General features: G+C 54.6%; 1 protein-coding gene and 1 long non-coding RNA gene across 2 annotated transcripts; one reads left to right on the top strand and one right to left on the bottom strand.

Annotated features, from left to right (window-relative positions):
• Positions 1–19,991: 19,991 nt before the first annotated feature.
• On the bottom strand, positions 19,992–22,367 carry LOC143269701 (uncharacterized). The gene is made up of 2 exons (XR_013046276.1): positions 22,036–22,367; positions 19,992–21,445 (listed from the first exon to the last, which is right to left on the bottom strand). It is a non-coding gene; the product is annotated as an uncharacterized LOC143269701 (long non-coding RNA).
• A 6,376-nt stretch (positions 22,368–28,743) lies between these two features.
• Positions 28,744–50,492, top strand: Krt80 (keratin 80). The gene is made up of 9 exons (XM_006981889.4): positions 28,744–29,163; positions 34,212–34,420; positions 39,021–39,081; positions 39,353–39,448; positions 46,282–46,446; positions 46,858–46,983; positions 47,508–47,728; positions 48,514–48,569; positions 48,696–50,492. Exons 1-9 carry the CDS (start codon positions 28,864–28,866, stop codon positions 48,821–48,823), a joined length of 1,362 nt encoding a protein of 453 aa, XP_006981951.2. The 5' UTR covers positions 28,744–28,863; the 3' UTR covers positions 48,824–50,492.
• The last annotated feature ends 7,666 nt before the right edge of the window (positions 50,493–58,158 follow it).

Raw genomic sequence — 58,158 nt, 5'->3', positions numbered from 1 at the left:
TGACAAGTGGACGCCAGACCAGGCAAGGCACAAGCTAGTCGCCAGGAAGCCCAGGGAGAGTGCCTGGGCAGCGCCCCCTCTGGCGCCCCCTGTCGGCCGGCCTCGATGGAGGCCCTGAGAACGCAGGGAAGGGAATAGCATCAGAACCCCTGCAACCCCCAGCATATAACGCGCAGGAGCTGGTCGCTCACGCAGGTAACTCACCAGCCTGAGGCAGGAGAATTGACAGAGCCATGCCAGACTGCGCTATGGAAAATGTCAAAGAGAAAATGTGATTCAATACGCCCTTCTTTTGTTAAGTGGTGACAGTGTATTTGGAGCCAGGACATGAGAACTTCGGAACTGCCGTAGCCATCAGCTGGTGACCCTATCCACCTCACACCCTGTCTCCCTGAGCTCATAGTTTGAGCGGTGGTCCCCAGCTCACCCTTCAGCTTTGCTCAGCACCTAAAATGTGGGTTTACGTAACTGCGGTGCCCTGGTCCTGGCTTTCTGACTGAACTCCTAAGCCCTTAATGTTTCCATGAGACGACAGACCACTTTCCACTGCCGCCATCATCTCTGGAGTACAGCAAGCCTTTTAAGTGATCCTTCAATAAATCGTATATACTCATATACACCCTACGTTTTCTATGTTGAAGAAAGCACCGTCTATTTTTGTAAGGCAATAATAAGCCACTGTGTTTTGAATCTGGCAAAGTAAGGTAATCAATCGTTCAGGGAAAACAATTTCAGTTAAACAACTTCACAAAGATGTCCATCATTATAACACACACACACACACACACACACACACACACACACACACACACACACTGATACAGATAAATATAGAGAGAGAACATATATTATATACATATTAGTACAATAGGGTTGTGATTTGGTAAGTTATGAGACATCTCCCCATTGACTGTAATATGCCTACATTTAGAATCAGAGTTATGGGAACAGTATTATACTACAAAAACAAATACTCCCACTTTGGAGAGGCTGGCCACCCAAAGAGGCAGAAAATACACGGGATCAAATGGGGCTTCTGACCACAGCTTCACGCTCTTGGCAAATGCAGTGGGAGGCTCAGACTCTTTATCTGCAATGTCAAGAAAGTGCCTACTTTGCGAGATTATGTCAAGGATTACGTGGGAAGGAGAGAACAATCGGTACAGAGCTGGCATGGCATCTCGTAAGCAGGGGATGTTTTTATTGTCTTAAGCAAACACGCACCATGAAAAGGTGGCGCAACGTGACATGTATAATCGTGCTTAAGGAACAGATGCACTGGGGGGGGGGGGGGCCTGAGTGATTAACCACCGGATTCGACAGGTGAAACCGTAGACGACTTTTCCTTTGCTTTGTCGTGAGCGGCCGTGACAGAGCATGGACCGAGTGTTTGATCTCTATGCCCAGTTCCTGACAAAACTCCAACCCCCTACAGTTTCCTGGAGTAGAGGGGTACAAGAGGCATCCTTGCCGCTGACCCTTGGGCTTCACCCCAGTTTCAGACACAGAGTTTCCAAGTCCCGTCAGAGTTTCCTGCATGATGGGAGCATCTTCTGCTCTAATAAGACCATGCCTATGAACTGCAGGATGGCTTCAGGATGGGTGTCGGTCACAAGAAAGGCCACACACGTTTAGAAGCCTGGAGCTTTCAGTCCCCCTGGCCCTGTGCAAGAGAAGCAAGTGGGGCTGGAGATGAAAGTTGGGGGACGGGGGACTTCCAGGTTGGTGAAGACATGTACAGGCCAGAGGATTGCATATCCCTCAAAACACCCACCTTCTCAAACACAGAGGCTCCTAAGCTCAGGACCCTGATGGATACACACACACACACACACACACACACAGACACACACACACACACACACACACACACACACACACACACACACACACCCTACAGATTGAATCCAGAGCCCTGCACAAGTTAAACAGACACCCAGTTCTGAGTTACACCCCAAACTATCTTTTATAATCTTTTTTAATAACCTGCTAAACACAAGTCAAGTGGCTCTGAGTTCTGTGAAGATTCCTAGCAAATGACTAGTCCTGAAGAGGGAGCTGTCTCTGAGGCCCAGTCAGATGGAAAGGCTGGGGACTGAAGTGTGGGGGCAGCTGAGCAGGGTCTGTGGGAGGGCAGGGGAGTTCCTGGAGCTGAATTAACCCACAGTTATCCAGTTGGTACCCCCAGAAAACTGGAGAATTGCTTGGTGTAGAAAAACCCACAAACTTGTTGTCAAAAGCATTATGGAGAAATAAACAATCTTCTCTTACAAATATTAATCATGATGTTTGATATTTTAATCATGACGATGCATATGCTATTTTTAACTTAACCGACGTATGTAACACACTATTTTATGTGTATGGGTGTTTTGCCTGTATGCATGTCTGCACACCACATATATGCCTGGTGCCTAAAGAGGCCAGAAGAAGGCATCAGATCCCCTAGAACTGGAGTTACATATAGGCAGTTGTGAGCTGTCATGTGGGTGTTAAGAATTGAACCTGGGTTCTCTGGAAGAGCAGCCAGTGCTCTTAACCTCTAAGCCATCTCTCCAGGCCGGGATTCATCATTTTTAAGTACAAATTTTGAAAAAAAAATAGTTTTTTTTTACTTTCAGGTTGTTTGTTTGTTAGTGACAAGTCCTGTGTAGCTGAGGCTGGCCTCAAACTCATGATCCTCCTGCCTCAGCCTCCTGAATGTTAGGATAATAGAAATGAGCCCCTGTACCTGGTTCATTTTCTTGACTTAAAAAAAAAAAAACTTGTAATAAAATACTCATAACATAAGATGCATTGTGTGATCCAGTTAAATGTTTGCTTTGAACACACTCACATTTTATGACCATCGACATGGCCCACTTTCAGAACATTTCTCCTTTGCAAATGAAAACTCTGTGCCCATTAAACAACCTTGTTTGCTGCCTTCCCTGGCCCTTAGCAACCACCGTTTACCCCTAGATTACTCCTGGGCTCTGTCTCTTTCACTTAACAAGAAGGAGAGTCCATTGCTGACCGATAGGGTTGTTTCTGTATACACAAGCTTATTTTTGTTTTGACGGGATCTTGGTATGTAGCCCAGGCTGGCCTAAAACTTAGAATCTTCCTGTCACCACCTCCAAAGTGCTAGGGTGACAGGCATGAGCCACCATGCCTGGCTCTGACAGAGTTCCCGAGAGAGGGTAAGAGATGCAGGTGAGGAAGAGCCCTTGGGGCTCCTGTCTTCCAGTCCAGCAGCCTTCTGGGTGTGCAAGTCCTTTAACATCAGAAAGTTGGTCGCTTGAGCCATTTTCCTGCTGTAGCCCAATGGCCAGCTTTATAGTTTCCCCATTGTCACAGGCGACAAAGGTGACCAAGCATGGCCACCACTTGAGTCCACCCAGGATGCGCATACCTCCCCCGCCCCTTCCCGCCATCACAGTCCTAGCAATGGACTCTGATGCTACCACAACCTTGGCTTAAATCTTCACACTGCAGAACCCCATGCCCTGAAGTCCCAGCCAACTAGAAGGCATTGTCCTGTGTAAAGTGTTGAGGCATCAGGAAAGTAACAATCCATTGTTCAAAATTTCATGTAAAGGATGAACATGCCTGGATTGGGGTGTCTGGGGTGGGGGCAGGGAAACTTCTGGAACCAGTCTCCTGGGAGCATTAAAGGACAACCATGTTCATTAAAATTCCCATTATGCGCATGCTGTCTTCCGACCGAACAGGTTTTGAACTACTTCTTTGAAATGGTAAAGTTTGAAGCAGCATCCTTTTTTCCTGAGTCAAGGGTCCATCAGCAAAACCTCCAGGGCATCGAGGGAAGCCGATGTCCACATCTTAGCACCCTGTGCTATTTGATGTTGGCACAAGCAGGGCTCATCTGGGAAGAGGGCGCTCAGCTGAGCAAATGCCTCCATCTGGCTGGCCTATAGGCAAATCTTTGGGACATCGTCTTGATGACTGATGTCGGAGGTCCCAGCCCACTGTGGACAGTGCCACCTCTTGTCGGGTGGTCCTGGGTTGTATAAGAAAGCAGGCTGAGCCAGCCATGAAAAGCAAGTCAGTGAGCAGTGCTCCTCCATGGCCTCTGCTTCAGCTCCTGCCTTGTGTTCCTGTCCTGACTTCCCCCCATGACAGACTCCAGCTACATGTGGCAATAAACCCTTTCCTCCCCAGGTTGCTCTTGGTCATGGTGTCTATCACAGCAACAGAAAGCAAATCAAGACAGCATCTAAATACCACTCTCCACTCCATGGAGAAATGGCTCTTTCCAGGATTGGCACGTGAAAAGACAAGGTAAGCCAGGAACACCTTGTTCCAAAGAGTTAGGAAATCCTTAAAGGATGGAAAGGGTGTATCAAAAGACACCAAAGCCAGCTGGAAGGAACCCTTGTCCAACGCTGAGAAGATGTGAACATCAAAACAATAACAAGTGAAATAAACAATACATGAAGTAAGAATCCCTTCGTCTGCACTAATATAAATAAGTAAAGAGACACAGACAAGAGAAAGAGCTTTTTCCATACAGAGGATGGCGATAAGCAAACGTCATAGTCATAATGGACTTGGCAACCAACGCAATATTCATTAAGCCAAGAAACATCAATGATGCTGAAACCAGTGAGAGGAAGTTTGATGAGGATCAGGGTGTTTACATGGACACAGAGTCTCTCCCCACAAAGTGCTTTCTAATTACACAGAGGAAAAAAGCAATTTGCCATGGAGACACCTGGCAGACACCATCTTAGCCAAGGGACAAAGGTTTACAATCCAGTAACAGAACAAACTAATGCCACTTACTGTCTGCCAGGCAGCCGTAGGAAGACACAGCACACTGAGCCTGTGATTTGTTTTTTTTTTCCTACCAAAAAAGCAGGAGCAGAATCTAATCATGAGGAAACACCAGACAAACCCAAACTGAGAAGCCTTCTATAATCCTCAAGGGAATGTCGAAGTCATGACTATCAAGATGGAGCAACTTTCCAGGTTAAAAAAAAATTCTAACAAGACCCAGTGACTGTGAGCTAGAAGTGTGGCTCAGTGGAAGAGCACTTGCCTCGTACGCACAAGGCCCTGGGTTCAATTCCCCAGCACAAAATAAAAAGGGAGGGAGGCAGAGGGAAGGGAGAAAGGGGGGAGGAGGGAGAGACGAAGAGAGAAGAAAAGGCTTATATGCAAATACTGTATCATTTTAGATACAGATACAGACAAGGCCCTGGGTTTGGTCCCCAGCAGAGAGGGGTGCAGGGAGGAGAAGAGGCAGGGGAGAGGGAAGGAGATACAGGGGGAGGAGAGGGGAGCAGAGGAGAGGGGAGACAGGAGCAGAGAGGAGGGGAGAGGAGGAGAGGGGAGGGGAAACAGGAGGAGAGGGGAGGGAGACAGGAGGAGAGGGGAGACAGGAGCAGAGGGGAGACAGAAGGAGAGGGGAGGGGAGAGGAGGAGAGGGGAGACAGGAGCAGAGGGGAGACAGAAGGAGAGAGGAGGGGAGAGGAGGAGAGGGGAGGGGAGAGGAGGAGAGGGAAGGGGAGACAGGAGCAGAGGGGAGACAGGAGCAGAGGGGAGACAGGAGCAGAGGGGAGACAGGAGCAGAGGGGAGACAGGAGGACAGGAGGAAAGGGGAGGGGAGACAGGAGGAGAGGGGAGGGGAGACAGGAGCAGAGGGGAGACAGGAGTAGAGGGGAGGGGAGACCGGAGGAGAAGGGAGGGGAGACAGGAGCAGAGGGAAGACAGGAGCAGAGGGGAGACAGGAGGAGAGGGGAGGGGAGAGGAGGAGAGGAGAGACAGGAGCAGAGGGGAGACAGGAGCAGAGGGGAGGGGAGACCGGAGGAGAAGGGATAGCCCAACGCAGCAGCACGTGACGGTGGGCCAGCTCCTTGCCGTGTGCAGGGCATTATCGGGCCAACAGGTAAAACTTGAATGACTATTAGGCGGCAGAAACACAGTAATATCAAATTCCTGAATTTAATGGCTACACTGTAACTAAGCAAGAGACTGTCTTTGTTGACAGGAAATGCAGTGTAGTCCTTGGGGGTAAGGACTACCAGGTTCTGACTTCTCCACAAGTCACAATGAACTCCAAAAACAAGGCTCAGGTTCTGTCAGCTCCGACTTCATCTGTCTCACTCAAAGCAAAGGCTCCAGCCAGCTCAAGCAGCCAAACCTGTTCACCTTGACTGTCAGGGACAGGGTGCCAGGCGAGGGCTGGGCACACAGTTCTTTGTCCAGAGGTTCAGACCCAAGGCTTGGATGGGGAGAGCTGGACCAAGGCCACAGCCGAGGCTTAAGTGAGGAATTTCAGCATTAAGTGCTCAAAAAGCCCGTGGCCTCTGGGGCCCGGAAGAGGAGAAGCAGGCCGGGTTCCTGCCACACCCAACAGTGACCAAGGCCTTCCCTTCCCTCAGGCCCGGTGGCTGGCTCAGAGAAGGTGAAGGTTGGGAGAAAGAAGCCCATAAGCAAAGCCTTTGCCCACTGGTGTGGTCACGTGACATTGAGACTAACAATAAATACATGTTTACTGAGTTTATCTAAATCTCCGAACCTCGTTGTCTTTGGACTTCTCTGCCACATCCCTAGTGTTGCCGCCCAGAAAGAGCAGGCAGGGACCAAATGCTGCGGTCAGTGAAACCAAACGCGCTCCTCTGGGATGAGTGGTTTTTGTTGTTTGGTCTGGTTTGGTTTGGTTTGGTTTGGTTTGGTTTGGTTTTTCGAGACAGGTTTTTCTCTGTGAAGTTTTGGTGCCTGTCCTGGGTCTCTCTCTGTAGACCAGGCTGGCCTCGAACTCACAGAGATCCGCCTGGCTCTGCCTCCCGAGTGCTGGGATTAAAGGCGTGCGCCACCGCCGCCCAGCATGGGATGAGTGTTTAATGGCTGGACACCAGGAGCTGGTGAGGTGGGGATCCCCTTCTCCAGGCAGCCAAGCTGCTGGCCCATATTTGGTAAAATTTAGCAAGTTTGATTTTTCTCTGGGATAGTTTTACAAAAGTCAAGAAAGGAAAAATGACCTGGTGGTATATACCACGATCTCAGCCACCCAGAAAGCTAAGATAGAAAGATCGATAGTTCAAGGCCAGCCTGGGCTACATAGTGAGCCCCGGCCCCTGACCTCCCCACATCGAACAAACAAGCAAGGATGGAAAAAGAACTAAATGCCTGTGGATGAGTATCTTCTCCGTCTGCCTGTGAGCTGCTATCCACAGGCCTGTGTAGTTTCAACACCATGCCTCCCCGTGTGCCCGCTCCCTCCCAGTGCCTGTCAAGGGCTGATCCGTAGAGGATGCCCATAGGGTACCATGTTTCTCTGTGGGTTGATGAGTTTTCTGTTTTGTCGGTGGGGGTAGGGGGCTTCTGCAGTGTCCATTTATTTATGCTTTGTTTTTAGACTAAATCCAGACCAGCCTCAGGCCCTGCATGTAGCCTATGCAGGCTTCAAACTCCTGCCTCAGCCTGTCTAGTCTATGACTGCAGGAATATGAATCACTCTCCCCATCTTGTTTTCTGAAGGTTTTGTCCTGTTCTGTTCTGGTGTTGTGTTTGGTTCTGGTTGTTGTTGTTGTTGTTGAGACAGGGTCTGACTATACAACCCAAGCTGTCCTGGAACTCGCAATCCTCCTGCCTTAGCCCCAGAGTCCCGGACTATAGGCGTGGCCTCCACACCCTGCTTGTGTGTCCCTGTGTGGGCGTGTGCTCTGCGCCTTTGTCTGCATGCCTGCAAGGCAAAGGGAGGCCTGTCACCATCCCCATCCCGCCTCGTTCAGCCTGCACAGGCCTCTCCAAGGCGTTTGATTGCAGTAGGATCATTCACTACGTGGATGTCTAAAAAGACAAGATTGGGTAAAGCTGCAAGAATTGACGAACTCTTGGCCTCACAAACCGTGGCTCCCAGGATGAGAAGCCATGCACTGAAGAGATACAGAATAGAGGCTAAAATGGTGGGCACTATTTCATTTTGTAAAACTACCACAGAGACTGGGCCACCAGCTCCGCCCCCCCCCCCAGCACTGTCCGTTGTACTGAACAGGCATGGTTTACTGCAGCTGGATGGGTCCCTGTCAGAGGGAGGCGACTAAAAGAACCCGTTAACAGGAATTCCCTCCCTACTAATGTTCACCAGACTCAGGGATGTGCATCTGGGTCCTGGTGGGACGTACTGGACCTAGCTAAAGGGCTGAACACGAGGGGAATCAGGCCAGGGTGCTCCAGGCCAAGTTCTAGAACTCGGGCCAGTGAGAGAGAGTCTTCAGGCTAAACCAGCCGGGGATGGAACAGCGGCTGTCACAGGGTCCGTTTGGGCTTTTAAGGCCATCTCCCAGCTGTTCTGTCTGAAAACCGTGTGCACATCACAGAACCTGTGTCAATCCATCCTTAACCCACACTGATGGGGTCCTCAGAGACCCAGGAACTGGCAATGGCCATCCCGATAAGATGACAGCTGGGCACGAGTCTGTTCCTGCCTGGGTCCAGCATCTGACCCCAGTGTGACCTCCCTCCTCCCCAACTTGGGCTGACTCATGCTTCCAGAATGGGAACCTGAGTGTTCTGGCTACCCAGCCATCACTGACTCACGTCTCACCTAGGGGATGCTATGGAAAGGGTTTGTGGCAGCCGCCAGCTCCCAAGAAAGACCCACTTATCACTTCCTGGACACTTCCTCTGTGCCACGCACCAGGCACATGACCACATTTCCCACGTGTAATGACCCTGGGGAGGTGAGTGGGAGATGGGAGGCATCTTCCCTTTTTTAGGAAGAAGGACAGTGAGGCCCAAAGAGGAGCACCTGTGGAAGGCCCGCTCAGCTCTCCTGAAGGAGCCAGGCCTGGCAGCAAGAGGGGCACCGGGCGGCAGACTTCATGAGAAGGTTGTCACAGCTCAGCCACCGGGTGGGGCTAGCACAGTCCACACTCAGCACAAGCTGCACCCGGAAGCCGATTCACAGGGAGGTGTCCCTGCGTTCCTTGGCCCCAGCCCTGCTGGGGTGGGTGGGTGGGGGGTGGGTGAGGCGTGGGGGCAACTTAGCTCTTCTCATTCCTGTGGTTTCAGGTGGCCATTGAGTCAGATTTAAGTGACTGGGGACTCGTGATGTCGTGGGCCAACCTGGCACTTCTTTAAAAGCTTGCAAATATCTAAGTGCTCACCATTTCAGCAGCCCTGCCCCAGAACCACAAGGGCGCTACTGCTTTCCCCAAATGTCTTTAGAGCAACAGTGGCCTTCTTAGGGACTTATCTCTCTTGTGAGCATTGTAAAAACACAGGTGCGCACCTCTGCCGAACTCAGGCAAGCAGCCAGGCCCTCGCAGGTGTGCGCCACACGCTCTGTGCAAATCCTCACTATCCTCGGCCCTCGGGACCCGTGGGTCTCCAACTTGCTCCAGTGCCCCCAAGTCCCCAGGCTACAGTGAGACACAGAAGCCTATGGTACATGTCAGCAAGACACACTCAAATCATACACAGACACACAGACACACAGACACACAGACACACACACACACACACACACACACACACAACAGACACATGTGAGCCCAAGTGTTCACTAGTGCATATTCCAAGACATACATGTGAGACCTTCAGAAGCCTGGGGTGGGACTAGGTGCAGGAAGGGGCCAGAGCTGCCCAGAAGCGGCAGTCCCCAGCCTCACCTCTAGGAGTCACTGTCAAGTTCTCTGGCCCAGGACTGGACTCTAAGGCAGGAACAATGAAAACAGCCTGAGGAACAAACTCCCCTTCAGCCCTACCCCTGACAGAGAACCAGGTGGGCAGCAGGTGGCACCACTTGGCTGCAGATTAGGACCCAGCCATCCTGGAGGCAGCAGGAGATGGACCTGCTGGTGGCCTGGATTCCTAGGGGTTTTGTAAAATCATCTCCTACGCAGGCAGGCAACTTGAACTCAGGGAGACTGAACCCCAGGTAGAGGTGAGAGAACCGAAGGGCACTGGGGGAGCTGGGAAGGAAGATGGAGGGAGGGCATCAGGGAAGCCGAGAATGTGGAAGGAAGGTCTGGATGAGGGAGGTGGGAAAGATAAAAGCCGGAGAGGAGTGGAGGTGAGGGAAAGAAGAGAAAGAGGGGAAGAGAAGAGGGACCAGACAGGGACAGAGCAGGGCAGAAAGGCGGGGAAGGGGCAGGATGGCCCTCGTGTAGGCACACATCACCATCAGCCATAGCACCCTTGTCCCACCAGCCCAGCCCCCCCCCCCCGGGGTCAGGACAGGCAGAGCCTGGCCCCTGCTTCCCAGACCCCTCCTTTCTCCAGACCGGCGACCCGAAGGAGCCTGGACTACAGGATGCTGTGGGCAAGCAGAGTTCACCACCTCACATGAAGAGCAAGATGTGGGGAACCTGTAATAGAACCTGCTAGAGCTGGAACTCAGGAGCAGGGACCCCACTGCATGGACAGGGAATGGCTAGTTTTCCCCACCCCTAGGGCTGGCAGGACCCCCTCCAGGGACCTTGGCTGGCTAGAATGTTCTAGCCCAAAGGGATTAAACTGCCTCAGTACCTTGGCATAAGCTATCTACCAGCCTAATACTCAGACAGGGACTATTTCCAATGAGCCCCGGTGACAGGCAGAGGTGGCTGAGAGGTGCTGGAAGGTAAGTACCCCCCTGTTTACCCTTGCATCACCACATCCCCATCGGAGTTATAAAGATAGTAAGGACTCCAAGACAGGGCCAAAAGTTCTTGTTGCCTGTCCTCACGTGTGTGGAGTCAAAGCTGAATAACAAAGTGAGGGACCCCAGAGCCCACACAGACCATGAGGCCCGTCATTAGGCATACAGTGACCCTCTCTTCCTTATCCTTTCTATCTTGGAGCCCTCTGAGGGTCTGAGAGACCTCTTGGCATGGAGAAGAGGGAAACTCTGGGACAGGCTGTTTGTCATGGCCTCATTCCCAGAATTCCCCGTCCCTCCAGCACCCAAACACTCCCAGAGGTTGGGAGAGGCAGAGCAGCCTTTATGGCCTAAAAAGGAGCTGCTGAGGGAGCTGCTGAGGGAGCTGATGAGCCCTCTGCTTCAATCTCCCCCTCCGTCAGAGCGCCTGGTACCAAAGCCTCTGCCCTGCGCAAGTAGGTGGACCTCACTGTCCCCTCTCTACTCCCCCCTCTCCCCACCTCTCCTCTCTCCTCCTTGGTAAAACTGGAAGACAAAATACCAGACCTTCCCATAGCACTGCGGCCCATGGCTGACCACAGCATACCCTACCCAAAGATCCTTCCATGGCTGCCCACTTCCCCTAGACAGAAAGCACCCTCCTCTGCCTGCTCCTGAGCCTTTGGGGCTTTATTTCCAGACAGCAAATGCCTTCGCCTGCTCCTGAACCCCAAGACTGTTTTCAGGCCTCCGATAATGCTGGTGCTCTCTTTGTACAACCACACCCCACCATATTGGATGGGTCAGGTGCACACCTCAGAGCCCACAGCCCCCTGGCATCCCTCCTGGAGCAGACTGCCCCCTGAATACTTATCTGAATTTCTCCTAGTCTGCAAATGCTCTGCTGTGAGGACTCGGGGTATTTCTGCCAAATTAGTGTCTTCAGCACCTCACACACCACTCAACACCCTGGAAGTGTTGACGGATGTTACCGACGATTACTAGACACCAGTAATTTCATCCGTGCTGTGTTCCTGGCTCTTCTCGCCTGGAGGGCAGCTGGGGTAGGCAGCTGGAAGCCAGTGCTCATCCCCCAACTGAAGGCCCTCTCACGGGCACTAGGCCTGCGTCAGAAGATTTATCACAGACTTGAGGCCCTAAGGACGACCAGGGACTGCTGGCTGGACAGTCCCTGGGAAGGAAGGTTACACTCTGAATCCACACCAGGCTACACGGGCTCTGAAATCACTCGGGGAGTAGAAGACCTGTGCGTGCACTGGAGGGCCTATGACTCCCCCACAACTTGCCCATCCCTGGGGCCTCCGCAGAGCTGCCCAGAGGCCCCAAGGAATGACATCATGTCTTCTCGACGGTAGCTAGAGCAAGAAGCTGATACTGTGAGCCCTGCCCTTGGGAAGCTTCCAGGTTGGGAAATGAGGAGCAACACCCAGGACCAGGAAGGCCCGGGATTGCCAGGCCAGGCCACAGCTCAGGCTGACATGCACTGTGTCCCTGTGGCATGACAGCCACCACAGTGAGAAGAGCTGTGATCCCCAGTCAGTACGTGAACTCTGAGACTCCAAGCCAAGCTGTCTAACCCTTGTGGTGACTGTGCAGTAGGCAGAGGGGCTAATCTTACAGACTGAAAGGGGGGTCTCCAAAATCTAGCATCACTCTTCACCAGTGGTGGTGCTGGGATCCAAACGCGGATTCCCCGGTGTCCATACGCTTGCCCTTTCTGCCCACCTCTTGGCCACACTACGCTCTAGATAGCCTGACACTTCCCTATCAGGGAAGCCTCAAGAACTCCCCACTACCAGCAGCCTAGCCCTTCCCAGTGAGGCCCCCCTTAAACCACACACCGCACTGACCACCACTGTTTCCACCCACACCCACCACATCTTACGTTTCGCCCTTGAGTTTCCCGAGTTTCTTCGGTGCTCTGAATGAGCCACCTGCCCCATTTCACAGATAAGAAACCAGAGGATTAGGAGCGTTATGCAACTAGCCCAAGGTCACACAGCTGGGAAGCAAATGAGCCTGGCTAGAACTATTAGAGCGCTCATTTGTGTTACAGGCAATTACGGAAGGGGAACTAACAGCCCGAGCTGCTCATGGTCCTGAGGAGAAGGAGCTGAAGGTCCCAGAGGTGATCCAGGCAACAGGATCTGGGTGGTAAATGTCAGCGCAGGAAGAGTGAGAAAAATTCAGAGAAGAGCAGAAAGGGAGGTGGCGAGATGTTTGCCCAAACGAGGGAGATGTTGGGACACAACAGGAAAAGCCATGGATGCGAGTCACTTCGTGTGACCCCCCTAACTTGCTGTGTGACTTTGAGGGAGCCCCCTCCCTCTCTGGATGCCTGTCTGTAAACAAAGGCTAATTAAACCTAGATAATCTCTGGGGTCCCAACCTGACCCTGATACCCAGGGTTGCCACTGAGCCCAGAAATGAAGACTCTGATACCAGAGCCTTTGATGTGGGCAGGGGACAGCACTGGCTGACGGGAACCACCAGCCAATGTGGCATCTGAACGGAGCCTGAGGGTTGAGCCCAGACACACACTTCAATGTTCCCAGAAATCCTCCTCACCATCGTCTGTCTTAGGAACATGTGTGGACTCTCAGGAGTTCCAGCCTGTAGATGCTGGAACACGGAGGAAGGTGAGTCCAAACAGGATGTGGGCTCACAGGGAAGGAGCGGAGCATGTCCACCACTGCCTAACATCTGCAATACCTGGTCACCCTCGGGGAAAGGAGAGAATCCTTGGACAACAGTCAGAGAAAAAGCCCTAGAAAGAAGGAGATTTCAGAACAGGCACAAACGGTCTTCCAAACTGAAGGATATTTGAAGATCAAGTTAATCTCCAACCCCAACCTAAGAAATAAGTTCTAAAGCATCAGCAAAGGGCAGCTCGCGCTCTCTCTCTCTCTCTCTCTCTCTCTCTCTCTCTCTCTCTCTCTCTCTCTCTATCTCTATCTCTATCTCTATCTCTATCTCTCTCTCTCTCTCTCTCTCCCCTGCAGTTCAAGAGCCCAGAGGCTGTGGAGAGCTCAGAGCCAGCATCCAGACAAATCTGTTACTGTGGACAGCACAGTGGTGTGTATCACCCAGAGAGAATGCTGCTCAGAACTCCCACAACCCCATCTCGGGTCACCCACCTCTTCTCTTGAGCACAGCCCCTCACGTCGCCTCCACCTGCCAAGGACACACCACCTGGGAAGTCGGGATTCCGTACTGTCTTGCCCACCCGCCGAGGACACACCACCTGGGGAGTCGGGATTCCATACTGTCTTGGCCCCTCTTGCTGGTGAATGACATGCATGTTTCCTTTCAGACTCAAGAGGTATCGGGCAGACACAGGCCACCCACTCCACATGGCTACTTCCATCCTCTTAGAACATGAGGGTGACCCTTCTCTCTCCAGCCTAGCTGGCCCTGTCTCCTTCACCACTGATGGTGCATTGAGGGCAGAAGTGGACATGTGAGAGTCCTGTGGTCTGTCCCTGGTGTTAACACCCCCTGCCCTCGCCCCTCCATCCCATCTGTCCTGTGGGAAGAAGTTCTTTTTGTAGTTCAGTGGTAAGGCCTCGCACCGTCTGTCCTGGAGTCGATTGAGGCGGAGAAGACTTAGCTAGCTGGAAGAGCTGCCTCCTTACAAGGGGATAAGGCCAGAAGAGAGATTACTGAGGCGCCAGGCCCAGGGCCGTGACATGCACCTGCCACAGCTCCAGGGAGATCAGGGACCTGCCAACTTACCCCGCCCCATGAGCTCATGGCTGCATCTGCCAGGCTCTGGCCCTGGGGAGCAGGGTGCTGACAACGGGGCCTGGGCACCAGGCCGAGGCCGGGAAGGCGGGAAAGCTTCTGAGAGCCAACGGCAAAGCCATCCTGCGAGACGGAGATGCAGCGGCCCTCGGGCTCCATGTGCGGCCTCTGGCCAGTGGGCCACCATCTCTGTTCTTCCCCAGGCCCCTGACACTGGGCGTGGCCTCATTCCTCTGGAGATCACGGATGGGGGAAGGGCAGGACATTCTTCTCCCTACTGTTCTCCCCGGGGACTCTGGACGACTGCCCTGTGTTAAGGAGTAGAGAGTTTGATGGGCGGGAGACGATGGCTAAGTGCTGTCATTTCTGAGGTTGTTGTAGGCGCACACCTAAACGCCAGTTATAAAGTGACTATAAATCCACAAATAGATGCCTCTGTCCTGGAACCAGCACATCCCTAGAGGTAGGGCAAATTGGGAGTCAAGCCCGGCCCAGGTTCACCTGAATCTTTGGGGTCAAGAACCTTTTCCACCAATCCTTGGTAAGACAGGCCACAGCTTCCAGAAGCTAGGAAAGGTGACCTGCTCTGGCGATGCCAGGAGCTGGGCCACCAGGGGCCACCTTCACATGCTGGTTTGTGTGCCCAGGTCCAGAGAAAGCAATCGCACACAATGCCAGACACAAATGTTCCCCAGAACCTTTCCCACCAGAGAGCCCCCGGCCAGTCCCTGCATCTCCCAGCTCTCCAACCCTGCCTTACCCTGCTCCCCAAGGGGCCGCCAGAGCTCCCCTCTCTCACCATCCTCTTCCCCAGGCCTCTGCTCCCACTCAGAATTCCACTTCCGATACGCAGGTGCCCAGGCTGTAGCCTAGAAGCAGGCAAGCATGGCGGAAGGGGGCGGGGGCCTCTAATTCTGAGACAATTGGTTCTAGAAGAATCTCTGAGCTCCTCTCTGGCTCTCCCTTGGTCTCATCACAGGAAACCCTCCTTTCTCCCCAACACGTCCCACGGAAAAGACATTTAGATGATCCATTTTCCCAAATTTCCAGAGAGGAGGACCTGGCTTAAGGCCATACCACATTTCCAAATAGCACCAAGGGGGCTGGGCAGGCATGTTGCTGGACAGTCCCCACCCGGGGGGCAGGGTAAATTCCCAGGGGAGCAAGTCACTGAGTCGGGTGGCAGGCGTGGGGTCCCTAGAGACTGGAGGGTTCTCTAATGATGCTGTTGAGACGCTAACTACCTAGTGCCTCCTGCCACCCCAGAGCGAGCCGGGTCTTTCCCAGCTTCTCCCACGCTGCGCTTCCCCTGCAGACCCCACCCTGCTCTGACCCCGGCTCACTCCGAGTCCCCTCGGCACTTAGACGCAAAGTTTACTGTGTGTTCAGTCATTTTGCTTATGTGTTACTTTGCAAACGTTCTCATAGACCTCAGCTCTGTGAGCTACGAGAGTCTGGGGCGTTAATTAAGTCCATTTTGCTGGAGGATTAGTCCCTGCCCTTAAGGAGTGCCGAGGAACACTCTGGAATCGAAGCCACATCTCTCTCGCTGCTGCAATTTTTTCCTCCTGATAATCAAGCAATCTCCCTGACGAAACTCCTCCCTATAAGCAGCTTCTCCTCACATTCAAGTTCTTGCTTGGACTCTCGGGGAGGCCCCGGAGAAGGTCATATGGGGGCAGGAATCTCTGCGGTGCCTGGAAGAAGAGGTCAGTTCCTCTTCATAGGAAATCAACATCCTTGGGTGTACTGCAAACCCTTCCCAGGCCAGGTCCACTCTTGCTAGCCTCGGAAAGCGAGCTGCATCTTTACCAGAACCCAGGGGGCTCCCTGCAAGGCCACCGAAGGCTATTGGGAGAGATTGGCCTAGGAGAGAATCGTGGCTCTGGCGCTTCTTGACTGTGTGAGCTCGATCGCTCTGCACCTTTATCGCACTGTCCGTGGAATGAACCCAGTTATCGCAACCCTGTAAGGGGATGGGTAACAAAGAGAGGAGGGGATAAGACACAGGCATCCCTGCCGCCTGAGTAGGAGAGGGTGATGCTGGACAGGCAGGGCACAAAGGAAGGCCTCCTGGGCAGGCTCGCCTCATCCCGGCACCTGGACCAGGGATCCTGCTCCTCCTCCTTCAACCCCAAGGCCTTAGCCAACCTGGCTTACGGGCGGGTGAGGGCATCAGAAAATGTGTTCTATAAAAGCAGATCCGTGGACCTGGGCGGTTGACTCTGTGGGTAAGAGTGCTTGCTGTCTACGCACGCAGATTTGCACTCAAGGCCCCAGCACCCAAGCAAAGACCTGGTTGTTGCTCCTGCGAGCCCAGCACTGCTGGAGGTGGAGACAGGAAGACCACTGAGGCTTAGTGAGAGACCCGTCTCGAGGGATTAGGTAGAACATGATAGAGGAGGGCCGCCAAGATTCCCTGGCCCCTGTATGCATGCCCATGAGTATGTATACCCACACACACACCACACAAACACTCAGACCCTACCAATCGGACCCGTGTGGGAGGTGTTTGTGGGGGACACCCCAGCCCTGGAACCTAAGGTAGTATCTTCCTTTCCCCCAGCCCCCAGCCTACCCTGACATGGACCTCACTGGGGGCCAGTGATGGGCTGCAGGTGAGGGCTGTGGGGCTTCCTGACTGACAGCTCTCTCACACACAGAGCCAACACCCCAGGCCCGCGGATCGGCCTTTATAAAAAGCGTTTTCTGATCCTCTCGCTCCACCCATGAGCCAGGCTGGCTAGGGCTCCCAGCTGAAGGAGAAGGAGCAGGGTCCCTGGTCCAGTCACGCGTCCATGGGGCAGGTGTACCTGGAAGGCCCTCCATGGTCCCCGCCCATCCAGCACTGCACTTTACTCTTAAGCTGCGCCTTAATGCCAAACCAGACATTCTCCAGGAGATGAGAAAAGAGGCTTCCAAGAGCGGGGGTAGGAAAGGATTTGCCCCTGGGGGAGGAGCTATACCAGGGCAGAACACATGGGCCCTTGGTACCGGCTTCCCAGAGGCTCTGGAGGGAAGCCCCCATTGTCCTGGTCCTGCCCCCAAAGGGCAAATTATCTGTCACCAGTTATCAAATCTCAGCCCACAGGACAATATATATATATATATATATATATATATATATATATATATATATATATATTTGGTTTTTTGAGACAGGGTTTCTCTGTGTAGCTTTGCGCCTTTCCTGGAACTCACTTGGTAGCCCAGGCTGGCCTCGAACTCACAGAGATCCGCCTGGCTCTGCCTCCCGAGTGCTGGGATTAAAGGCGTGCGCCACCACCGCCCGGCTGACAAAATATATTTTACACGGAGTCCAACACGTACGTGTTGTCGTGAACCCGTGCTTTGTAATGAATTCACAGTCCTCGTGACCCTCCAGCAAACCACAGACAACCATCTGATAAATCCTGTCGCAGGTCACGCCGACGAGATTCGGCTCAAGGGAGTGAGTGTCTCCACCAGGACAAGGACACTGAGTCAGCCAGTGAGACAGCTAATGCATTCACTCCTCCCTTAATAAACCTCCTAAGTGGGGAGACAAGGCCACAGCTGAGGATGGGAAGAGAAAGTCACCCAGGCTGCCCCTCCGACACAGGCTCTGATCACACGTCTCCCTCTTCCCAGCTAGAGCACCAGAGGCCTTTACAGGGCGTTAAAACCCAAGGGGCTCTGAAGAGATGTAAGATGAGTTTGCCGCTCACTTCAGGGTCCACATCTGCTTCCAGACGTGCATCCCCTGAACTGTGAAAACTTTTAGTGAAGCCCTGTGAGCCAGGCTGGGTTCCGGGCTCCTCTGCCCATCCAACCGAACTTCAAGTGGGAGGCAGCAGACCCGGAAGGAGAGATATGAAGAAGATGGGATCGGTTCAAAGCTGTGAGAGCACAAACAGGAGGTCATAGTTCACCAAAGGGACAGCAAGCCCTCCTGGCTCCTCCTTCAGAATCCAGAGGCCATTTTAACATAATTTCAGTCATAACAGAAATATTATGAGGAGGGTTAGTGACGCCTTCGTACAGGGGGACTTGCCCAGGGCCCCAAGAACTTCCTGGCAGTTCCAGACTCCATTGCTCCTCAGAGGCTGCCCCAGACCAGAGCATCTTGGGCCCAGAGGGGCCTGCTCAGTTCCTGTTGACAGGCACTGTCTCTGGTGACTGAGGAAGGTCAGATTTCCTTGTAAGGTCCGGGGCACCTTGGGGGGAGGGGCAACTGAGAGCATCATCAGCCCATCCCTGTCCAGAGAGAAGGCAGGGCCCACACCCAGGGCTTCCCGCCTAGGCAGGCCACCTCCCAGCTGAAATCCTGGCCGTGCAAGCACCTTGGAGGCTTCGGGAGAAGGGCGAGATCGGTGCTACCCCCACCCCCACAAAACCCCAACAGGAAATGTGTTGAGCTCGTCAACATCTCTATGGCCACCAGGCCAGTGGCCCTGTGGCTCCCAAATGATGGGGCAGGAGCCAGGTCATTAGACAGGGAGACTGTCATTAGGGCAGGTGATGCCACCGTGCTCAGACAATGGCAAACAGTCATTAGTGGCTGTGTCACAGGGTGAGGCAATGCCGTCTGGGGGGAGGGACAGCACTGGATACAGGGAGCCCACACACACACATGCACACGCACACACACACAGAGGTGCACACGCAAGCACTCACAAGCAGAAGTGTGAATGGACTTCCACCCTCCCACCCCTATAGAGGTATAAAGACACACTTGTATCTCTACACATTCAGACATGGGAACTTAAATGTTTGCACATTCACATGCACACATGGTCACACACAATTGCCTAACAAGGTATCAGTAGACACACGCATGTTTACACACAGGGGTGCCCTGTAGCTGACACAGTGACACACTTACCCATAAAGGAACGTGGGCAGAAATGCATCCAGAGTACGACGAGCCTGGCACCCACACTCATGTTCACACAGGTGAGAGCAGGCACACACGTTCACACACACACACAGGCATGCGAGGCACACGTTCCTATGGGGATGTGAGAAATGGTGTTCACACTCTAGGGCACGTGCCTTTGCACACACAAGGAGTGTGAGAGGGCACACTCACATAGGCACACACGTGAAGGCACATTTGCACTCTCACACATGAGCTAACTAGACACATTGTCCAAGAAGTATCCAGAATCTGAAGACCCCTGTGCGACCAGAGGGGCCCTAAGATCCTCCCACAACCAGGCACCCCAATGCACAGGCACCCCCTTGTCCTGAACATGCACACACATACACACCATGCACACACACACACACACACACACACACACACCATGCACACACAAAAAAAACCTCATGCACACACACATACATACACACCATGCACATACATACACCATGCATACACACACATACACCACACACACACAGAGTCCAAGGGGAGGCTCCCACATGCCCTATCCCAAGGTGTCCAGGCCTCCTGACCTCCATGGTCAGAGGAGCTCTAGCCCAGTTTGGTCCACTCCCTGTCCTCTTCTCCCATGGAGCTTCTCTGTCCCCTGTGGACTGCAGGGAGGACAGACAGACAGGACTAGCAAAACTGACTGATGGAGTCCTCGGGTCAATTTCTTGCTCTGCCACTTACAAGTTCTGGGGACATTCATTCCCGATGCCTTTGTTAAACCATCACGAGTTTCCAGACTTTGCACATGCCCTATTTATTATTTTACATAAATTCTATTCATTTCTACAGACCCTGCAACGGGTCTCCATGGGCTAAAGTCCGGATGTCAGGAGAACGAGGCTCTTTCCTGCCAGCCACAACCCTCAGCTCCCCTGGCTTCAGAGCAGCTCTTCATCATATTGGTCTCTTCTGCCTCCTTCTTCTACATTTCAAGGGCTCAGGAAACAATGCTGGATCCACCCAGGTAATCCAGGCTAATCTCCCCAACTCTTCTATCTATGAAATCCCTTTGCCCTGACCAGGATGAAGACGTCTCTGGATGGGGTGGGGAGTAGGGATGCTGTTCTTCTGTCTACAAGGTTGTCTAAACTTGGGCATGTGGTTTCCAGTGTAGCTCCTCAGCTTCTTCAATGGCCAAGTGAAAACGGCCTCCACCCTGTGGATGGTCACAGGGGTGTAGAAAGCTTTGGGAATGCCTCACACACAAGCTGCCTTCAATCTTCAGCTTCCTAAGCCTGGAAGGGGAACAGTCTACAGAGAGGAGGTGAGGGACCTCAGAGACTCGACAGGCCCATGCAGACCTGGGCTAAGGACCGTGAGAGTGTGTGTGTGTGTGTGTGTGTGTGTGTGTGTGTGTGTGTGTGTGTGTGTGTCTGCGGCTGTCCCCTGTGCAAGCACACGCTGTAGAGATCTGTCAGAGTGGGGATGTTGCTCCTGTGTGTTCCTGTTTTCCTCATCTGCTTCCACCCCTTTGTAGGGCCCTGGGGCCAGCAGGTGGAGGAGGCCCAGCCTGAGCTACTATTACATGAGTAAGTACAGACCGCGGAGCGATGGCCTGACAAGATGGACCCCAGGTGGAGGAAGAGCCCACTGAAAACAGTCATTAGATCCCAGCCCACTCGGTGTGTTCGTCCTCTCTGAACACAGCCGAAGGCGCTTCAGAGAAGAGCTGAGGCTATCAGATTCCGGCTGGCCAGTCTCACAGGACATTTCTGGAGCCCAGCTGCACCCATTGCCACGCCCTCTCTTGCCTACATCATCCCCGGACCCTCTGGTACCTCTCCTCAGCCCATGCCAAGCTAATATCTTATCCCAACCTCCTGACTCCCTCTAAAAACTCAGAGCTTTGGGTGACTAGGCCCCCCAAACATGAGTGGAGGGCTGAACTAGGAGGCAGAAGATCTAGGGGTAAACCCAGTCCTCTACAAAATGGGAATGCAGATGTGCTGGGCCTGCCCAGAAGAGATGGCATGCCCGAACACTTTCATGTGAATTATGGAACACAAGGAAGGACTCCTACCTTCTCTGTGGGGCAAGTAAACAGGCCATACCCAGGATAGCATTTCACATACCAGCTACTGTGGAGATTCCCACATTTCTGTCTGTCAGGGGGATCCCCAACAGTTGCTGCGGAGAAGACACTGGAGGACAGGGAGGAGACCATACAGATGGCTAGCAGCCACAAGGTCCTGCAAAGCAGATGTTATAAATGCTTGAGGTCACCCATGAAGCCCCTTGGCCATGTCAGTGCTGGGAACACAGAGACCCAGTAGCTGGAACTGAGGCTTCAGTTTCCAGACATCTGCAAGCCTCCTACACGGGCACTGAGGACTACGGCATGAGTGTGAGCGACCTGGAGCCTGGTGGCTCCCCGCCTGGCTGCTCTTTACCAGATCTGGCCAGCTCAGCGTCAGCTGGAGCAGTGCCTAGTGTCACTCTAGGCTGCTGCCACCTGGCAGGTGCACAGATCTCTCCACAGGGAGTAGAACATGGTTTCGGTCTATTATCAGGCCAGATAAAGGCAGTCTCCAGAGCTTCGGGGAGAGAGCCGGGCTTACAAATAAGCATCTCCGACATGCCCCACCACTCCCCCAGTCTCCTTTGTCAGCTGTCCACCTGCCAACGACTCTTTGTTCCTCTCTGAAAGCAGCCCCAGGGAGGGGGCAGCTCCTAAACAGCTGTGGGCAGTGAAGGGGAGGGAGCAGCGAGGAGGCTGGAACCAGCCAGGCAGGGGTGGCTGGCAGCTGGATAGAAAGGGGTTCTGGTACTCAGGGAGTACTGGTCTCGGGGGTCGTGGGAGTTGGGGTGCATCATCACCCACAAGCTCTGCCTGACTTGTCTTATCCCACTGCTTGGCACAGGGCTTGCACGGAGGAGGTAACCACAAAAGCATTTCCTGAGTAGGTGACCAAAGAAAGAGCAAGGGAAGGTGAGATGCTGCTTTCTCCAGTGGTCCAGACTCCAGAGGTGTTTGGAGAGGGGAAATGGGGTCCCCAGACCCTAAGATGAGGGCAAGGAGGGGGGATCATTCCCTAAGAGTCACAGAAACTGATGCCCACCAACAGCGGCTCGCCTACTCTACCTACAGATACAGAACCATAGCCAAAGAAACACCCCTGCCTGCCTGCCGTAGTGAGGGCTCAGGGAGAGAGAGCTCTCAGTCAGAGGACAAGGGAGAGGACTCTCTGGGAGGACTCCCTGCAGGAAGGAACAGACAGCACAAGCTGAAAGCCAGTGTGCAGGCTCAAGGAGGCAAGGAGGAGCAGGTGCTGAGCTCGTGTGTGTGTGTGTGTGTGTGTGTGTGTGTGTGTGTGTGTGTGTGTGTGTGTGTGTGTGTGTGTGTGGCCTGCAGGAGCCGTCCTCGGGGCTGGAGGTGAGCTGGACAGAGTGGGCAGCACACAGTAGACACCAGGAACACTGTCCCTGGGACTGTCATTTCCTCCCAGCTGGCAAGCAGATGAAAGGATGCTGCTGGGGAGCCAGGCTGCCCCGGCTGTGCCCCTCATCCCTTCCTGGAAGGCATCAAGAATAAGCGGAAGCAGGGGCCCTCTGCCAGTTCCCCTTGTGCAATCCTTCTTCCTGCTCCTCTCCACGCAGAGGCAGGCCTGAAAACTGTGCCCGAGAGACCTCTGGCATGAGCCCATCACCCACAGTGCTGGCCACGGGCTGGTTTTCCCGAGGGAAGGCTGGGCAGCTGAAGCCTGGACCAGGGAAAGCTAAATGTTCCGTGCTGGGTGCTGTCTGCAAAAAGGAAGAGCCTGGGCACTCCGACTTGTCCGTGCCCTGCCCTGAGTATGCATTTCTCTACACTCTGGACCTATCGAGGCTTCCTGGGGAAGCTTGCAAGGACACCCTCCCCTCCCCTTCTGTTGGAGCCCACTGGGTTTCCTTGTGGCTGTACCCAGCAGGACTGCATGGGAGGTTGATTGGACCACGGGTCTGGGTACCAGGTGTTTGGAAGAGTTTACACTTGACTGTAACTAGCAAGGGGGAGGTCTTCTGTTCCACCCCTTGGCATTGTTATAAATAGACCTTTGGAATAAAGTTCTAGGCCGGTGGATAAGGATCCAGGCCCACCCAAGTCTGTCCTGTGTTTTCTCTCTGTTTCTCTCCCCTCTATTTCTAACTGAGTCTCTTATCCCTCATTCCTCAAGAGTCTTGGAGTAAATGAATGTGGGGGCTGCTCTGCCACATCCTTCTCAACCATCAAGCTTTTCTTTTCTTTTTTTAAACTAACTTTCTTATTTATTGAGACAGGATCTCACTATGTAACCTTATCTGGCCTGGATCTTGCTATGTAGCCCTGGCTGGCCTCAAATTCAGAGATCCTCCTGGGTGCTTGGATTAAAGGCATGCACCACGATACCCGGCCAGCCTCCAAGATTTTGACAATGACAAGGTGTAGCTTGATTTTTTTCGCTTCGCCCACAGTCAGGACAAACCTCTGTCACCCGCCAGTCCCACAGCCGCTCAGACCCAACTAAGTAAACACAGACACTTATATTGCTTTCAAACCGCATGGCCGTGGCAGGCTTCCTGCTAACTGTCCTTATCTTGCTAACTGTGCTTTTATCTTAAATTGATCCATTTCCATACATCTATACCTTGCCATGTGGCTGGTGGCTTACTGGCGTCTTCACATGCTGCTGGTCATGGCAGCGGCTGCAGCCTCTCTGGTCATTGCGGCGGCTGCAGCGTCTCCTTCTGTCTTTCTGTCCTTTTATATCTCCTCTCTGTTAGTCCCACCTATCTTTCCTGCCTAGCCACGGCCGATCAGGTTTTATTTATTAACCAATCAGAGCATACAGACCATCCCCCAGCACAGCCAAGTGCAGACCATCTCAAACACCTGCACTCAGGCCCATGGTCCTAATCATCCTCTATACGGACCTGCTGGGTAACGCCACAAAGAACCTGAGAATGGGCTCCCACAGGACCTACAGAACATCCCACAGCAACAAGGTGTCAAGGTCTCCCAGACACTGAATGGGAAATACAAGGAGTAGGGTGTTTAGAACTCAGTACAGTTCAGGCCTCTGGGAGCTGGCTGCTGGCGGCCTGCATGAGACCCCAGGACAAGGAACCTATGTCAACACGAGAGTTATCCAACTCAGCCCAGGCAAGCAGACAACCAGATCCTGCAAAGCGAAGCCCACAGCCGACCCTCTTGCCACAGGTATCCGTCCGCTGACTCTCCACAGACCACTCGGGGTCTGCGGCTCAAGCTATCCCACAGCTCTTGGTGATAAACCCTCTACCCCGGGAGACAGAGCAAACGCTCTGTGTACAAGATGACCTTTCACTCAGAAAAAGCTACCACCAAGACCTACTGCGTGCCAGATTCCCTGCGAAGAAGTGCGGCATCCAGGGACCGGAGCCCTCACCATCCCTGTGCGCTCAGAACTCGGCTCAGCCGAAAGGCAGACACAAATGTGTCAACAGCCAACAACAAATCACTACAAATTGGGTTAAGTGGGCTGAGGACGGCAGAGCTCAATTAGCCTTGCGGCCTCCTCCAGCCTTGAGGCCTGTCCTCATTACACAGTCAGGCATGCCTGCCCTCCCCAGGGTTCCCTGGCTGAGAGCCTGGCAGAGCAAGGGGTGTTGACAACTGGCTAGGGAGACCTTACTGAACCAAACTGGGGGCGGGGGGGGGGGGATTAAAAACTAAAACAAAAACAGCCACCATTCGGTATAACCTCATTTTATGAATCTAGAGACCAAGCATTTGATAAATCACACAGCTGCTAAGTGGCAGAGCCCCAGAAGTCAGATGTCCCAACTCTGGGCCACGGTCCCATAGCACCCACCCAGCAGCCTGTCTTGTTACCCTCGTGCCCATCTTGGATGAGGATACAGCCTCCAGGGATCTGCAGCATCCTCCAGGGATCTGCAGCATCCTTCAGGGATCTGCAGCAGCCTCCAGGGATCTGCAGCAGCCTCCAGGGATCTGCAGCATCCTCCAGGGATCTGCAGCAGCCTCCAGGGATCTGCAGCAGCCTCCAGGGATCTGCAGCAGCCTCCAGGGACCTGCAGCATCCTGACTCATCTCCGGGGCTCTTTGCAAATGAACACTGTCCAGTCAAACTGTGTGTGATGTCAATGTTTCACATCTGAGATGTCCCACACAGAACGTGGCCCCTCTCCACCGTCCAGGTGTGGCCACCCAGGGTGGGGCTGCCAAGGGGAGGAAACTCCGAAGATCTGGGAAGTGGAGGGACTGCACAGGGAGCCAGCCACCAAAGGACTTTGGCCCAGCAGTGAAATGCCTGGATTGCAGCCTCTGTGGATTCCTGAGGAAGTCATGGTTCCTCTGAGCTCCACAGCACCTACGGCACTCCAGTAATACCAGCTCTTGTCACCACGGTCACCATCCCACACAGGTTTGCACCTCCCAGCTTGTGTGTGGAGCGCCTTCCCTCTCCTCCGCCTCCACAGTTCCTCTTCCTCCAGGCCTCGGGCTCCTCCCGGAAGGTGGCCCAGACTTCCTTGACTGGCACACAGAAGGGGCCTCTCTCTCCACCCTTTCTGTGCCCTGCGTCCTTCCCAAAGCCACACTCCACTCCCTGGTCCCCACTCTGGAATCCTCAGAAATGCCTATCTCACAGCCACCCATGCTCAGAGGCCAGAAGGCCACGCTCCCACATTCCCTGCCTCCCCTGAGGCCTCAGGTCAGCTCTGCTCCCAGGGAAGACCCGGAGGGAGGGAATAGGCACTCAGCAGGTAGTGCCCTCTGTCACGAACAGCTTGGGAACACTTTTGAAGGAACCAACATGAAGACAGGCCTTCCCACCCTGCCCTAAAGCAGGGCTGTGACATTCTCTCTTTCCTGACCGTCCCCTGACTCCCGGATGCTGAGTCCCAGGCTGGCCAGTACTCCTGGCAATGTTCACCCAGTGGGCAGTGAGAGGTTGCCAGTCCTTGGATCTGCCTCGGGCCGTCCCGAAGAGAGCAAGGCAGAGAAAAGAGACTGAAACTATGACACAGAGATGAATGCCATTCCCATAAGACCATCCAGCCAGATGCCTCTCCTCCCTAACTGTGAGGACAGGCCAAGGAAGGCCAGGGAGAGCCAGCACAGAGGAGAAGTAGGCAAGAGTTAGGGGGAGAGGTCAGAGGTCACAGGGACTGAGTGATAAAGGGAGGCCTAGAGGATGAAAGGGTAGGTCTCCAGAGTCCCGGAAGTCCACAGCGTGTTCTCACATCCTTCCCAGCTGGCATTGCCCAGATGCGTGCATTTCTGGAGAGGATCCAGGAAGGACCCAGGCAGTCTCTGACAGGACTGAATATCCACATCTCCTGCCCTCACTCCCACAGGCTTCCTGCTTCAATGGGCATTCTGTCCCTAGAGCCCTGGCTCCTCACAAGCCTGGGAAAGGGTCCTGTCTGAGCTCGGCAAAGGCAGATAGATGCCCTCCCTGGCTGAGAGGGAAAGCCTCTGGCCAAAGGCAGCCTGATCAGACAGGCCTGAGGGGTGCCCACCCTGGGGTGGAGAGGCAGGTCTTCAGGGGAGGACCAGGGAGGTAGGGTGGAGCGGACTACAGAGTTTGTTTATTTTGGGCTTTTTTGCTGCTGTTCCTGTTTGGCGATCACACTGTGACGGACAAAGACACCTCTACAGACGGGTACCCAAGGAGAGGACGGGGCTGAGGAGAGGCAGCAGGTGGTCCCCGTGTCCCAGGCCCATAGCCATCATTCTAAAGAGGCAAGAGCACCCCCCCCCAAGGAAAGCCCCAGAGACAAGCCCCTCATTGCCAGCCAGGGACAACAAACTGACCTGTCGGGGTTCGAGGGCTTACCAAGAACCTGCCAGAGTCAGAAAGAAGTGACGGACTGAAGTGAGCATTAAGAACAAACAGACCTGACTGGGGTCAACAATAGGGAGACAGAAACCAGCTCCAGCATTTGTCTCTGACCCTTCCCACGGCATCCAAAGTCACCAAGGACAGCCAGTACCCCGAGACCAGGCACATTACCCCACCCTCTGTAGCGAGGATGGCGAAGTCGGTGTGCACTTTAAATGGAGGCCGTGGGGAGGAATGAGAGTGCATTGAGGCCATGCCGAGCCCAGATGCCAGCGACTGCCCCCTAGGAGCACTAGGGGCTGACCACATGCCATTCAGATACCAGGCCAAGGAAAGAGGATGGGAGGCCAGGGCAGCCACACCAGCCACACCAGGCTGCTGAGTGGGGAACACAGACGGCAGCGGCAGAAGTGGGGCGAACACTGTCCTGGGGACCCAGTCACGTACAGCGGGTCCTGGAATCCAGGATCAGGATGGACTCATGACCCCGCCGCAGAGTTTTGTGTCCAAGCAAACCAGAAGTGTCCATGAGTGGGAACCGGGCAGGGGCCCAGGGCAGGGGCCCAGGGCAGCTGATGTGGCTCAGCCAGCCTGCCCCATCAAGACTACTGTCTGCCTCGGGTCTGCACAGGGGCTGAGTCCCTTCATTTTTTACAGACATACTCCTCTCTGTGCTCAAGAAGGTTGTGCCAGACCTGGGGGAGGGGGACAGCTGGTAAGAAGAGGACATCCCTGGATAAGGAGGAGCTGGACCTGGCCGGGCCCTGGGCTGAGAGGCTCTGTAGCTCCTGGAAGCTCCCAGGCCCCTTGCTGGCTGGTTTCTGAGCCAGACTTCCCCTAAAGAAGGTAGGTGTGTGAGTAACCAGCAAAGAGGGACGGTCGGGGAGAAGGGAGGGGAAGAAGATTCTCCACACCCAAGAGACAGCACTACATCCAATGAGAGACCATCTCAGACCCTCAGGGGACTCTGAACCCAGGCCAGCTACTTGGAGTAGGTCCTCTATTCTAGATTTGTGATTAAAACCTTCAGCCCATTTCTCAGATGAGGATAAAATCTAGCCACATAGATGAGGTTATGCCAGTCAGCCAAGCTGACTCTACAGTCCAATGTCACATCTCCAAAAACAAGAGCTACGGGCTTGGCCATGTGCTCCCCACAGCCCTTGAGTCAGTGGGGTACACACAGCTGGTCCTCGGTAAGGGGGTGAGGGCAGGGAGGAAGGGGGAAATGAGAAGGGGACATTCTGACAGATGGGAAATAAAGAATAAAGGGGCTGTTTTCCAGTGCCAGCCTGGCACAGTGCCCAAGGCCGTCATCTTACCCTCAGAGCTCAGGGCTACACTTGCCTCATCTTTTCCAGAAGTATGCGAGCCCAGATACGTCAGCCTTCAGGTATGCAGCGCTCTGTGGCTGGCTGGCTGCCTTTCTTCCCTGCTTCTTCCTGTGGAACTTTGCCTTCTTGGCACTGACCACCCTGCCCTACCCAGCCAGCCCAGCCTCGGGCCCCCTCCTTAGTTAGGGCCTTCTTGTAGGGGACTGTGACAAGCCCCTTCAACAAGGCAGATCCCCTGTGGGGCAGGCAGAAAGCTGTGGCACGGGGGAGGGGCAGGAGCCACATCATCTAACAGGTTGGTCAGGCTTCGAAGGGCCACGCCCTCCTGCAGCTAATGAACACCATGCAACAGGTGTTTGCGCCTCAGTCCCCAGCCGGCCCTGGCTGTGACAGGAGGTAGCTACCACCACTCCAAAGCTCCCTCGCTCACTGGTGAGCCCTCAGGCTCCCAGGCCCAGGGGGGCCACCATGGCCTACCGCTCCTGCGTCGTCGGCTTCAGCAGCCTCAGTGGCTGCGAGGTGACCCCAGCGGGCAGCCTCCAGCCTAGGACCTCAGGATGGGGCAGCTGTGGGCTCCCTGGGCCTGGCTTCAGCTCTCGAAGCCTCACCAGCTGTAAGCCGGCCGGCATCATCCCCAAGGTGACTGTGAACTCCAGCCTGCTGGTGCCTCTGGACCTCAAGGTGGACCCAGCTGTCCAGCAGCAGAAGAACCAGGAGAAGGAGGAGATGAAGGTCCTCAATGACAAGTTTGCCTCTCTGATTGGCAAGGTGAGCCGAGTGGGATAGGGTACCAAAACAGAAGGGCTGCCAGGCTTTCCAGGTGACCCAGCTGGCGGTTCCCTGAGCATGGGTCATCATGCCCCACCCCTGGCCCTAGCCAATGGGGATGCAGCATGGCTAAACCAGCTGAGACGGGATAAGAAATCCTGATACATCCTGGTGTCTGGAGCAAAAGAAACCCCAGGATGGACTCTGAGGGTTATCTGAATAAGGACATGGCCCCCTGGCTTGCGAGAGTCAGTCTACCCCTGTAGGAGCCAAGGGAGTGTTTCTCAGGGCGGCTCATGGAGGTGTGGCCTGCTGGCCTCTTCCCAGACAGGTGGGTGGGAGATACTGCTAAGGATGCTCTCCTGACCCATGCCTCAAACTCTGGCCCCAAAGCATCTCCCTCGGGGCTGCCCTGCTTGCCTACCCCTTCCACTCACAGTGCCATTGTGGTGAGCAGGTCCAAAGGGGTGTGCGGGGTCTGAAGGAGGCTCTGTGAGCAAAGATGCAACTTGGGCATGTCAGGAGAAAGGAATGTGAGAACTGAGTCCAGCCAGCAGCCAACCGCTGGGCTGTTTCGAGCTCACCTAGGTGGAAGGGACCAGGCCCCTAGCAACTCGGCCCCTGCATCTCCTGGACTCACTGCAGCGAGTTCTGTCTAGTTCCCAAACCTGTACCCACTCCGTGACTCCAAGACACCTCCGTGAGCAAGCCTCGTGGCTAGGTTACCTCCTGGGCCACAGCTGCATGGACTGGGCCGCACGCCGGTATGCTAGGCACCACAGGGCGCTCCACAGGTTTACCTCCAATTCCCTCAACTGCAAAGAAAGACATTTTGTGACCATCACACAGAGAAGGGAAACTGCCTTCCTCACCTCCGAGGAAGCAGAGGTCCAGCCTCCCCGTCCTAGCCAGTCCTCATCTGCCTCTGCACATCTGGGGGTCCCGAGAGGTGGGGACACACAGGGAGGTAAGAGAAGAAAGTGTCATGTGTGGCCCAGATGCTGAACCCCACAGGAAGTTAGCAAGTAAGGCTGAGGTCAGCGCCAACATTACCACCACAGCTGTGTTTTCCCAGCTGTACAGGTGAGGCAATAGGACCAGAGAGGCTAGATGCCTTGCCCACAGTCACACAGCCAACACACGATAGAGTTTAGACTTGATCTGAATCTGAGGTAGGAATGGTGTCTTCCTGTCCCTGACTCATCTGACTGCTTTGGAGTCTCCCCCCATTGACATCTCAGGTGCCCAGATTGGGGGAGGGCACATAGCCCAGGCTGTACAGAGGGAACCCATGGCCTGGGAGGTAGGCCCTGCAGAGACGCCTCCTTGACAAGCCTGGATAATCCCTTAAAAGGAGTGCTTCGCTGAACTATGTAATTTGGCTTCCATGGGTGGCTTTTCTCCTTCAAACAAATGCCAATGCTGATGTCACCCCGTGCCACTGCTGTGGGCTCTGGGTGGGAGCCATGGGCGTTGGACCCAGGGGAGGAGCCGTGGCAGTCGCAGTTGGGGTCCTGGGTTCAGGCCTGTGAAGTTCTTCGGCAGAACTCCAGCCTCCCAGCTCTCTAACTTGGCCTTGAGATGTGGTGCCCTGCACGGTAGGGTGCAGGGAACTGTGGGTTCCAGCCCTTTGGGAACCCCGGTTATTGGAGCCCTGTGCCAAGCAAAAACTTGTGGGGGCCCCAGAGAGACAGGCAACCACTTAAGCGTTAGAACCCTCCTCCTACTGGGTTTTAATCCCGGGCCCACCATCAGCCTGCTGTATACGCTTAGGAGAATTACTGAACCTCCCTGGGCCTCAGTGTGCAGCAGTGTAGGGAGGCTGTCAATCAAACGGAATGATGTCTGAAAAGTAGCCAGAGCACGTCTGGTAGCTCGTGCGAGCTTTCTGATCATTTGCTGAGAAGTGAGGTAAATAAGCCCGGCGCAGGGAACTCCCAGACCTAACGTCTTCCTTGCAGGGCAGGGGTGCAGCTCAGGCTTCGGAGAGAGGTGCAAGCTGAGAAGGTACAGGAGGAGATGGGTTCCAGGCCCAGAGCAAGGCTGAGGCTCTTTGAGCAGGGCAGAGGGAAGAGCACCCCCCTCCCCTCCCCCTTCAGGGCCCTCTGCCGCCCTGAGAAACCAGTGTGTGTGGAAGGGAAGGTCCCTGGAGAGGCTGGCGGAGGGGCCCTACTGCTGCCACGGCGGCGTCTCCTTCGCTTCTGGGCTGTGTTTCCTTACATAAGTTGCTCACCCTCTCTGAGCCTCAGGTTCCAGGCTCTGCTGCAGTCGGCCTGTGTTCCTGCCAGTGGAGGGCTAAAGGCCACAAGGGCAGGATGAGGAGGGATTGGCGGGGGGGATCGTACCACCCGTCGGTGCTGCTGCAGGGGATCTCCGACAGACAGACAGCCTAAGCGATGGGTGCTGAGGAAGGCCTGCCAAAGCCCAGTCTGTGTTGGGGAACCCAGAGCCGAGGTGACACCCGGAGACTGGGGCAGGCCATGCCAGCTCTAAAGTTTCGGACATGCCCGCCCTGCCGGCGTCAGACACAGGCCAGGCTTCCTGCGAGTCTCTGGGATTTGACACCCTCCCAGCACGTCAGGGATCCCTGTCAACGTCTCCCTGCAGACTCAGTGGCTGGGCTCTCCCCAAGGTGTGTCCCAGCTCCGGCCAAGAACTCTAAAGGCTACTTGGTGTCTCTGTGAAATGCATCTCACACCCTAAGTCCTGTCCAGCCCGCCCTGGCTCCGCGCAGCTCCCAGCCTCAGTTTCCTTAGCTGTAAAGTGAGGAAGCAGGCAGACCAGGAACTTGCTCTAGGAAGGAAAGCCCCTCCCTCAGGCGGCCACTGTGCCGCCATAGGGCAGGGGTACAGGCTAGAGACTGCACAGGCTTCTCTGGAGAGCGGGCCTTGCTGACCCTCCCTAGGCCTCTGTTCCCACAGGGAGGAGCCCAGCAGGCAGGTCGTAGCTAAAGCTGAGCTTTCATCCGCACCCACCGAAACAAGAGACTCCCCCAAGGCGGGGGCTGTCCTTGGTACCCCAAGAGCACAATGCCCTCCAACTGCACCGGCCCCATTCACAGCATCTCCCTACAGAAGGGTGCTGAAGCATAGAGCACAGAGGTTAGACTAAGGGAAGGACTTCCTGGTATGAAGGCTTTTCTGTTGCTCATGGGTGGAGGTAGGAGCCTCGTTTCTCTCTTCTCACCGCACCCTCAGTGTAAACAGGGACTCCTGCTAGTCAAAACGGAGGGAAGGTGGGGTGAGCTAATACTCCCCCACACACGCTCCCTCACTCACACACAAAGCGAGGCAGAACCCTCCTGACCTCCAGTCCCACTGAACCTGTTTCCTTGTGGCACAGGTTTAAGGCAGCGTCACACAGAACTTCCCAGAGAGATGGGCATGAGGCAGGGGAATGACTGCTCACTCGTGTCGCAGTCCATGCCTCTATCCAATGCTCCTGCTCCCCTCCCTGCCAGAAACAGAGGCGCCAAATGATTGCTGCAGCTCTTTCAGGCTGTGGTCCTGGGAGCAAGGCCAGCACCCTCAACATACCACCATCCATCCGGTTAGCACCGCATCCTCATAGCCAGAACAGCTTCCTGCCATCCCGGAATGGCCAGCCAGCCCTCCCTTCTGTGGCCACCCAGGGCTCCCAGACTAGCAGGAATGGTACATGAGGAGCTGGAGTGGGGGCATCCTGCAGAGGGAACTTGGAGCATACATGTAACGGAAGAAGGCAGGGGACCCCGAGCCCCAGGAGGACAGGCAAGGTGTGAACGGAGCCAGGAAGTCTGGGTCATCCTGGGATGCACTCCAGTGGGAACCGAGGTTACAACAGAACCAGGCAGCCTTCTGGGGGCCTAGCTATGGTCCAGAGGTTGTAGGTGTCTCTGTCGGAGTCCAAGACAGGGTGGGGGTCAGAGCTTGGAGAAAACGGCAGGGCTCAGAGACCTCCATGTCCCCATCTTCAAGGTCACCCTGACCCTGCCTGAAAGAAAAGTCAGCTGCAGAAAGGCCCTGACCCCTGAGGGGGCAGGTGCCCTGGCCCACAGAGGGTACATTACAGTGGTTAACAGTCTCAGAGAAGGACTGGGGACACATCTCGGTGGGCAGTGTTTGCTTAGTGTGCATACAGGTCCAGATTAGACCCCCAGCACCGCGTAAATCGGGAGCTGCGGTCTCAGCACGTGGGCAGTGGAGGTAGGAGAGCCAGAAACCAAGGTCGTCCTCAGCTTTATAACAAGCTCGAGCCCAGCCTGTAATACGTGAGACCTATCCGTCCCAAAACAAGCAAACAGATGAAAACCCAGGTGCCAGGCTTGGCTCTGCTGCCCGCTGATTTTGTGACCTCAGGCAGTTCTTACAGCTCTGTGGGCTGGGTTCCCCCCTCTGGAAACTGGGCTGATAGCAATAACCCACTCCACAGGGTGTTGCCACAAAGGAGCTGAGACGGGAAGCACTTGGAACCAGTCTGGTGCAGAGTTGGCACCTCATCCACATTGGCAATTACCACTCTCCCAAGCTCATTCCCATCTTCGATCCCGCCCCCCACGGCCCTTTCACAGGCAGGCAGTGTTATCAACCTCGATTTTTAGCTGGGGAAACTGAGGCTCAAAGAGTCTGCACCTCTGGGTCTGTCGGGAGGATTAATGCTAAATTACCAAGTACACCCACCTTGCTGGGTTTCAGGGCCAGATGAGATCAGGTTTGCCGTGGAGGAGAGGCAGGTAGGACCCTGATAGTCCCCAAGCCCCTATTGATGGGCTCTTCCAGACCCAGCCTGTGACAGGCAGGCCTTCCGCACCCCTGCTCCCCTCCCTCACTGGAGGCCCAGCCCAGGCTAGGAAGCCTTCTTGGCCCCACCTCCATCCTGTCTTATCTCAGCATCTTCCACTCAGCAGCGGAGAGCTGGAGGTGGCTTTGCATACTGAGGGGAGCCAGTGTCGGGAGCGTGTGCAGATGAGCTGCCCTGTCACAGAAAGCCCCGCTTTGGGGGTCCCCAGCCTTCACAGGGAGCCCAGTGTGGCACCTGACGACCTGCTCGGTACCCTCCTGCTCTTGCAGGTGCAAGCTCTGGAGCAACGTAACCAGCTGCTGGAGACCCGCTGGAGCTTCCTGCAGGGCCAGGGATCAGCTACCTTCGACCTCAGCCACCACTACGAGACGTTCCAGGGCCGTCTGCAAGAGGAGCTGCGCAAAGTGAGCCAGGAGCGGGGCCAGCTGGAGGCCAGCCTGCTGCAGGTGCTGGAGAAAGTGGAGGAGTTCCGCATCAGGTAGGGCTCGCCTATCGGGAACCCGGGGTCGAAGCTGAGGGTGGGGACTAGGCTGGACTCGGGCAGGTGCACCTACGCTGGAGAAAGAGGAAAGATACTGGTGAAATTATTAAGGCCACTCCACGTGGTTAAAAGGGAGGTTTATTTTGTAGGGTAACTCACAAGTGAAGGGATTGGTAAAAAGGGTTGGGGAAAGGTGTAGCGCAGTCCGGCGGTGTTCTATAGTCCGGCGGTGTTCTCTGGAGGACTCTGCTCGGTCTACCTAACCCTAACCCTAACCCTAACCCTAACCCTAACCCTAACCCTAACCCTAACCCTAACCCTAACCCTAACCCGGCATCCAGGGTCCAGGAACCAAGAGAGCCGGCCCATCTGGATCTCGGGTCTTCGGGGTCCTCTCTCAGCCCTGCCTTGTAGGCGTGACAGTTACCGAAGCCTCAGTGGGGGTTGGAACTTCCAGATCAAAGCTGGAATGGCGACCCACTACAGAAAGATGCGATGGAACGTGACTCTTCTCTAGACAGAATTCTTGAGGAGGTGCAGCGATGGTCCTATATCAGTGACCCTTAGGACCCAGCAGCTTTAGCTGCAGTGGCTTACAGCTGAGCCGTTGCGTGCTTGCACAACACAGGCCTGGCTCCAGCAGCCCCTCCTGAGGCTGCAAGCGTGCCAGCTCCTGTGTGCTGCCCTAGGACGGGATGTCTTGCCTCCAGCAAAGCAGCAGGAGGACCGCGCTCTGCAGCGTGCTCTGGGTGTTTTGATCCTGGTCTCAGGAAAGGAGAGAGAAGTACTGAATTGCAGGGAGGGGACAGACAGGACAGGGCTTATCTTCACAAAGCAGCAACCTCCTGGAGGAAATGCTGCTAGGCGTCAAGGTAGCTGGGGGACCAGAAAGATGAGGAAAAGACAGCCCCTCCCTGCCCACATGATGCTTTTACAGCTACTGGGACAGAAGGACAGATGGCAAGCATCACCCAGTAGTCACAAGCCCAGCCTAAGCACGAAGTTGGAGATGTTCATCCTCTCTTTGTGGCCTCAGGCAAGCACAGTCCACTGACCTCTGTTTCCTCCTGAGTGAATGGACACGGTGACTGCCACTAACCGGAGTTCAGGTTGTCCAGGTGGCACCTGGCAGAGATTTTTCTGTCCCCTAGAAGGTTGAAGTTGACCAGCATTGGCTGAACTGATCTGGCCAGCCTAGGAAGGCAGAATGAGCACTTGGGAGGCTCAGAGGAGGGGTGACCCTCTCTGATCACCTAGTGGGCAAGCCCTCCAGGACGAGCAGATAGCTGAGTCTCCCCGCCCTACCCAGGATGGGGCAGGGGCTGGGGAACCAAGCATGGCTGATCCTGGTCTTGCAGTGTGGCCCACACCCTACCAATCAGAGGCAGAACCAGCTCTTCTAGGAGCAGCAAGGCAGAGCAGAAGAGAGGAAACCCGGGCTCCTAAGCTGGGGCTTACCATGGAGGCCCCCTCTCCCAGAGAGCCTTGCCCTCCCAAGTCCTAGGAAAGCCATGTGGGCATCTGATCATAGGGAACTGCCCAACACCTGACCACCAGAAGCAGCAGCCCATTTCACTGGTCCCTAATAGGTCTGAGAGCCTCAGAGGGGGCACAAGGCCAGACCTACTAAACCAAATCACCAACGCCAGTGGCCATGGCATCCCTGGGAACCCGCAGCTGAGTACCTTTCAGGCATGGCTGGTTGCTGTCACCCAGGTGCTGACCCGCTTCCTGTCTGCCTCAGGCTGCTCTCTCTTCCCCGGGGAGGAGGAGAACAGATGTGGTCTTGCAGAGGGGTTTCAGGAGTTTTTGGTCTGCAGGCCAGAGCTGAAGCTGGTGCTGTAGGGTGGAGCCCTGACAGGGAGAGGCTGTGCCTTGCCTCTGCAGGGTGATGAGCTCAGTCTTGCTCCCAGAAATAAACAAGTTCCAGGGGGGTGTTGGCAGTGGTGACAGTCTAAGGGCCTGAGAACAGGTTCGGGAGCTGGTGGCTGGCAGACTGGCAGAAGGTTGGAGGTGGGACAGGAGGTAGGCATCACCTGAGCCTTGTGGTGGGGATGGAGACTTCCAGGCACTGGAGTACCAGAGATCTCCAAGATCCGGCTAGTCCAACTTCTAGTTACTAAGAACAAAGCAGAGACCCAGCAAGGGAAAGCAACGAGCCCAAGCTCACACAGTAAGAGACGTAGGGCCGGCACAGAGCCCCGTAAGTGTGTGGCTGGGGGTGTGACTAGGGGCTGGGCATCAGTCAGCAGGATGGAGCAGGCAGAGGCAGGCTGTACACCCCTGGAGGAAGGGGCTCTTCCAACTCACCGGAAAGCTGGGAACGAACAGCAAGAGCTTCAGGGAGACTGGATACCAGCCCTGGACTAGAACCCAGAGCAGGACCTGCTCCCACTCTCCTGGTATCCTTTCCTACTGGGGGGGGGGCATTTGGCTGCCCTCAAAGTCCTGATACATATGTCCCCCAGGTCTCCAGTGGGTCTGCCTGAAGCAGTCTAGAAGCAAAGGCCCTCACCCCCATGAAGGCCTCATTCAGGAGGGTAGGCAGCTCCACAGGGCTCAGCCAGGAACAGGCTCCTCCTAAGCCTCAAGCAGTTAAGAACTAGTGGGACAGTGAGGGAGACAAGATGATATGAGCATCCAAAGTCAAGGGGCAGACAAGGAGGCTGCCCAAAAGATGGGAAGGGGAAAAAGGGCTGAGCAGGGACCCGGCACCCGGGTGTCCCACCAGATGCCTCCGCAAAGTTGGCGGATTCTGCTACCCAGAGGAAGGCGGGTACTGACCAGCTACCTGCATTTAGACAGGATGAGGGGCCCCCTGGCTTCAGCCCCAAGACAGGGGCACTTCACAGGGCCTCTGAGAGTCCAGGAAGGAACATGCCTGCGTCAGACTACCCTGAAGGCTAGTAATGATGCTCAGAGAGCCAACCCCAGCCTCCACAGCGCTTCCAGAGGCTTCACGTGGGAGGCCATGGCAGAGGTTCAAATGGTCACGGGTGTGAGACCTGGAGAAAACACTTTCAGTCCCCGTGACGTTTCCACTGTCACGGCCAAAGAACACACGTAAGTGCTGGAACCGAGTCCTGCCGCTACTGAGCAAGGGAGCTGGTGCTTGAGCTCCCTGCTCAGCTGGCCCTCTTAGAGGCCCTCGGCACCTTTCACCGTCCCACAGGACCCTGAGGGCCCCCCAGCTGGAAGTTCTGAGGGTCACAGGAGAAGGGAGTCCTCGGTACCTGGTACACACACATACACATTCATGCCTGTAGTCAGGACTTCTGAAGCATTTTGATCCCCCGATGCATGTCCCCTGTCCAGTCCCATCATGACCGAGACCCTCAGAGATTCCTAGAAGACAAGATAAGGCCAAAGGCCGCCGCCCATAGCCAGATATGCCCTGTGAACACTGCCATTCTTAGGTGCCCTCCCCTCCAGAAGATGTGTGGGTCCTGTCAGCTGACAGGGCCAATGTGACCCTGGCCCCGCTGGGAGGTCAGGGACTGGGGCAGGCAGGTGCCTGTAATTAGAGCTCTGAGTCAGGCATTCCTGGAGAGGAGAAGACAACTAACCCACTTCCATGTCCACCCCCTGGGGCTGTCCTCAAGAGCTTGTGCAGGACACCTAAGGCTGGCAGATGCCATCCACCCTATGGGGCGCCAAGACCAATGCCTTTACAGAAAAGAGAGGGTAAGATAGGGGACCAAAGGATCCTAACTCACCCAGCACTGAGTGAGTTTGGGCAAACCCAGGGTGAGCCTGACTCGGGAGGGAAGCAACGTGGAAGAGAGATAAACTTCGTAGCATGCCATAGACAGGTCGTGAATCACTGTCATTGTCACAGGGCAGGCTCCAGCAGCCCCCTGCACAGCCTTAGACACAGGAAGTAAGGGAGGCTGGGAGGAATCAGGTGCTGCTAAGCGTACTGGAGACCTCTCTCCCTGCCTCCCTGTGGAAGTCACAGAACAAGATGGTGTCCACTCTCTAGCCAAGCCAAGGAGCAAGTACAGGCTGAGGAAAGAAGTGGACCGGGGAGGAGAGGAGTGAACAGGGTGCTGGGAGATGACAGACCACAGGCATGGCCCACCTGGACTTGTAATTCTGGGGGGCGGGGTGGGGGGGAGGAGCCACCATGAAAGGGGTGCACAGTCAAGGAGGCTTCCCAGAGGACTGTGCAGCAGAGCCAGGGAGTGGACGGCCGCAGCTGGGAGTTACAGGGGAGGGAGGGGGTGCCTCAGAAGACCTGAGATTATGTCCACCAAAGGAAGAGCCAAGTTTTCTTGTCTGGTTTTGTTTTGTTTTGTTTTGTTTTGTTTTGTTTTGTTTTGTTTTGTTTGCTTTGTTTTGCTTTAAAACAGGGCCTTGCTAAGTAGCCCTGAATAGCCTAGCACACGCAGCCCAGGTGGGCCTCAAGCTTATAGAATCCTATCTGCCTCCCAAGTGTGAGAATTACAGGTGTGTGTCACCACATCCAGAACAGCCACCTTCTCTAATTGTCAAAGCCTAGTAAGGTCTAGCGGAGACCTGGGCCCCTCTCAAAACAACAGTTAACCCGACCCCAAGCTCCACAACGTTACTGAAGGGGGAACATCTCTCCCCACAGGTACGAGGACGAGATCTCCAAGCGCACAGACCTGGAGTTCACCTTCGTCCAGCTGAAGAAGGTAACTGCTCAATGCCGAGGGCCCTCCATCACGGCCCTCTGTCTGCCATGATCCTCTGCCCTTGCCTCCAGCATGTCCCACTGTCCTTGACACCTAAGCAAAGTTCTCAGGTGCCTGGGCTGCAGGACCGATAGACAGAGAAAGGGGCAGGTCCAGGCAGAGGCAGATCCCCTCCAGGTGTCACCTCCCTCCACAGAAGCTGCCCCATCCAACCCCTGCCCTGAGCCCTGGCTTTTTCAGTCTCCATCTCTCACCCCACTCCCGTCTCCAGGACCTGGATGCCGAGTGCCTTCGACGAACTGAACTGGAAACCAAGCTGAAAGGCCTGCAGAGCTTCGTAGAGCTGATGAGAACTGTCTATGAGCAGGTGAGAGAACAAGGTCCTCGTGGAGCCAAATGCTCACTGCTTCCGGGGCAAGGGTAGGTCATGGATGTTTAACACTCACTGCTTCCAGCCAGTGACATCACGCCGTCTCAAGCGCCCTCCTCTCTGGGTGTCAAGGACCCACACATTTCATGACGCAGGGGCAGGGTTCCCGAGGTCACTCTCTTTGAGAGAACCATCGTCAGGTGTGCTGGAATGCTGGCAGAGACCAAATGCCCTGGCAGGGACCAGTACTGTGGGCCTTGAATGCGCTTCCTACTTGGACCCAGCCCCCGTCGGGCCCTGTAGTCCGACCCATAGCACTACTTCTAGCTCTTATGGGCACGCGTTTTACCCTCTCCCACTCTTGGCCGCGACGGGGAAGACTCAGGATGGGCTTCAGCACAATCTAAAATGATGTGGCAAATGCAGACAGAGGAGCTCCCAGAGCATATCCCCATCTGTCTCCCAGGTCCTCAGCTGAGCCTGGGGAACAGTGGCCCAGCAAGGGCCTGGCTCTTTGGGAACACCGTACCTTCCTGGTATCCTACCATGGCCTCTCACTCTCTCTCCATATCACCTGTCTCAGGAGTGGGGGGGGGGCGTCCAGGGGTGATCTTACACAAGTGTCTACAGTCTGTCAAGGAGTAGAGAGATCCATGGCTGGGATGGAGGGGCTCCCAAGCCTGTATGCTGCCCACAGCTGGCACCAAGCCACAGCAAAATGAAGCCAGGGTTGGGGCAGGGTCAGCCACTGCCACAGGCTAGGCAGAGTTCTGCCATGGGCCACGCAGACTTCTGAGCACAGCTTCCCGGCTTGGCAGGGGAGACCTCCAACAGGCTCAGCATCCCAGGCCCCCTGAGGGACTGATAGCCATGTGTAGGCCCGGGATGGCGCAGAGCAGAAAAACCCCACCCTCAGGAGCAGTAAGAAGGCAAACTCACAGCTCACCTCACCAGCAGCACAGAAAAGCACTCTGCCTAGCACAGTCCTCCATAACCAGGCCACACCCGAGGGCTGCCCGAGGCTCCATGCTTACAGATAGCCTGCTCTGCCCAAGCTCCCTTTGGCTTGGTCTGGGCCAGTGCTTCAGAACCGGAGTTCCGCTGTGCTCACCAATGCCTGGCAAACTCAGAGCTCTAAGCCGAGGTGGAGGCCCTGCAGCTGAGACCCAGGCAGAAGGAGGCTGGCCGTAACCAACAGACCCGGGCATTGCCAGGGATATGCCCAAGAGACTTTTTGGCCCTTTCCCAGTAGCCGGGCCTGTGAACTCCAGAAGGATGGAGCCACAGCTCTTGGGCCCTGCTGGCCGAGCTGTGTCACCTCTGTGGGCCTCCTTTCCCACATCTGTAAGTCAAGGAGGATAACAGGAGCAGCCTGGCATGGGTGTGGTGTGAACGAGCCCATTCAGGTGTTCACTGCGCACCTACTAAGTGCAGATTTGTGTCACCTCCTGAATGAGACCAGTCTCTCCTCTGAGGAGGGCACAGCTCAGCTGATGAGCCAGCAAGTACATCTGATCAAGGCCACTCCAGAGGGTGAGAGGCTTGGGGGGGGGCAAAGGGATTGGGCGGTTTCACCAAGCCAAAGAGCAGAGGAGAGCTCCAGAGCCATGGCTAGGGAGCCGAGGGTGCAAGCAAGCTGAATCTAAGACAGGGACCATCTAGCCCAAAGGGAAGGCTGTACGAAGCTCTACCGCAGGAGAGTGAATGGGGCAGGCTGGGAGTTATGGGCCAGTGACAGCCAGCAGACTTAGGACACAGGGCCCTGGGCTCTGAGACAGATGGGCACAGCCAGTGCTGTGGAGTCCCCTGACTTCTGTCTTGGTCACTGCTGTGAAGAGACACACGACCAAGGAAATTCATAAAAGAAAGCATCTAACGAGGGGCTTGCTTACAGTGTCAGAAGTTAGTTCGTTACCACGATGGCGGGGAACAGGGAGGCATGGCAGCATGCATGGTGCCAGAGAAGTAGCTGAGAGTTTTCACATCCTGATCTTCAAGCAGAGAGAGAGAACTGGACCAGGTCTGGGCTTTTGAAATCTCAAAGCCCACCTCCAGTGATACACTCCCTCCAACGAGGCCACACCTCCTAGTCCTTCTCAAATAGTGCCAATCCCCGATGACTAAGCATTCAAATATCTGAGCCTGCGGGGGGGGGGGGGGGGGTCTTTCTTACTCAAACACCTCAGCATCCTTGATCATCACTCACAAGACTCCTACAGACACCCAAGTCATCTGATGCTCAAGTCTCTCACATAAAGCTGCACATACATTGTTTGCATGTGACCTGGGCACCTCCTCCCCTGTGTTTTAAAAGTTCTTACACTACCAAATACAATGTAAACAGCAGTTCTCCTCACATTGTTTTAGGGACCAATGGCCAGGGAAACAGCCTGCGCATGTCCAATAGAGGGGCAATTTTACCCCATCTGTGTTTGGCTGAATCCTCTGAGAAACCGGTGACCACAGAGGGCAGCTGTACAAGGTTGCTACTACCTTTCTGAGCAACAAGGTGTCCCGTCAGCCAGGCACTGGAGTGTGGGCCTTATGATCCACTCCATCCATGTACCTCTGTACCCTGAGAAGACAACATTGACCCTTGGCCAAAAAAGATGCCAGTGAGCCCCCAAGCCACTACTGCCTGAGGGAAATAAAATCACACGTGGGTGTTTTCTTGAAGCCACGTTTAAAATAATACACTGGGCTGGACCATAGCTTTTTGGTAGGGTGTTTCCCCAGCCTCAGGAGACCTTAGACTTGACCTCTAGCACTGCCCTCCCCAAAAAGGGAGATAAAATTATTTTAATAACATATTTCCCTTAACCCTATATAGACAAAATATGAGTAGTAGTTTGCTTGGTAATCAATATAAATATTAGTGGACTGTCTTACTTTTCTTTCTCTTACTAAACGCTCAGAGTCAGGCATGACAGGACAACACTCAGAAGAGAGAGGCAGAAAGAACAAAGGTTCAAGGCCCTCCTCTACACGGTGGCTTCCAGGCCAGAGAGGGTGCACGAGACCTGCCTCAGCAACAAAAAGAAACAAAACACGTTGCTAAAAAGTTTAAAGTCTGGAGCACATTTTACACTCACAGTGGCTGTCTCAGGCAGATGAGTCCCTCCCACGTGCTCCGAGGCCACTCATAACAGAGCAGGCCTGAGCAAAGGGCGGTACAGACCACAGCTCCCTCTCGTGACAGGGAAGCACAGTGGATGGTGGGTAACCCCAGGAAGGCTGGGCACTTGGGTTTCAACTTTGGGTCTGATCAGAAAAGCCTTGAGGTAAAGATCTACATCCCATCGATGTTCCCTCTCTCCAGCACCAGGGAATGCATAGCAAGAGGCCCACAAGGCCTTCCCAGATGGCTGGATGATTCCCCCTGCCTAGACCTGCAGTATGCATGGGACCCGCATGCATCCAGCATGAATACTGCCTGCCACACCCAGGGGCCCTGGTTCCAGGGAGATTAGAGCAGAATACTCATGAAAACTCCGTGAATTTGGGTAATAATAAAGTGAGTACAGGTTTTAGGACGGCCCAGATTTAACATCTGGCTCGGTAACTAAGGGAACCGCATCTGGCTTGGTAACTATGGGAACTGCATCTGGCTCGGTAACTATGGGAACCGGAGCAGGTTGCTTCAATCTCTTCATGCCTCAATCTCCCCATTCATAAAATACTGCACTGTGCTGGGGTGTGTGTGTGCGTGTGCGTGTGTGTGTGTGTGTCTGTGTCTGTGTGTGTGTCTGTGTGTCTGTGTGTGTGTGTCTGTGTGTGTGTGTCTGTGTGTATCTGTGTGTGTTGTGTGTCTGTGTATGTGTGTGTGTGTGTCTGTGTGTATCTGTGTGTGTGTCTGTGTGTGTTGTGTGTGTCTGTGTATGTGTGTGTCTGTGTGTGTGTGTCTGTGTGTGTGTGTCTGTGTGTGTCTGTGTGTGTGTCTGTGTGTGTGTGTGTCTGTGTGTGTGTGTGTCTGTGTGTGTCTGTCTCTGTGTGTGTGTGTGTGTGTCTGTGTCTGTGTGTGTGTGTGTGTGACTATGGAGGTCAGATGATAACCTCTGGAGAAGCCTCACCTTTCCCCTTGTTGAGACAGGCTCTCTTTGTTGTTCACAGCTGAGTATGATGGTCTAGCTGGCCCTCCATCTTCCGGGGACACTTTTGTCTCTGTCTCCCATCTCCCCTCCCTTAGGAGCAGGGGGACGCTAAGGTGCTCAGCTTTCCATGGGCTCCAGGGATTCGAACTCAGGTCCTCACCTTTGCCTAGCAAGTGCGTTACTCACTTAGCCACCTCCCCAGCCCAGAAATTATTTCGTAATAGATCTTAAAGCACTTAGAATAATGTCTGCCACGGAGTAAACATTTAAAAGCATTAGCTGTTCCTAGCTCTGGCCTGGCACCCACTTCACAGACAGAGGCTCGGATGGGTTTTAAAACTTGATCAGAGTTGTCCAATGAATCAGTGGATCGCTGATCAATGAATTCGGAATACAGAGCCGTTTTACCAAGCAACACTCAGCTCCCCCAGGAAAGCCACGGTCTACTCACTGCCCCCATGGGGAGCACTGTGAGGCAGATGTACACACAGCAGTCTCCTCCAACTCCAGCTCCCTAGGGAAACTCTAAACTGTACTATGGTGCAATTCTTGCCAACTTAGGGTGTCAGGGGCCTACCCCAAGGTGGCACCTCACCACACAAGTGAGCATTGTTTTACCCTCCTTCCCGGAGGGGCCGGCGTGTCTGGACAGGCGCGCTGCTGTTCTGAACACCACTGCCTGTTTCTGTTATCTTGCTCCCGCCTTCACCGGCTTCTTTTCAGAAAGGGTCTGAGGTGGCGCATCAGTGTTGGCTATCCCTTGTCCCCAACGGGGAAGACCGGTCCTTTGTAGCATCTCCTGGTCATGCCCTGGACTTTCCTGGACCAGATGCCAAGTCAGGCCTGGGCTGGGTGGTGTGGAACTAAATCCACGACCCTTACTCACTGATCTCCACAGCCTGCCCACCAGGGGAGCCCCAGAATCACATCTCTGAAGCTGTCCTAGCAGGCGCTCATTTACAGAAGGGGATGCTGGTGTGATGATGGGTCTGTGGTGACCACTGGCCTGACTCCATTCAGGGCTTCAGCCTGCCTTTGCCCAGAGACTCACATTCAGTTCATCTGAAGAGCAATCAAAGATACCCACGGCTACCAGGCCCTGAGCTTGGTCCTGCCAGCTCGAGAGGGTCTCCAGAATGCTTGCCGCACTCAAGCTTCCTTTTCTAGAAGGTGCTGGTGGGCAAGACTGCAGGCAATCGAAGGGGAAAGGCACCCCCAACTGTCCATACAGTCCATCTGAATCTTTACGCTGGGATACAAGCCACCGGGAAGAAGTTCCAGCCCCTGCCAGGGGCAGAAACCAGAGGCTGCACCACAACAGGCATAAAGATGAATGGGGGAGGGAGGGTGCCCCAAATGTGATGTGCCAAGGTCAAGGTGAGTGAGGCCCTAAGCAGGCCTCTAGATCCAAGTGCCAGCTCACAGGGAGCCAGAGACAAACTGAAGAGTGTGTCGCACATCAGCATAGGATAAAATTCAGACCCCGAGAGACTCTGCATTTTCAATAAGAAAAACTGTAAGAAAAAAACAAAAACAAAAACGGAGTGGACAACTAAAGACTTGTAGTGATCCCTGACAGTCTCCGTCCACTCCTCCTGTTAGGATCCGGACTCTGGAGTTTTTAAAAGGGAACGCGGCTGTCAACAGCGGGAGACATGGGCAGGAGAGTGGTGACCGAAAGGAGAGATGGGGTCCGTGAATGCCAGCAGAGGCAGTGGTCCAGGCCCTACACCCACAGAGTGTGCCACAGCCACAGCCACCTCTGCCTGGCTGCCTGCCTGCCCCTCTGTGGCCAGCTGACTCACCTCTCTGTGAAGAGTGCTGGCAGTCATAGTCACACTCACAGTTGGCTCCTCCTCCCATCCCCAGGCCCCACAAAGCCTGGGTTGTTATTTAGCGCCTCCAGAGGAAGCCGCCCAGGCTTGTGGCAACACTTTGCAGCCCCTGAGAGACCCCTGTTCCCACCTGTCTCTCTGTGTAGCCCTATGATTTCCCACGGGAAAGTCGGCTAGGACAGTGAAATGATGGCCTGGTGCTCCAAAGACAGCTAGACGGCTCAGATCCTCGGGGCTCCCAGGGTGACAGGGAGCACAGGTGGTCAGGCAGAACTCCGCTCCCCAGCGATTGCCTCCCCCCTCACCCCCTCACCCACCCCCATGCCATGATCAGGGAAAGATAAACTCCCTGGGCTTGTGGCAAGCACACGATCCTGTCCCGTCAGGCCTGGAGTGTGAGGAAGGGCTTTGCTAATTCCAGCAGGTTCTTGGGACAAGAGACTGATAGCAGTTACATCCATTTCCCAAGGATTCACCAGTCTTAGCCCCACTGTGGCTGGCTAGCATCCTTCTCCATCCTCTCTGGTCCAACATCTATTCAGTAAACACAGATGATGTGAGGGCCCACAGCTCGAGGTGACCTTCCCAGGCCCTTGGGGCTCTCTATCCAATGGGGAGGCAGAGAGCAGCAGACAGTGGAGGGCCCTGTCCCCTCCGCCACCTCAACACCAGCCAGGGCCACGGGCCTTCCCCACCAGCCAGGAAGAGGGGCTCCAGCCTGAGTATGAAAGCCAGAGCCACCCCTGTCAGAGAGGGCAGTAAGCCCCACCTGGACTTCCTGGGAAGTCACAGCATGGAGCAATAGGCTCCACCTCCTGAGGGGACAAAGGGACCGTGGGTGGCTGGGAGACCTTGAGTCCCCCACACACACCAGCCCTGAGCCTCCCAATTCTGTGCGGACCAGGAGCTGAAAGACCTTACAGCCCAAGTGAAGGACGTGTCGGTGACCGTGGGCCTGGACAGCCGCTGCCACATTGACCTGAGCGGCATCGTGGAGGAGGTGAAGGCCCAGTATGACGCCATCGCTGCTCGAAGCCTGGAGGAGGCGGAAGCCTATTCACGGAGCCAGGTTAGGGGCCGACCATGTAGGATGGGGCAGGAAGGACTAGAAAGGAGGCGGCTGAGACCTTGTGCCCCTGGGCCCTGAGGTTCTCTGAGGAGTAGTGGGGAGCATCCGCAGTGAGGATTGCAGCATTCAGTCCACAGGCAGCATGGGAAATGTGAGAGCCAGCTCCCACAGGGCTCTGGGGGGGGGCATTAGGGGGTGGGGGTACATGGTGCTCTCCTGGGGGGTCACAGTGTTGCCATCATGCCAGCTAGGTGTGGGCATAGCTTACCCAGGGCAGTCAGGAGGAAGACGCCAGGGGAACATGTGGGGCTGGAGAGGGAGGTGGGGAGGGACTGTAGAGATGAGGCTGGGAGGGATGCTGAGGGGCTGCATCAGACCACACCTGGCCACCCCTCTTCCACACCCCTGCAGCTGGAGGAGCGAGCTGCCCGCTCAGCAGAGTTCGGGAGCTGCCTCCAGAGCAGCCGCTGTGAGATCGCAGACCTCAACGTGCGCATCCAGAAACTTAGGTCTCAGATCCTCTCCATCAAGAGCCATGTGAGAAAGCATCCGGAGGGCCCGTGGGGACTTGGGGGATAGAGACACTCACACCCAATCACCGAATACACACAAGACCTGGCCAAGGGGTCCCGAGCAGGTCAATATAGCCTCGGTTTCATAACCTGCCAAGTTGAGAGGAACATGGTCTGCTATGGCGGCTGTGAGGATCGTGTGAGTTCTGCACAGAAATGCCTTCTGTAAAACGCCCAGAGCTGCTGGGTTATCAGAAAGATCCCCACCATGCACAACCAGGCCCTCACCCTTGCCCAAGCCCAATCAATCATACAGAAAAGGAAGAATGAGGTCAAGCCTCAGCTTCCAACAGCGACTCCTTTGGGTGGCTTGTGGGACTTCCCTACTCTTCAGGTCCAAGTGAGCTCCCTCTTAGTACACTGCAACCCCTTACCACACCTAGGAATGGTGTTGCTTAGCTACACACACACTCGGGCAGCGGCAACCTCAGCCTGGGCGCACCACCTCTCCTAACCACCGCCCCCCTCCCTTTGGCCTCCCGGCTACAGTGTCTGAAACTGGAGGAAAACATCAAGGTGGCCGAGGAGCAGGGCGAGCTGGCCTTCCAGGACGCCAAGGACAAGCTGGCCCAGCTGGAGGCCGCCCTGCAGAAGGCCAAGCAGGACATGGCCAGGCAGCTGCGGGAGTACCAGGAGCTCATGAACACCAAGCTGGCTCTAGATATCGAGATCGCCACCTACCACAAGCTGGTGGAGGGAGAAGAAAGCCGGTGAGCGGTCGGTCGGGTGAGAGCGGGGGCTGGGTAGTAACCCGGCACCTGACAGGCCTGCCGTCCAGCCCGACCTAGTCACCGGCTGGAGCTGGAACCTAGCTCTGCGCGGCCTGCTAGTCCAGCTGGGAAGTGGGCTAATGACAAGCAGCTGTGGTGGGAAAGCCATGTGCGTCGGACCAGTGAGATGGCTCGGCGCCTCCCACTCTGAGCTCTATCCCTGGAAACCCCGTGGTAGAAGGAGGGAACTAAGTCCCACAAGTTGTCCTCAGACTTCCACACACATGTAATGGCACACACACACACATTTTTTTTTACAAGTTCAAGGTGGATATCCGTTTGTTTGTTTGTTTTGTTTGTTTGTTTGTTTGTTTGTTTGTTTAAGTGCTCGGTCGGGTTCACTATCTATGCACAGTGGAGAAGGGACTGTGTCCCCATGGAACCGACCCGGGCGGGGAGGTAGGAGGTGGGGAGTCCAGGCACCCTGGCTTATCTGAAGTCCAGATTTGGGTTTCAAACACCAAGTCCCTCCTCCCCTCACACCCTGGGGAGCCACAAGCAGGACCGCCATGGGTCCTCAGCTCCCTAAGCCCTAGAAACTCCAGAGACAAGACAGGGCTCTAGAGACAGGGAGAGCAGGCTAGCCGGGGTCACACAACAGGACAACCGCAGGCCTGGGAATGACAGCCGGGAACCGCCCTGCCCTTGGCAGAGCTCAGCCCACACTCCTAATGGGGTTAAAATCCTAGGTTCCCGTCACATTCTACCGTGTCTTCCTCCCTCAGGATGGACCTGCCCTCTGCCACCGTGGTCAGCGCGGTACAATCCCGATGCAGGACCAGTAAGTCCCCGGAGACCCAAGACGGGGGACACATGGGGCGTGGGGGACCGTGGCCCCAAAGGCATCATGGGTGTGGCCTCCAACCCTCCAGGCCCTTTCCTCCCCTACCCTTTGTGTCCCCTGTAGCTGCTGCCTCCAAGTCTGGCCTCTCCAAGACGCCCTCCCGGAAGAAGAAGAACCGCAGGGGTCCCGTGATCAAAATCACCGAAATGTCAGAGAAGTACCACTCCCAGGAGTCGGAGGCTTCCGAGTAAGGCAGCCACCCCAGGAGCCTCTTCCACTGCTGCCGGAGGGACTAAGCTAAACTTGGGAAAGCCGCCTGGAGTCTCCAGGCTGGGAGGGGAGGTGCTGAACTGAGGTGGGTTCCAGCTGAGGCTTCGTTTCTCCGGATGGTCAGTGAAGGCAAAGGGGCATCGCCAGCTCCGCTCCACATCAGCGTCTCACTCACCACTTCCAACCTCCTGGCCACAGGCCGTCCTGGCTGGTAAAGGGGAACTTGGGGTCAGTCACCTCCTTGATCCTCTGAAACTCCTCTTCCTACATAGCTCTGACAAGGTGCTTGCCTCTTGCCCACCGCTTGCCCCGACCTTCTGCCTCAGCCTTGCCTCGCGGCTGCCTCAGAGCCGAGGCTGCCGTCCTCACCCACTAGCCGGGCAGCAGCCTGGGCTGAAGGATGCTCTGGGTTTTGTCCCATACATGGAGTGCCTGGGGACTAGGGGCTGAGGACTCCTGGTTTTCCTGCCCTTCGGCTCCCCAGACACCTGACAGTATTGGGGGACAAGGGGAAGAAAGGCCCCGTGTGTTAGACAGAAGCCTAAGTCTCGGAGAGGCCCAGATACCTGCACTCACCCTCTCTGGGGACTAAGATGCCAGCCATAAGTAGGCTCTAAAGCTACTCTGGCCATAACCAACACCCTAGGAGCAGAAGCCAGAGAGGACACCCTGACACCAGGCCTTGCCTTCACCTCCCTGCCGTTCTGGCTTGTGCCAACATCCTGCAGTCTGGGCTCTGCCTCCAGCCCAGGTCTCTCCAACCTCAACCTCTGCCTTTGGTACAACAGGCCCTGTAGCCCCCGGGTCCACCCTGCCAGAAATGCCCATTTCCCCCAAATCCCACTTTCTAGGACCTCTGTTCTATCCCCAGGGCCAATGATCCAGCACATCCCACCCAGTGGGCCAACTCTGCCTAGTTTCCTCCCCCACCCCCCCCCACCCCCATCCCTTCTCCCAAGCTTACTCCCCCTGCCTCTGGTTGGCCATGGGGAAGGCTAAACCTGGGGAGATCTGGAAGGTTCCTAGCCCTGAATTAGTCCAGGAAACCCCAATAAGGGCGTTCAAAGGACTCAACCCAAGAGAGCCATCCTGCACCCACAAGGGTATCCGGACTTGGCCAGAGATTCCCATGTCCTACCCTTGGCTCTCAGCTGTGGGGCTTACAGGGCACAGCAATGCCAGCCTCCTTCTCTCCTCCCTTCTTCCTCTCACACCCGTGTCCTGCGAGTCTCACCTCCTCTCCTGGCTGTCTCCCATCCCTTCATCTCATTCTCCAAGACAAGGTGTTCAACAAGGCCCCTGGCCCGCCAAGCCTGAAGGGGATGCTGATGGGTTAGCAGCTCTTCCAGGCCAAGGAACCCAGTGATGTACTCAACTCTGAGCCCCCAAAGCGGACGCTCACTGCTGCTTTCTCTCGGGCTACTTACCAGTTTCCAAGGGAACAAACCTCAGTGGGGACATGAAATACAGAAAGTATATATTATTTTTTCATAACTTATGTGGCTTTTAACTTATTTCCTCCCTTCCTGTTTCTGCACGATCAGCACTGTGCGAACTATCAGGGTTTTAGAAAACTCCTTCCAGCCACCTACTTGGCTGGCTGACTCGGGCAAGGGGTGAATAAAGTATTACGATTCATCTATGGATAAAGTTTCCGGTCATTGATTTTTGTTTGCTGGTTGCTTGGTTGCTTTGTTTTGTTTTATGTGTGTTGGAGGCAGGACCTTATGTAGCCCAGGCTAGCCTCAAACTCATATAGCCAAGGATGCCCTTGAACTCTTGATTCTTCTGACTCGGTCTTCCCAAAGAGCCATAATTACAGGTACCTGTCACCATGTCTGGCTTGAGTATCTCATTTCATCTCTCTTCTTAGTCACATAGTCACCTCAGGCTGACCTTGGGGTGTTATGGACTCTCTAGCTGTAGGAAAGTGTTCCGTCCAGGTCCCAAAATGTAATTTCAAACCAGTGGGACTTCGACTCAAAAGGTCCCCACCCTTTCTTGCTACTGGGAGACTCATCATAATGTGGATCCATGTTCCCAGTGTCCACATGTCCAGGTACCACGTGGGCTGCCTCAGCAGACACAAATGGGGGAATCCCCGGCTGGTGGCAGGAGGGTTCCTGCTCCAGTACTTCTGGCTGAGGACACTTGGATGGAGCAGGCCCGATCCTGCCGAGTCAAATGCCAGATCAACGAGTGAGGATTGAGGACCATCCCCAAGGGCCGGTGAAATGGCTCAGTGGACAAACAGACGTGTGGTCGAGCCTCATGACCTGAATTCCATCTCCAGGACCCACACAGTAGAAGGAGGGAACCGACTCCTGCATCGTCCTCTGGCCTCTACATGAATGCTATGGCACATGCATGCACACCCCGAATAAGCAGATGTTCTACATGACCTTCTCCAAGCCCTATGCTAAGAAACCCAGACTACTGTCCCCTCTCACCTGTCGGGAGCCCACAGTCAGATTCTCGGGTAAGATGAAAGCACTCGGGAGGCAGAGCCAGGCGGATCTCTGTGAGTTCGAGGCCAGCCTGGGCTACAGAGTGAGTTCCAGGACAGGCACCAAAGCTACACAGAGAAACCCTGTCTCGATAAACCAAAAAAAAAAAAAAAAAAAGAAAAGATGAAAACTTAAAATACCTAGACTTCTCTACAAAGTACAGAAAGGGCTCCTTTGTGGGTCAGGGAAGGGGCATAGCCTGCTGTGGCCCACCTGCTCCCTGGCTCACCTTGGACAAACTGAGTCTGTTTCCCTGTCAGTGACAGGATCACACAGCTCACCCCATTGCCTCCCAGGTGTCTGGGGATCTGATGACAGAGTTGCGGTCACCCCTCTCAGGAATGCTACATCATCTTCGGCTGCCACACTCTGCCCTGTGACAGCTCAGCCAATGGGAAAGGTCATTAGTGACATCACTATGGTTGATAGGGTAGATATTAGGAGTTACAGATGACTAAGCCTGAGGCTCAAAGCCAGGCAAGGAGACCTCACAGACAAGATCTGCTCTCAGGACACAGGACAGATGAACAGAGAAGCCCCAAGTCCCCTCCCGAGAACCCTAGAACTGAGGTGGTTGTTTTTCTGTTTTATCCACTTCTGAATACTGATTTGAATTTCCAAACATGAATAGGAATTTCACGCTCCGAGGTCCAGTGACATATTTATTCTCCTTCTACTTTCTCTGGGTTATTTTTTCTCAGCTTCCAACTACGTGGACTCTAATTTTCAATATAACTCTTCGATGACCATTCACTTCCTAATAAATACCATTGTGAGTGCTTCCTGGAGCTCTCATTTGGAGCATCTTTATCATCCTAGAGTTAAAACAATTCCATTATTTGACTAATCAGTTCTTTAGGAATCCATGACGTGTACCTGAGTCATCCATTTTTACAAGCATTTTTTTTTAACACAAACTCAGCTCGCGCCTGGCCCTGCTCCGGATGCACACAGGAGCGTGTCAAACTCCCCAGCCTCTTCTCTGTAGCCGCCACTCCTCAGGCCTCGGCCGAGCCGGCCTGTGATGGCCACCTTGTGCTCTTTGTCCCCAAATCGCTCTAAGCGTCTTGAGCGCAGACGCTGTGTCGCGGTCCGTCTCCAGGGCCTTCAAGCCCAGCAGGACTCTTGCCGCAAGCCACCGTTTCAGGGAATCACATGCCAGACTGCAATGAAGCAAACCATCCTTCCCACAGCTGGACACCGTGAGCAAAACCAGCAGAAACCTTGATAAGGGCAAGGACGGACCCCTAACCCCCTCAGGGTCTGGATCTGCCTGGGCCTTGTGCAGTCTGAGCCTGTAGTCACCTCTAGAGATTTAATGCTAGGAAGCGCTCAAAGCCAGGTCTGCACCTATTTTGTTGTGGCCCTAGAGCCACATAAAATAGGAGGTTGGCAGGCAGGGATGACGTGGGGTGGGGTGGTGACCTCAGGAAGATGCAGCTGTCCATAGTCATCCAGAAGGAACCCCTAATAAATCTATTTTACTCACTAAAATGGGCTTGGATGAGTCATTCCTTGGGCCATTGTCCTCCTAGTTTGGGGGTAGATATTCATTTTATTCTCCCCCCAAAAAAATCACATAAAAAGAGATCTCCAATCAATGTAGAATGAATGAAAAAGGAAGGAATGACACCCCTCCCCAGCCACCATCTCCAAGCCCCAAAGCTGCATGGAGGTAGGGTGTCCCAGATCTACTCCTAAGTCCCCAGAACTTAGGCAATACCCTGACATAAAAGGCTGTGGTCAGTGCCGGGTGGAAAGGGATGGTTTCCCTGTGCAAGCCAACGAACTTTCCTACCCTTTCCAGCTCACAGTCCTCTAAAAGACATAGTATGCCCCACACCTCGGATGAGCCTCTGTCCTCTCAGAGGTTGGCCAGGAGCACTAGCCTTCCTTGGCTACGACAAAACTGAGCCCCGACCTGGGTTTGCCTCATTCTTATCAGTCAGATGAGGTCTGGAAATAACAAGCACCACAGCTTCGGGAGGCGCCGACAGAGAAGAGGAAACATTTTGGCTACCTAGAACCATTTGTTGTTGGTTTTTTACCAGCAGACTGAATGCCATAGGAACAGGAAAAGATAGCCAAGTCCAGCAGCTGGCAAGGTAGACTAGGACGCAAAATGTGGGTGGAACAGGTTCCCACAAGCTGAGTCCTCGGGTCGCATGAAAGATTAGGGTGCAAAGGCCACGCTTCCTGCCTGGGAATAAGTGCCCCTCATGGCTCCAGAGGAAGGGTCAGCCAAGGAGACCTCATCTGGAGCCCAGGCAGGCCCTGTGAGACAGCCTTCTCTCACGCCGCTTCTCCTGGCCAGTTCAGATCTAAAGGAAACACTCAAGAAGAAGCATTGTCCTTAAGTTTGGGGCTCTCCGGCCCTAGTGAAGGGGAGCCCCACAGAAACAGAAGAGACAAGATGCCTCGCTGACATTCCCCTCACACTGGAGCCTGTCGTGCAGCTGAGGACGTCACAGAGGGTTTCCTGGAAGAGGGGAGGCCAAGTCCAAGGAGGGGGATTAGAGGCAGGAAGGAAGATGGAAACAGAGTGGACTTGCTCAGCCCAGACTGCCATTCGCTAGGCAGGGTTTTCGGAAATTAATTAAGAACAAAGAACACTGAGATGCTGTACTGTGTGGTGGTCCCCGAAACGTCCACCAAGACGTTATACAGGCCAAGAACACAGACTGCATGTCACTCAGTCCTACAGCCTAGTGTCCGCTGGGGGGAACAGCGTGCTGTTGGCACTTGCCAAATCCTGGAAGACTGAACAGACAAATGGTGATAGCAAGGGACCATAGCTGCTGGGAGGTGCAGAGAGAGCCATCATCGGGTACGCTCAGTGAGGAGGAAGGAGAGGAAGAAGGTAAATGGGATCCTTGTCTCCAGCGGCTCCCGCCGGAACAGAGAGGCCAGGATCCATGGCATAGCCACCGTGGGCCAAGTCCTCCCTATCACAGTGGCTTTGTGGGACCTCAGCATGGTCGTGCTCCTGAATTTTGATGACACCGCAGGTCGAGTCCCTACCACAGGTGGCTGGGGCCAGGGGTGGGGGGCGCTAAAGATCCCTCTGCCATCCATCCGTGTTCTTATCTGGGGCCTTCGGCTATTCCAGGAACCACACTGACATAGTGGATTGACAGGGGGAATCCTGGAGGCTTCATGAATCCCTCTGAGACCAGTGGGAGGAGGGAGCAGGGGGAGATGAGGGTTGTGGGTACACTGTTTATTCGGACCCATTGCGGCATCCGTGGCTATAAGGGTCATCATCTTCTGGTCCAGGAACATTCTTTCAGGAGTTTTGATTGAGTATAGGCAGGAGAGGGTCTTTCACAAAACCCCTTCTCAAATGTCACTTATCAATATTTAGTCTTCTTAAGCTTGAAATAGTCAGGTATGGTATCTTTAACATATCAGTCGGCCCCATGAGATCAGTTACCTGACTCCCCTGGGCAGCACACCCCTCCCGAGGAGACTGCACCAGTAGTCACTGAGACTAGGATCTGCAGAACGTGCCCTGGTGCTGGATGGATGGTTTGGGGCATTCTCTGAGAGCGGAACTACGCTTGCATAATTGATTTGTTGTGCAGCTTTTAAAAATTGAGACATGAGGGCTGTAGAGATGGCTCGGTGACTAAGATCACTGACTGTTCTTCCAGAGAACCCAGGATGTATCCCCAGCACCCACATGGCAGCTCACAATTGTCTTTAACTCTAGTTCCAGAGGAATATGATATATCCTTCTGGCCTCCATGATGCACAGACACACATGCAGGCAAGATAGATAGATAGATAGATAGATAGATAGATAGATAGATAGATAGATAGATAGATAGATAGATATAATTGAATCCTTTTTTTTTAAGTTGATGCATCAGAAAAGAATTTAGCATGGTGCCTGGCACACAATAGTTGCTTAATAACGCAGCTCACAGCCAGCACAAGCTTTGTCCAGCTCCCCCTGAATCCCCAGTACAGAGGAGAAGGGTGTTCTATCTGACGGTAGGAGTGTTTGAGCCTTATCTGTTCGCTCTTGGAGATGTTTAGAGGAAGCTGAGGGTTAAAGTGACCCGGCCCAGCTGGGCGGGAGGGGGGGGGCTGCAGCACGCCTTTAATCCCAGACTCGGGAGGCAGAGCCAGGCGGATCTCTGTGAGTTCGAGGTCACCCTGGTCTACAGAGTGAGTTCCAGGAAAGGCGCAAAGCTACACAGAGAAACCCTGTCTCGAAAAACCAAAAAAAAAAAAAAAAGTGACCCGGCCCTTCCTCTTGCCTCTGGAGCCCACACCCAGGCTACTTTCCAGTAAGAAAAGGTTGGCCCCGCCTAGTCAGCCAGTGCCGCAGCCACCACTGCCCTCTCCTGGCAGAGGCAAGACCAACATGTGCCTGGAGCCTCTAGGGGGAAAAAAAGGCGGGGGGAGGGGGGGGGGAACAGCTAGGGATGTGTTTGGAAGAGCTAAATGCCAGCCTCAGACCTCCGTACACTCGGCTCTGACTTCAGACCTCAGTTCTGGGGGTCCCTCAGGACCGAAACCCCTCTCCTCCCTGCCCTGCTCCCTCCCAACACCATCTACTGAGGGGCCACCATGAGCCCAGGCCTTACAGTGGCTGCAGCGTGACTCACCTGAAACTCTTCCCCCACCTCCCACCCCCCACCCCTGCCCTGCACATCTGCTTCCTCGGTGCCAGGTCTAGGGCAACATCACCTCCCCACAGACACTCCCTCCAGGAAACCTAACCCTCTCCCACTCGGCTGTTCCCTTTTCGTCTCTGGGTTGCACGCCCAGCACACAGCACAGCCTCTCTCGTGTTTAGTTGGCATTCAGACAAAATAAGAGACCACGTGAGACTGGATTTGATGCCCAGTCCACAGGAGAGGATTCGCATCTGGTATTGCAAATCCAGTCCAAAGCCTGTGACTGAAGAGTCATAGGCCCTCATGGGGAAAACTATGGCTATTGGTTTGCTAAATGGACGTAATGTGCCCAAAATACGGCCTTCTAAAGAACTCTGTGCACGTCGAGGAGTCAGGGAAGCTTCTTTTTGCAGTGGTCAGAGGTGGCCGAATCTATAGCTTCATTCCTGGTCGAGAATAGAGAGCATAAATGACTATAAAACAGGACATCTGTAACACCCCTTCCAAAACTCAGGGGCCACCTCAGGAAGAAGGAGTAGAAGGAATGTAGGACCCTGGGGAAGGTGCCGACCTTGTAGCATGATGTGGTCATGAACTCATCCCAGCTGTGACTTGCACATGACCAGCATAGGATTGGGTCCCTCAAGATCCTGTCATGAAAGCCAGACATGGCAGCGTACACCCTTGATCTCAGCACTCAAGAGGCAGAGGCAGACAGATCTCTGTGTTTGAGGCCAGCCTAGTCTACATAAGGCTACTTAGTGAGACCCTGTCTATTAAAAAAAAAAAAGAAAGAAAGAAAGAAAGAAAGAAAGAAAGAAAGAAAGAAAGAAAGAAAGAAAGAAAGAAAGAAAGAAAGGGGGGCCAGTAGATTCTCCTCTCTAGAGAGGAGGATTTATATGCCACTAACAGTTGAGGAGGGGGATGCATTTTCTGCAGAGGTGAAGCCCCTGGTAAGATGCCCATGTTCCTATAAACAAACTGTCACCCATGAAACCCACCAGGTCACCAAAAGAAGAAAAGGCTTGAAAGTGGGAGGGGAGCTTCCTGAGAAGAAAAGTGTGGTCAGTGGGAGGTGGAGCACAAGAGAGCATAGGGCAATGAATATAATCAAAATCAATACCCATGAAAATGTGATTAAACCCACTGTTGGGTAAAACTGACACAGAGATTTCCAACAGCAAGATGGAGAAGGCTTCCTTCCATTCTTCAAGTTCTCGGTGTGTCTGCTGAGATAGGTGAGGTCTTGGTGGCTGTCACAATAGCCACTCACTTCTGCCCTCAGAAAGCAAACAGAGTCAGGATACAGATCCTAGGACATATGTGTGTGTGCCCATGCATGTGCACGGGCACACACACACACACACACACACACACACACACGCACGCACGCACGCACGCACACACGCACGCATGCACGCACACACGCACCCCTTGAGAGCCCAGTGTAAAGGGCCACACTCAATCCTCACAAGCATTCACTGCCTGCTATGAGCCAAGTACACCCGAGCCCTGGGGTGGAACAGTAAAGAGACTGGCCCAAATCCCTACCTACATGGGGAGAGACAGACAGAAAAAGAAGTGTTAGTATAAAAATGCGCCTGGCAGGGGCAAGGAAGGAGGGCAAGAAGGGTGGAGGAACTCTGGGAGCGGGGTCAGTCTGTAGGGGGGTCAGAGGAAGCCTCCCTGAGAAGGGGGCATGCCAATGAAAACGTAAGCAGGAAACAGAAGCCGGGTGAAAACCTGGGAAGAGCAAGCCAGACAGAGGGAGCCACAGGGGCAAAAGCCCTGATGCAGAGGCGGAAGAGGAGACTGAGAGGAGGCGAGGCGGACCAGAGTCGGAGGCCAGGCAGGGTCAGCCTTGCGGCCAGTGGCTGGGCTTCCACTCTGACTGGATGAGGCAGAGCTTGAGGACTCAGAGGCTCAAGGCAGCCGGGAGTCAGAGTCCAGTCTCTGCGGTGAGAGATCAGTAGTACCCAGGACTCTTCAGGGCCCATCAGGATGGCACCCCCTGAGCCAGGCGCCACCTCATGCGACTTGGGACTTGCAAGGCATTCTGTTTTCCCTCCCCAGGACTTTTGTTGGCCTTGAACTTGCCAGGTGCCATTAAATATCTACCAAAAAAACGGGCTGACACACTGGCCATGTTGACAGCGTGTGCTGGGGTCTGGAAGGACACTC

The sequence above is a fragment of the Peromyscus maniculatus genome, chromosome 20 (genome assembly GCF_049852395.1).
Source record: "Peromyscus maniculatus bairdii isolate BWxNUB_F1_BW_parent chromosome 20, HU_Pman_BW_mat_3.1, whole genome shotgun sequence".
In the NCBI taxonomy this organism is placed as follows: domain Eukaryota; kingdom Metazoa; phylum Chordata; class Mammalia; order Rodentia; family Cricetidae; genus Peromyscus; species Peromyscus maniculatus.
This window is presented reverse-complemented; position numbering and strand designations above follow the sequence as displayed.

Bases quoted from the DNA above. Each gene is read 5' to 3' on its own strand.
- Krt80 (XM_006981889.4), top strand. From the start codon at position 28,864: ATGGCCTACCGCTCCTGCGTCGTCGGCTTCAGCAGCCTCAGTGGCTGC. The intron at 29,164-34,211 runs GTGAGCCGAGTG...CTGCTCTTGCAG, and splicing joins TTGCCTCTCTGATTGGCAAG to GTGCAAGCTCTGGAGCAACG. The intron at 39,082-39,352 runs GTAACTGCTCAA...TCCCGTCTCCAG, and splicing joins CCTTCGTCCAGCTGAAGAAG to GACCTGGATGCCGAGTGCCT.